We start from the raw sequence: 72,089 nt of genomic DNA, 5'->3' as shown, positions 1-72,089 counted from the left end.
TAACGCTGGAGGTCAATCGTGGATCAGGAAAGCGAAGGCAGGAGCGTGAGGTGAACTGAATTTCAGGTAAGAAGTTATGACCTGCACTCTATTTGGGTCAGATATAAACCGAGTTTAGGTGTAGTTTATTTAGCAACAGTTCTCTTACGTGTTGCTGATAGCGGCTGCTGGTTTTAGCTAGCGCCGCTAGCTTAGCTAGCTAGCGCTGCTAGCGACACCTTCGTGAAAACCACCCAGGCTTGGCTGATAGTGAGGTGGCTAAAATTTGTTTAATCGCCCGATCGCCGGCAAGGGTCTGTGTCTTAGCTGGACTTATTTTTCGCTTATATGGGCCGATGATGCTGGTCGATGTGGAAAAAATAACTGAGTTGTTTGGTGGTGGAGCTACAACAGAGGGCAGCTATCCACCGTGTGTGACAGAAAGGACATGCCGCGAACGAGACATACAAGGCGGTGAGGCTACCGCCGATCGACGGTGTTTGCTAACGGAGGTCAATCGTGGATCAGGGAAAGCGAAGGCAGGAGCGTGAGGTGAACTGAATTTCAGGTAAGAAGTTATGACCTGCACTCTATTTGGGTCAGATATAAACCGAGTTTAGGTGTAGTTTATTTAGCAGCAGTTCTCTTATGTGTTGCTGATAGCCGGCTAGCTAGCTAGTGCCGCTAGCATAGTTAGCTCGCGCCGCTAGCGACCCTTCGTGAAAAAGCACCCAGGCTTGGCTTATATTGAGGCGGGTGACACTCGTGTCAGCACCGGTCGTCGCCGACAGTATGTGTTTTAGCTGGACTTATTTTTCGCTTATATGGACCGATGATTTATTTATTTATTCATTTTAGTAATGGTATAAACAGTGAAAGGTGGTGGATTGGCCAGATGTAAACTTCAAATATCTGCTCGTGTTACCAAGACATCCCATATTAGCTCTGATGTTTTCGGTGCCTGCAAAGAGCTAGACAGGTAGCTAGCTAACCCGAGCTGGCTGTCTTTTTGACTCAGGGTCATAGCTGGACTTATTTTTCGTTTTTTTATGAGCCGATGAGGTTTTTTTTTAGTAACGGTACAAACAGTGAAAGGCGGTGGATTGTCCAGATGCTGGTCGATGTGGGAAAAAATAACTGAGTTGTTTGGTAGTCGCTGACGCGGAGCTACAACCGAGGGCAGCTATCCACCGTGTGTGTCAGAAAGAACATGCGGGAACGAGGCGGCGAGGCGACCGCCGATCGACCGGTGGTAGATCGTGGATCAGGGAAACCAAGGCAGGAGAAGCAGGCGGCTGCCGGTCGGAGCGTGAGGTGAACTGAATTTCAGGTAAGAAGTTATGACCTGCACTCTATTTGGGTCAGATATAAACCGAGTTTAGGTGTAGTTTATTTTTGTTGTGCTGACTTTTTACAATCAGTTATAATAACTCGTACTGCGTGGTAGCTAGCACGATGGAGTTTATGACAGCCTCCCTGTCATTCTCTCGCCTGTTCAAACTTCAGTCATGAAACTGATCAGTGATCGCTTTTTTCTCTTGTTTGTTTATCGCGCTAAACAACAGCAGCACGTTTAAGCTTGATCAGCTGTTGTTAGAATTCATTTGATTTTAATTTCTAGTATCAGCTGATGTTTGCTGGAGCCACAGCTGTAGAAGCGGCTGGTCGAAACCAGGAGATGACCTTACTGAATCATCAGAGCTGAACTGGTGATGGAGAAACAGGTTTACCTTTTTTTTAGGTGACATGAATGAGTTGAAGGAAGTTATGAACTGTTTCTGAGAGAAATAAACACCAAGCTCCTTTTTTATTTAGCTGACAGCTGGTAACTGTGCAGGGGCGGATCTAGCAAAGCTTTTGCCAGGGGCCAGGTAGGGCATTAACAGAGAAAGGTGGACACAAAGATATACTTTTCTTTCTTACTCTCATACAGGGAGTGCAGAATTATTAGGCAAGTTGTATTTTGAGGAATAATTTTATTATTGAACAACAACCATGTTCTCAATGAACCCAAAAACACATTAATATCAAAGCTGAATGTTTTCGGAAGTAGTTTTAGTTTGTGTTTAGTTTTAGCTATTTTAGGGGATATCTGTGTGTGCAGGTGACTATTACTGTGCATAATTATTAGGCAACTTAACAAAAACAAATATATACCCATTTCAATTATTTATTTTACCAGTGAAACCAATATAACATCTCCACATTCACAAATATACATTTCTGACATTCAAAAACAAAACAAAACAAATCAGCGACCAATATAGCCACCTTTCTTTGCAAGGACACTCAAAAGCCTGCCATCCATGGATTCTGTCAGTGTTTTGATCTGTTCACCATCAACATTGCGTGCAGCAGCAACCACAGCCTCCCAGACACTGTTCAGAGAGGTGTACTGTTTTCCCTCCTTGTAAATCTCACATTTGATGATGGACCACAGATTCTCAATGGGGTTCAGATCAGGTGAACAAGGAGGCCATGTCATTAGTTTTTCTTCTTTTAAACCCTTTCTTGCCAGCCACGCTGTGGAGTACTTGGACTGCGTGTGATGGAGCATTGTCCTGCATGAAAATCATGTTTTTCTTGAAGGATGCAGACTTTTTCCTGTACCACTGCTTGAAGAAGGTGTCTTCCAGAAACTTGCAGTAGGACTGGGAGTTGAGCTTGACGCCATCCTCAACCCGAAAAGGCCCCACAAGCTCACCTTTGATGATACCAGCCCAAACCAGTACTCCACCTCCACCTTGCTGGCGTCTGAGTGGGACTGGAGCTCTCTGCCCTTTACCAATCCAGCCACGGGCCCATCCATCTGGCCCATCAAGACTCACTCTCATTTCATCAGTCCATAAAACCTTAGAAAATCAGTCTTGAGATATTTCTTGGCCCAGTCTTGACGTTTCAGCTTGTGTGTCTTGTTCAGTGGTGGTCGTCTTTCAGCCTTTCTTACCTTGGCCATGTCTCTGAGTATTGCACACCTTGTGCTTTTGGGCACTCCAGTGATGTTGCAGCTCTGAAATATGGCCAAACTGGTGGCAAGTGGCATCTTGGCAGCTGCACGCTTGACTTTTCTCAGTTCATGGGCAGTTATTTTGCGCCTTGGTTTTTCCACACGCTTCTTGCGACCCTGTTGACTATTTTGAATGAAACGCTTGATTGTTCGATGATCACGCTTCAGAAGCTTTGCGATTTTAAGACTGCTGCATGCCTCTGCAAGATATCTCACTATTTTTGACTTTTCTGAGCCTGTCAAGTCCTTCTTTTGACCCATTTTGCCAAAGGAAAGGAAGTTGCCTAATAATTATGCACACCTGATATAGGGTGTTGATGTCATTAGACCATACCCTTCTCATTAAAGAGATGCACATCACCTAATATGCTTAATTGGTAGTAGGCTTTCGAGCCTATACAGCTTGGAGTAAGACAACATGCATGAAGAGGATGATGTGGACAAAATACTCATTTGCCTAATATTTCTGCACTCCTGTATAAAATATTTAGCTTTTATTAAATAGTTATCTGAATCTTACAACCAAAGTTTGTATAATAATACACAAGATTGGCTGTAGACCATTGTTCATCATTCAGAACACTATGTAAAAATAACAAAAACAAAAAGTGAATCCGAAAGTGCATACATATTTATTTTATGTGTTTGATGTGTGTCGGGCGTGGTCTGCAGTGCCGCTGCAGGGGAGGTGGACCCACGGGTGTAAAGTCTGTGCTCTCTTGGCTGTTTTTGGGTGTGTGTTGGGCTATGAGTTGAAAAGCTACGGCTGCCTGTGTGGGTACACCAACCATGTGTGAAAAGTGGTCCATAACGTAATGCTTCAAAGCATGTTCATGCAAACATTGTCGGGTCTGCCGTGATACAATGGGACTTCTGCTCATGAACCTCTGTGCACAGCGTCTGCAAATCGGGGCTGTAATGAAGTCACCTCATCTTTACCCAAAACTGTAAGCTGTCATCTGTGAGGCGCGAGCGGTGTTTGTTTTATCATAATTCATGGTGGAGAATGGCTGCTCTGCTGAGTTTTGCTCTCTGTAGCCGTATGAATGGCAAACTACACTGATTAGCAGCGGCATAGGCACACATAAAATTTCTTCTGAAATTTTCGCTTTCTAGTTATTATTATTATTCTTCAGTTTCCGCCTGAAATTTTGCAGCTGAAACTCGCCCCGCAGTTTTGAGACAAGCTTCATATATGTTACCTCATTTTGTGCGGCTGGATCAGGAATGGTGTGCTATGACTTTTGGTGTTTATAACTATTATAGTTTTTAAATATTAATATTTTAGTGAAAATTTTCCCGCGCTTCTCTGCCAAACAGTTTTGAAAATAGGGTTACATATGTTAGATCATTTTGTGCGGCTGGAGCTGGACTAGTATGGTATACACTTTTGGTGTTTATGACTTTTATAGTTTTTGAAATATTTAGATTTTAGTGCAAATTTAGGCCAATTTCCATAGAAACAGACTTTATTTGTGGTGGGTTGGCTCTCTCTAGTGGTATACCGAGGGAGTAGTACGGCTGAAAATCTGTATGCTTGTTACAAAACTCCATATCCCATAATTCATAGCACCCTCTGCCGAGTTAAACAATGGCGGACACCACTGCGTTTTATATGTCTTTTATTCGTGTTTCTAGGTCACAAAATACACTTTTAAGATATTTTCAGGCGAGAATGTAGGTGTGTAAACTTCAAATATCTGCTCGTTTTATCAAGACATCCCATATTAGCGACAATTCTCTTAAGTGTTGCTGATAGTCGGTTAGCTAGCTAGCGCCGCTAGCTTAGCTAGCTAGCGCCCTTCGTGAAAAAACCACCCAGGCTTGGCTGATAGTGAGGTGGCTAAAATTTGTTTAATCGCCTGATCGCCGGCAAGGGTCTGTGTCTTAGCTGGACTTATTTTTCGTTTATATGGGCCGATGATGCTGGTCGATGTGGAAAAAATAACTGAGTTGTTTGGTGGTGGAGCTACAACAGAGGGCAGCTATCCACCGTGTGTGACAGAAAGGACATGCCGCGAACGAGACATACAAGGCGGTGAGGCTACCGCCCGATCGACCGGTGTTTGCTAACGCGGAGGTCAATCGTGGATCAGGAAAGCGAAGGCAGGAGCGTGAGGTGAACTGAATTTCAGGTAAGAAGTTATGACCTGCACTCTATTTGGGTCAGATATAAACCGAGTTTAGGTGTAGTTTATTTTCGTTGTGCTGACTTTTTCAATCACTTACAATAACTTGTACTGCGTGCTAGCTAGCACGAGGGAGTTTGTATACAGCTGTGTGCGCGCTAAGTTACCGATGTTACCGATGTTGAACTTTATGACAGCCTCCCTGTCATTCTCTCGCCTGTTGAAACTTCAGTCATGAAACTGATCAATGATCGGCTTTTCTCTCTTGTTTGTTTATCGCGCTAAACAACAGCAGCATGTTTAAGCTTGATCAGCTGTTGTTAGAATTCATTTGCTTTTAATTTCTAGTATCAGCTGATGTTTGCTGCAGCCACAGCTGTAAAAACGGCTGTTCCAAACCAGATGTCCTTACTGAATCATCAGAGGTGAACAGGTGATGGAGAAACAGGTTTACCCTTAGGTGACATGAATGAGTTGAAGGAAGTTATGAACTGTTTCTGACAGACAAATATACACCAAGCTCCTTTTTTTGTGTAGCTGACAGCTGGTAACTGTGCAGGGGCGGATCTAGCAAAGCTTTTGCCAGGGGGGCCAGGTAGGGCATTAACAGAGAAAGGTGGACACAAAGATATACTTTTCTTTCTTACTCTCATATAAAATATTTAGCTTTTATTAAATAGTTATCTGAATCTTACAACCAAAGTTTGTATAATAATACACAAGATTGGCTGTAGACCATTGTTCATCATTCAGAACACTGTGTAAAAATAACAAAAACAAAAAGTGAATGCAAAAGTGCATAAATATTTATTTTACGTGTTTCATGTGTGTGGCGGGCGTGGTCTGCAGTGCCGCTGCAGGGGAGGTGGACCCACCTGAGCGGCACCTGCAGTCACGCCCTCGGGCGTAGTCTGTGCTCTCTCGGCTGTTTTTGGGTGTGTGTCGGGCTGTGAGTTGAAAAGCTACAGCCGGCTGTTTGGGCACACCAACCATGTGTGAAAAGTGGTCCATAACGTAATGCTTCAAAGCGTGTTCATGCAAACATTGTCGGATCTGCCGTGGTACAATGGGACTTCTGCTCATGAACCTGTGTGCACAGCGTCTGCAAATCGGCGCTGTACGAAGTAACTTCATCTTTACCCAAAACTGTAAGCTGTCATCTGTGAGGCGCGAGCGGTGTTTGTTTTTACCATAGTTCATGGTGGAGAATAGCTGCTCTTCTGAGTTTTGCTCTCTGTAGCTGTATGAATGGCAAACTACACTGATTACCAGCGGCATAGGCACACATAAAATTTCTTCTGAAATTTTCCCTTTCTAGTTATTATTATTATTATTCTTCAGTTTCCGCCTGAAATTTTGCAGCGAAACTCGCCCCACAGTTTTGAGACAAGCTTCATATATGTTACCTCATTTTGTGCGGCTGGATCAGGAATGGTGTGCTATGACTTTTGGTGTTTATAACTATTATAGTTTTTTAAATATTAATATTTTAGTGAAAATTTTCCCGCGCTTCTCTGCCAAACAGTTTTGAAAATAGGGTTACATATGTTAGATCATTTTGTGCGGCTGGAGCTGGACTAGTATGGTATACACTTTTGGTGTTTATGACTTTTATAGTTTTGAAATATTTAGATTTTAGTGCAAATTTAGGCCAATTTCCATAGAAACAGACTTTATTTGTGGTGGGTTGGCTCTCTCTAGTGGTATACCGGGAGTAGTACGGCTGAAAATCTGTATGCTTGTTACAAAACTCCATATCCCATAATTCATAGCACCCTCTGCCGAGTTAAACAATGGCGGACACCACTTGCGTTTTATATGTCTTTTATTCGTGTTTCTAGGTCACAAAATACACTTTTAAGATATTTTCAGGCGAGAATGTAGGTGTGTAAACTTCAAATATCTGCTCGTTTTATCAAGACATCCCATATTAGCGACAATTCTCTTAAGTGTTGCTGATAGCGGCTAGCTAGCTAGCTAAGCGCCCTTCGTGAAAAACCACCCAGGCTTGGCTGATAGTGAGGTGGCTAAAATTTGTTTAATCGCCTGATCGCTTCGGCAAGGGTCTGTGTCTTAGCTGGACTTATTTTTCGTTTATATGGGCCGATGATGCTGGTCGATGTGGGAAAAATAACTGAGTTGTTTGGTGGTGGAGCTACAACAGAGGGCAGCTATCCACCGGTGTGTGACAGAAAGGACATGCCATGAACGAGACATACAAGGCGGTGAGGCTACTGCCGATCGTCCGGTGTTTGCTAACGCGGAGGTCAATCGTGGATCAGGGAAAGCGAAGGCAGGAGCGTGAGGTGAACTGAATTTCAGGTAAGAAGTTATGACCTGCACTCTATTTGGGTCAGATATAAACCGAGTTTAGGTGTAGTTTATTTAGCAACAGTTCTCTTTACGTGTTGCTGATAGTCGGCTGGCTAGCTAGCTAGCGCCGCTAGCTTAGCTAGCTGAAGCGTGCTAGCGACCTTCGTGAAAAACCACCCAGGCTTGGCTGATAGTGAGGTGGCTAAAATTTGTTTAATCGCCCGATCGCTCGGCAAGGGTCTGTGTCTTAGCTGGACTTATTTTTCGTTTATATGGGCCGATGATGCTGGTCGATGTGGAAAAATAACTGAGTTGTTTGGTGGTGGAGCTACAACAGAGGGCAGCTATCCACCGGTGTGTGACAGAAAGGACATGCCGCGAACGAGACATACAAGGCGGTGAGGCTACCGCCGATCGACCGGTGTTTGCTAACGCGGAGGTCAATCGTGGATCAGGAAAGCGAAGGCAGGAGCGTGAGGTGAACTGAATTTCAGGTAAGAAGTTATGACCTGCACTCTATTTGGGTCAGATATAAACCGAGTTTAGGTGTAGTTTATTTAGCAGCAGTTCTCTTATGTGTTGCTGATAGCGGGTTAGCTAGCTAGTGCCGCTAGCATAGTTAGCTAGCACCGCTAGCGACCCTTCGTGAAAAAGCACCCAGGCTTGGCTTATATTGAGGCGGGTGACACTCGTGTCAGCACCCGGTCGCTCGCCGACAGTATGTGTTTTAGCTGGACTTATTTTTCGTTTATATGGACCGATGATTTATTTATTTATTCATTTTAGTAATGGTATAAACAGTGAAAGGTGGTGGATTGGCCAGATGTAAACTTCAAATATCTGCTCGTGTTACCAAGACATCCCATATTAGCTCTGATGTTTTCGGTGCCTGCAAAGAGCTAGACAGGTAGCTAGCTAACCCGAGCTGGCTGTCTTTTTGACTCAGGGTCATAGCTGGACTTATTTTTCGTTTTTATGAGCCGATGAGGGTTTTTTTTTAGTAACGGTACAAACAGTGAAAGGCGGTGGATTGTCCAGATGCTGGTCGATGTGGGAAAAAATAACTGAGTTGTTTGGTAGTCGCTGACGCGGAGCTACAACCGAGGGCAGCTATCCACCGTGTGTGTCAGAAAGAACATGCGGGAACGAGGCGGCGGCGACCGCCCGATCGACCGGTGGTAGATCGTGGATCAGGAAACCGAAGGCAGGAGAAGCAGGCGGCTGCCGGTCGGAGCGTGAGGTGAACTGAATTTCAGGTAAGAAGTTATGACCTGCACTCTATTTGGGTCAGATATAAACCGAGTTTAGGTGTAGTTTATTTTTGTTGTGCTGACTTTTTTTACAATCAGTTATAATAACTCGTACTGCGTGGTAGCTAGCACGATGGAGTTTATGACAGCCTCCCTGTCATTCTCTCGCCTGTTCAAACTTCAGTCATGAAACTGATCAGTGATCGGCTTTTCTCTCTTGTTTGTTTATCGCGCTAAACAACAGCAGCACGTTTAAGCTTGATCAGCTGTTGTTAGAATTCATTTGATTTTAATTTCTAGTATCAGCTGATGTTTGCTGGAGCCACAGCTGTAGAAGCGGCTGGTGAAACCAGGAGATGACCTTACTGAATCATCAGAGCTGAACTGGTGATGGAGAAACAGGTTTACCTTTTTTTAGGTGACATGAATGAGTTGAAGGAAGTTATGAACTGTTTCTGAGAGAAATAAACACCAAGCTCCTTTTTTTTATTTAGCTGACAGCTGGTAACTGTGCAGGGGCGGATCTAGCAAAGCTTTTGCCAGGGGGCCAGGTAGGGCATTAACAGAGAAAGGTGGACACAAAGATATACTTTTCTTTCTTACTCTCATACAGGAGTGCAGAATTATTAGGCAAGTTGTATTTTTGAGGAATAATTTTATTATTGAACAACAACCATGTTCTCAATGAACCCAAAAACACATTAATATCAAAGCTGAATGTTTTCGGAAGTAGTTTTAGTTTGTGTTTAGTTTTAGCTATTTTAGGGGATATCTGTGTGTGCAGGTGACTATTACTGTGCATAATTATTAGGCAACTTAACAAAAAACAAATATATACCCATTTCAATTATTTATTTTACCAGTGAAACCAATATAACATCTCCACATTCACAAATATACATTTCTGACATTCAAAAACAAAACAAAAACAAATCAGCGACCAATATAGCCACCTTTCTTTGCAAGGACACTCAAAAGCCTGCCATCCATGGATTCTGTCAGTGTTTTGATCTGTTCACCATCAACATTGCGTGCAGCAGCAACCACAGCCTCCCAGACACTGTTCAGTGAGGTGTACTGTTTTCCTCCTTGTAAATCTCACATTTGATGATGGACCACAGATTCTCAATGGGGTTCAGATCAGGTGAACAAGGAGGCCATGTCATTAGTTTTTCTTCTTTTAAACCCTTTCTTGCCAGCCACGCTGTGGAGTACTTGGACGCGTGTGATGGAGCATTGTCCTGCATGAAAATCATGTTTTTCTTGAAGGATGCAGACTTTCCTGTACCACTGCTTGAAGAAGGTGTCTTCCAGAAACTTGCAGTAGGACTGGGAGTTGAGCTTGACGCCATCCTCAACCCGAAAAGGCCCCACAAGCTCACCTTTGATGATACCAGCCCAAACCAGTACTCCACCTCCACCTTGCTGGCGTCTGAGTGGGACTGGAGCTCTCTGCCCTTTACCAATCCAGCCACGGGCCCATCCATCTGGCCCATCAAGACTCACTCTCATTTCATCAGTCCATAAAACCTTAGAAAATCAGTCTTGAGATATTTCTTGGCCCAGTCTTGACGTTTCAGCTTGTGTGTCTTGTTCAGTGGTGGTCGTCTTTCAGCCTTTCTTACCTTGGCCATGTCTCTGAGTATTGCACACCTTGTGCTTTTGGGCACTCCAGTGATGTTGCAGCTCTGAAATATGGCCAAACTGGTGGCAAGTGGCATCTTGGCAGCTGCACGCTTGACTTTTCTCAGTTCATGGGCAGTTATTTTGCGCCTTTGGTTTTCCACACGCTTCTTGCGACCCTGTTGACTATTTTGAATGAAACGCTTGATTGTTCGATGATCACGCTTCAGAAGCTTTGCGATTTTAAGACTGCTGCATGCCTCTGCAAGATATCTCACTATTTTTGACTTTTCTGAGCCTGTCAAGTCCTTCTTTTGACCCATTTTGCCAAAGGAAAGGAAGTTGCCTAATAATTATGCACACCTGATATAGGGTGTTGATGTCATTAGACCATACCCCTTCTCATTAAAGAGATGCACATCACCTAATATGCTTAATTGGTAGTAGGCTTTCGAGCCTATACAGCTTGGAGTAAGACAACATGCATGAAGAGGATGATGTGGACAAAATACTCATTTGCCTAATATTTCTGCACTCCTGTATAAAATATTTAGCTTTTATTAAATAGTTATCTGAATCTTACAACCAAAGTTTGTATAATAATACACAAGATTGGCTGTAGACCATTGTTCATCATTCAGAACACTATGTAAAAATAACAAAAAACAAAAAGTGAATCCGAAAGTGCATACATATTTATTTTATGTGTTTGATGTGTGTCGGGGCGTGGTCTGCAGTGCCGCTGCAGGGGAGGTGGACCCACGGGTGTAAAGTCTGTGCTCTCTTGGCTGTTTTTGGGTGTGTGTTGGGCTATGAGTTGAAAAGCTACGGCTGCCTGTGTGGGTACACCAACCATGTGTGAAAAGTGGTCCATAACGTAATGCTTCAAAGCATGTTCATGCAAACATTGTCGGGTCTGCCGTGATACAATGGGACTTCTGCTCATGAACCTCTGTGCACAGCGTCTGCAAATCGGGGCTGTACGAAGTCACCTCATCTTTACCCAAAACTGTAAGCTGTCATCTGTGAGGCGCGAGCGGTGTTTGTTTTATCATAATTCATGGTGGAGAATGGCTGCTCTGCTGAGTTTTGCTCTCTGTAGCCGTATGAATGGCAAACTACACTGATTAGCAGCGGCATAGGCACACATAAAATTTCTTCTGAAATTTTCGCTTTCTAGTTATTATTATTATTCTTCAGTTTCCGCCTGAAATTTTTGCAGCGAAACTCGCCCGCAGTTTTGAGACAAGCTTCATATATGTTACCTCATTTTGTGCGGCTGGATCAGGAATGGTGTGCTATGACTTTTGGTGTTTATAACTATTATAGTTTTTAAATATTAATATTTTAGTGAAAATTTTCCGCGCTTCTCTGCCAAACAGTTTTGAAAATAGGGTTACATATGTTAGATCATTTTGTGCGGCTGGAGCTGGACTAGTATGGTATACACTTTTGGTGTTTATGACTTTTATAGTTTTTGAAATATTTAGATTTTAGTGCAAATTTAGGCCAATTTCCATAGAAACAGACTTTATTTGTGGTGGGTTGGCTCTCTCTAGTGGTATACCGGGGAGTAGTACGGCTGAAAATCTGTATGCTTGTTACAAAACTCCATATCCCATAATTCATAGCACCCCTCTGCCGAGTTAAACAATGGCGGACACCACTTCGCGTTTTATATGTCTTTTATTCGTGTTTCTAGGTCACAAAATACACTTTTAAGATATTTTCAGGCGAGAATGTGGTGTGTAAACTTCAAATATCTGCTCGTTTTATCAAGACATCCCATATTAGCGACAATTCTCTTAAGTGTTGCTGATAGCCGGCTAGTTAGTTAGCTAGCGCCGCTTAGCTAGCTAGCTAGCGCCCTTCGTGAAAAACCACCCAGGCTTGGCTGATAGTGAGGTGGCTAAAATTTGTTTAATCGCCTGATCGCTCGGCAAGGGTCTGTGTCTTAGCTGGACTTATTTTTCGTTTATATGGGCCGATGATGCTGGTCGATGTGGAAAAAATAACTGAGTTGTTTGGTGGTGGAGCTACAACAGAGGGCAGCTATCCACCGGTGTGTGACAGAAAGGACATGCATGAACGAGACATACAAGGCGGTGAGGCTACCGCCGATCGTCCGGTGTTTGCTAACGCGGAGGTCAATCGTGGATCAGGGAAAGCGAAGGCAGGAGCGTGAGGTGAACTGAATTTCAGGTAAGAAGTTATGACCTGCACTCTATTTGGGTCAGATATAAACCGAGTTTAGGTGTAGTTTATTTAGCAACAGTTCTCTTACGTGTTGCTGATAGCCGACTGGCTAGCTAGCTAGCTAAGCTAAGCTAGCTACCTTCGTGCAAAAACCACCCAGGCTTGGCTTATAGTGAGGTGGCTAAAATTTGTTTAATCGCCCGATCGCTCGGCAAGGGTCTGTGTCTTAGCTGGACTTATTTTTCGTTTATATGGGCCGATGATGCTGGTCGATGTGGAAAAAATAACTGAGTTGTTTGGTGGTGGAGCTACAACAGAGGGCAGCTATCCACCGGTGTGTGACAGAAAGGACATGCCGCCAACGAGACATATGAGGCCGGGCAGGCGATTGCTAACGCGGTGGTCAATCATGGATCAGGAAAGCGAAGGCAGGAGCGTGAGGTGAACTGAATTTCAGGTAAGAAGTTATGAACTGCACTCTATTTGGGTCAGATATAAACAGAGTTTAGGTGTAGTTTATTTTCGTTGTGCTGACTTTTTACAATCGTACTGCGTGCTAGCTAGCACGACGGGAGTTTATATACAGCTGTGTGCGCGCTAAGTTACTGACGTTGGACTTTATTTTATTCATAATGGTTAGTTCGTAGAGTTGCCGTACAAACGGAATCGTGCCACATTCAGAGAAAATATTACGATTTATTCTGTCGTTACGAAGCCTCCCCTGTCATTCTCTCGCCTGTTGAAACTTCAGTCATGAAACTGATCAATGATCGGCTTTTCTCTCTTGTTTGTTTATCGCGCTAAACAACAGCAGCACGTTTAAGCTTGATCAGCTGTTGTTAGAATTCATTTGATTTTAATTTTGCGGCTGGTCCAAACCAGGAGATGTCCTTACTGAATCATCAGAGCTGAACTGGTGATGGAGAAACAGGTTTACCCTTTACAGGGCATGAAAAATCGCTAGCCCGACGTCCCGGGGCTAGCGATTTTCCAGTCGGGCTACCAAAATCCATCTCAGCCCTGCCCGTCGGGCTATCATGGGAGGGAAAGATATGTCAATGCTTTTGCATTCTTTTCGCAAATGTAGCTGAGTAATTATGTCATCGGCATCGATGAGCCACTGTCAATATGTGACACATTGAAATCGCGTTTGAATTTGCGCTTGTTTTTGCTTTCACTTTCACTTTGCGCTAACTGTGTGTAGAGAGCGACAGCACTAATTGGTAAGTCACAGATTAATTGCACACCACTTCCTCTGACATCGTCTTATCAATCGTTAGCTTACTATCAAACATGACAAGTGAAATCTCCTGCAGCAAGCTTAAAGCGTGATAGAGGCTGATTACGCAGAGAATTGCTGATCGTTATGTAAATATGTTCAAGAGCAGATGGATTTAAGCAGGTATTTTAGTTCTGCAGAGCCAAACAAGAGAGGTCAGGGTGAAGAAGGGCAGCCAAAGAAAAGCCAACCACAAAACGGAAAAGTTATGACAAATCAGACTATGAGGGAAAAAGAAAGCGCAGCTTTATGGTTTCATGGACTAAAGAATTTATGTGGCTGGAATACGACGAGCTAAATAACCTCATGTTCTGCCGGGTGTGTTGTGAGTTTCCCTCGATTTCTGAGTCGACAAGCGCCTTTGTTACTGGGACCAGTCATTTTAAGAAAGACCCCATCAGAACCCATGACAAATGCAAGAAATGCATTATTGCCCAGTCTGCAATATCTTTCCCAGAACAAACACCAATTGCAAAAGCATACTAAAAATAAACCAAGCATAACAAGAAGTCCTGAAAATCTGTTTAGAACAGCCTACTATGTTGCAAAGAGTGAACTACCACTGACAAAATTTAGCAGTCTTTGCAAACTTCAAAAGCAAATGGCCTAGATCTTGGTTGCACTTGCCTCTTACCTGTGATTTCAGTGGAAATGTCAAAAATAAGGATCTGACACAGACTGATTCCTGTTGTACAGTTCTTACAAGTTCATAGAAATTTGTTCAATTAGAACCAAATATTTGAGTTGATGATTGAAATTGTTGTTGTAATTTGTGTTTTAAATATTTTTAGATTGATGTTTTGTTTCCTTTACAGTAAAGGAAACAAAACATCAATCAAAAAATTGTCCTCTTTTTTTTTATTAGGGGCTACTTAAATTTATTACCAAAAACTGAAGAGTGCCTCCCGAAGGGCTACCAGGGATTTTGAAATTTTGCGAGCCCTGCTTTAGGTGACATGAATGAGTTGAAGGAAGTTATGAACTGTTTCTCAGAGACAAATAAACACCCAGCTCCTGTTTTTGTGTAGCTGACAGCTGGTAACTGTGCAGGGGCGGATCTAGCAAAGCTTTTGCCAGGGGCCAGGTAGGGCATTAACAGGGAAAGGGGGACACAAAGATATACTTTTTCTTTCTTACTCTCGTATAAAATATTTAGCTTTTTATTAAATAGTTATCTGCATCTTACAACCAAAGTTTGTATAATAATACACAAGATTGGCTGTAGACCATTGTTCATCATTCAGAACACTATGTAAAAATAACAAAAACAAAAAGTGAATGCGAAAGTGCATACATATTTATTTTATGTGTTTGATGTGTGTCGGGCGTGGTCTGCAGTGCCGCTGCAGGGAGGTGGACCCACGGGTGTAAAGTCTGTGCTCTCTTGGCTGTTTTTGGGTGTGTGTTGGGCTATGAGTTGAAAAGCTACGGCTGCCTGTGTGGGTACACCAACCATGTGTGAAAAGTGGTCCATAATGTAATGCTTCAAAGCATGTTCATGCAAACATTGTCGGGGTCTGCCGTGATACAATGGGACTTCTGCTCATGAACCTCTGTGCACAGCGTCTGCAAATCGGGGCTGTCTGAAGTCACCTCATCTTTACCCAAAACTGTAAGCTGTCATCTGTGAGGCGCGAGCGGTGTTTGTTTTATCATAATTCATGGTGGAGAATGGCTGCTCTGCTGAGTTTTGCTCTCTGTAGCCGTATGAATGGCAAACTACACTGATTAGCAGCGGCATAGGCACACATAAAATTTCTTCTGAAATTTCGCTTTCTAGTTATTATTATTATTCTTCAGTTTCCGCCTGAAATTTTGGCACGTATCACGCCCCGCAGTTTTGAGACAAGCTTCATATATGTTACCTCATTTTGTGCGGCCGGATCTGGAATGGTGTGCTATGACTTTTGGTGTTTATGAATTTTATAGTTTTTAAATATTAATATTTTAGTGAAAATTTTCCCCGCGCTCCTCTGCCAAACAGTTTTGACATTAGGATTACATATGTTAGATCATTTTGTGCGGCTGGAGCTGGACTATTATGTTGTGACTTTTGGTGTTTATGACTTTTATAGTTTTTTAAATATTAATATTTTAGTACAAATTTAGGCCAATTCATCTTTTGGCGCCAAATAAACAGACTTCATTTGTGGTGTCTTGGCTCTCTCTAGTGGTATACCGGGAGTAGTACAGCCGAAAAGATTTATCCTTGTGTTGAAAACTCCATATCCCACAATTCATAGCACGCCTCTACAGAGTGAACAATGGCGGCCACCACTTCGCTTTTATATGTCTTTTATTCGTGTTTCTAGGTCACAAAATCAACTTTTAAGATATTTTCAGGCGAGAATGTAGGTGTGTAAACTTCAAATATCTGCTTGTTTTATCAAGACATCCCATATTTAGCGACAGTGCTCTGACGACGTCGGTCCTGCCTGACAGCTAGCCGGCTACCTAGCTAGCTGCCACACTTGGCTGCAAATGGATAGCGAGGGACTCTCTCTGTCGTTTCACCTCCCGGTCTCTCGCAAATGCTCGCACAGAATCGGAGTTACAGCTGGATGTGGAAAAATAACTGAGTTGTTTGGTGGTGCTATAACGCGGAGCTACAACAGTGGGCAGCTATCCACGGTGTATGACAGAAAGGACATACGCGACCGCCGATCGACCGGTGTTTGCTAAGGCGGAGGTCAATCGTGGATCAGGAAGAAAGCGAAGGCAGGAGCGTGAGGTGAACTGAATTTCAGGTAAGAAGTTATGACCTGCACTCTATTTGGGTCAGATATAAACCGAGTTTAGGTGTAGTTTATTTAGCAGCAGTTCTCTTATGTGTTGCTGATAGTCGGCTAGCTAGCTAGTGCCGCTAGCATAGTTAGCTAGCACCGCTAGCGACCCTTCGTGAAAAAGCACCCAGGCTTGGCTTATATTGAGGCGGGTGAAACTCGTGTCAGCACCGGTCGCTCGCCGACAGTATGCGTTTTAGCTGGACTTATTTTTCGTTTATATGGACCGATGATTTATTTATTTATTCATTTTAGTAACGGTATAAACAGTGAAAGGTGGTGGATTGGCCAGATGTAAACTTCAAATATCTGCTCGTGTTACCAAGACATCCCATATTAGCTCTGATGTTTTCGGTGCCTGCAAAGAGCTAGACAGGTAGCTAGCTAACCCGAGCTGGCTGTCTTTTGACTCAGGGTCATAGCTGGACTTATTTTTCGTTTTTATGAGCCGATGAGGGTTTTTTTTTAGTAACGGTACAAACAGTGAAAGGCGGTGGATTGTCCAGTTGCTGGTCGATGTGGAAAAAATAACTGAGTTGTTTGGTAGTCGCTGACGCGGAGCTACAACCGAGGGCAGCTATCCACCGGTGTGTGTCAGAAAGAACATGCGGGGAACGAGGCGGCGACGATGACCGCCGATCGACCGGTGGTAGATCGTGGATCAGGGAAACGAAGGCAGGAGAAGCAGGCGGCTGCGGTCGGAGCGTGAGGTGAATACAGCTGTGTGCGCGCTAAGTTACCGATGTTACCGATGTTGAACTTTATGACAGCCTCCCTGTCATTCTCTCGCCTGTTGAAACTTCAGTCATGAAACTGATCAATGATCGGCTTTTCTCTCTTGTTTGTTTATCGCGCTAAACAACAGCAGCACGTTTAAGCTTGATCAGCTGTTGTTAGAATTCATTTGATTTTAATTTCTAGTATCAGCTGATGTTTGCTGGAGCCACAGCTGTAGAAGCGGCTGGTCGAAACCAGGAGATGACCTTACTGAATCATCAGAGCTGAACTGGTGATGGAGAAACAGGTTTACCTTTTTTTAGGTGACATGAATGAGTTGAAGGAAGTTATGAACTGTTTCTGAGAGAAATAAACACCAAGCTCCTTTTTTATTTAGCTGACAGCTGGTAACTGTGCAGGGGCGGATCTAGCAAAGCTTTTGCCAGGGGGCCAGGTAGGGCATTAACAGAGAAAGGTGGACACAAAGATATACTTTTCTTTCTTACTCTCATACAGGAGTGCAGAATTATTAGGCAAGTTGTATTTTTGAGGAATAATTTTATTATTGAACAACAACCATGTTCTCAATGAACCCAAAAACACATTAATATCAAAGCTGAATGTTTTCGGAAGTAGTTTTAGTTTGTGTTTAGTTTTAGCTATTTTAGGGGGATATCTGTGTGTGCAGGTGACTATTACTGTGCATAATTATTAGGCAACTTAACAAAAACAAATATATACCCATTTCAATTATTTATTTTTACCAGTGAAACCAATATAACAGCTCCACATTCACAAATATACATTTCTGACATTCAAAACAAAACAAAAACAAATCAGCCACCAATATAGCCACCTTTCTTTGCAAGGACACTCAAAAGCCTGCCATCCATGGATTCTGTCAGTGTTTTGATCTGTTCACCATCAACATTGCGTGCAGCAGCAACCACAGCCTCCCAGACACTGTTCAGAGAGGTGTACTGTTTTCCCTCCTTGTAAATCTCACATTTGATGATGGACCACAGGTTCTCAATGGGGTTCAGATCAGGTGAACAAGGAGGCCATGTCATTAGTTTTTCTTCTTTTATACCCTTTCTTGCCAGCCACGCTGTAGAGTACTTGGACTGGCGTGTGATGGAGCATTGTCCTGCATGAAAATCATGTTTTTCTTGAAGGATGCAGACTTCTTCCTGTACCACTGCTTGAAGAAGGTGTCTTCCAGAAACTGGCAGCAGGACTGGGAGTTGAGCTTGACTCCATCCTCAACCCGAAAAGGCCCCACAAGCTCATCTTTGATGATACCAGCCCAAACCAGTACTCCACCTCCACCTTGCTGGCGTCTGAGTGGGACTGGAGCTCTCTGCCCTTTACCAATCCAGCCACGGGCCCATCCATCTGGCCCATCAAGACTCACTCTCATTTCATCAGTCCATAAAACCTTAGAAAAATCAGTCTTGAGATATTTCTTGGCCCAGTCTTGACGTTTCAGCTTGTGTGTCTTGTTCAGTGGTGGTCGTCTTTCAGCCTTTCTTACCTTGGCCATGTCTCTGAGTATTGCACACCTTGTGCTTTTGGGCACTCCAGTGATGTTGCAGCTCTGAAATATGGCCAAACTGGTGGCAAGTGGCATCTTGGCAGCTGCACGCTTGACTTTTCTCAGTTCATGGGCAGTTATTTTGCGCCTTGTTTTTCCACACGCTTCTTGCGACCCTGTTGACTATTTTGAATGAAACGCTTGATTGTTTGATGATCACGCTTCAGAAGCTTTGCAATTTTAAGACTGCCGCATCCCTCTGCAAGATATCTCACTATTTTGACTTTTCAGAGCCTGTCAAGTCCTTCTTTTGACCCATTTTGCCAAAGGAAAGGAAGCTGCCTAATAATTATGCACACCTGATATAGGGTGTTGATATCATTAGACCACACCCCTTCTCATTACAGAGATGCACATCACCTAATATGCTTAATTGGTAGTGGGCTTTCGAGCCTATACAGCTTGCAGTAAGACAACATGCATGAAGAGGATGATGTGGACAAAATACTCATTTGCCTAATAATTCTGCACACCCTGTATAAAATATTTAGCTTTTATTAAATAGTTATCTGAATCTTACAACCAAAGTTTGTATAATAATACACAAGATTGGCTGTAGACCATTGTTCATCATTCAGAACACTGTGTAAAAATAACAAAAACAAAAAGTGAATGCAAAAGTGCATAAATATTTATTTTACGTGTTTGATGTGTGTGGCGGGCGTGGTCTGCAGTGCCGCTGCAGGGAGGTGGACCCACCTGAGCGGCACCTGCAATCACGCCTCTCGGGCGTAGTCTGTGCTCTCGGCTGTTTTTGAGTGTGTGTCGGGCTGTGAGTTGAAAATCTACAGCTGGCTGGGAGGGTACACCAACCATGTGTGAAAAGTGGTCCATAACGTACTGGTTCAAAGTGTGTTCGTGCAAACATTGTCGGGGTCTGCCGTGGTACAGAGGACTTCTGCTTATGAACCTGTGTGCACAGCGTCTGCAAATCGGGGCTGTACAAAGTGACCTCATCTTTACCCAAAACTGTAAGCTGTCATCTGTGAGGCGCGAGCGGTGTTTGTTTTACCATAATTCATGGTGGAGAATGGCTGCTCTTCTGAGTTTTGCTGTCTGTAGCCGTATGAATGGAAAACTACACAGATTAGCAGCGGCATAGGCACACATAAAATTTCTTCTGAAATTTTCGCTTTCTAGTTAATATTATTATTCTCCATCTTCCGCCTAAATTTCGCACGTATCACGCCCGCAGTTTTGAGAAAAGCTTCATATATGTTACCTCATTTTGTGCGGCTGGATCTGGAATGGTGTGCTATGACTTTTGGTGTTTATGACTATTATAGTTTTTAAATATTAATATTTTAGTGAAAATTTTTCCCGCTCCTCTGCCAAACAGTTTTGACAATAGGGGTACATATGTTACATCATTTTGTGCGGCTGGAGCTGGGCTAGTATGGTGTGACTTTTGGTGTTTATAACTTTTATAGTTTTTGAAATATTTAGATTTTAGTGCAAATTTAGGCCAATTTCTAGGCTCCTGAGAAAGATTCTGCTTTTGGCACCATAGAAACAGACTTCATTTGTGGTGTGTTGGCTCTCTCTAGTGGTATACCAGGAGTAGTACGGCCTAAAGGGTGCCATGCTTGGTGAAAACTACATATCCCACAATTCATAGCATGCCTCTACCGAGTCAAACAATGGCGGACACCACTTCGTTTTATATGTCTTTTATTCGTGTTTCTAGGTCACAAAATACACTTTTAAGATATTTTCAGGCGAGAATGTAGGTGTGTAAACTTCAAATATCTGCTCGTTTTATCAAGACATCCCATATTAGCGACAATTCTCTTAAGTGTTGCTGATAGTCGGCTATTAGCTAGCGCGCTTAGCTTAGCTAGCTAGCAGCGGCTAGCGACCCTTCGTGAAAAACCACCCAGGCTTGGCTGATAGTGAGGTGGCTAAAATTTGTTTAATCGCCCGATCGCTCGGCAAGGGTCTGTGTCTTAGCTGGACTTATTTTTCGTTTATATGGGCCGATGATGCTGGTCGATGTGGAAAAAATAACTGAGTTGTTTGGTGGTGGAGCTACAACAGAGGGCAGCTATCCACCGGTGTGTGACAGAAAGGACATGCCGCGAACGAGACATACAAGGCGGTGAGGCTACCGCCGATCAACCGGTGTTTGCTAACGCGGAGGTCAATCGTGGATCAGGGAAAGCGAAGGCAGGGGCGTGAGGTGAACTGAATTTCAGGTAAGAAGTTATGACCTGCACTTTATTTGGGTCAGATATAAACCGAGTTTAGGTGTAGTTTATTTAGCAACAGTTCTCTTACGTGTTGCTGATAGCCGGCTGGTTAGCTAGCTAGCGCCCGCTTAGCTTAGCTAGCTAGCGGCTAGCGACCTTCGTGAAAAACCACCCAGGCTTGGCTGATAGTGAGGTGGCTAAAATTTGTTTAATCGCCCGATCGCTCGGCAAGGGTCTGTGTCTTAGCTGGACTTATTTTTCGTTTATATGGGCCGATGATGCTGGTCGATGTGGAAAAAATAACTGAGTTGTTTGGTGGTGGAGCTACAACAGAGGGCAGCTATCCACGGTGTGTGACAGAAAGGACATGCCGCGAACGAGACATACAAGGCGGTGAGGCTACCGCCGATCAACGGTGTTTGCTAACGCGGAGGTCAATCGTGGATCAGGAAAGCGAAGGCAGGGCGTGAGGTGAACTGAATTTCAGGTAAGAAGTTATGACCTGCACTCTATTTGGGTCAGATATAAACCGAGTTTAGGTGTAGTTTATTTTCATTGTGCTGACTTTTTCAATCACTTACAATAACTCGTACTGCGTGCTAGCTAGCACTACGGAGTTTGTATACAGCTGTGTCGCGCTAAGTTACCGATGTTACCGATGTTGAACTTTATGACAGCCTCCCTGTCATTCTCTCGCCTGTTGAAACTTCAGTCATGAAACTGATCAATGATCGGCTTTTCTCTCTTGTTTGTTTATGGCGCTAAACAACAGCAGCACGTTTAAGCTTGATCAGCTGTTGTTAGAATTCTTTTGATTTTAATTTCTAGTATCAGCTGATGTTTGCTGGAGCATGAAGATGAAATCAGGAGATGTCCTTACTGAATCATCAGAGCTGAACTGGTGATGGAGAAACAGGTTTACCCTTAGGTGACATGAATGAGTTGAAGGAAGTTATGAACTGTTTCTGACAGACAAATATACACCAAGCTCCTTTTTGTGTAGCTGACAGCTGGTAACTGTGCAGGGGCGGATCTAGCAAAGCTTTTGCCAGGGGCCAGGTAGGGCATTAACAGAGAAAGGTGGACACAAAGATATACTTTTCTTTCTTACTCTCATATAAAATATTTAGCTTTTATTAAATAGTTATCTGAATCTTACAACCAAAGTTTGTATAATAATACACAAGATTGGCTGTAGACCATTGTTCATCATTCAGAACACTGTGTAAAAATAACAAAAAACAAAAAGTGAATGCGAAAGTGCATAAATATTTATTTTATGTGTTTGATGTGTGTGTCGGGGCGTGGTCTGCAGTGCCGCTGCAGGGGAGGTGGACCCACGGGTGTAAAGTCTGTGCTCTCTTGGCTGTTTTTGGGTGTGTGTTGGGCTATGAGTTGAAAAGCTACAGCTGCCTGTGTGGGTACACCAACCATGTGTGAAAAGTGGTCCATAACGTAATGCTTCAAAGCATGTTCATGCAAACATTGTTGGGGTCTGCCGTGATACAATGGGACTTCTGCTCATGAACCTGTGTGCACAGCGTCTGCAAATCGGGGCTGTACGAAGTCACTTCATCTTTACCCAAAACTGTAAGCTGTCATCTGTGAAGTGTGAGCGGTGTTTGTTTTTACCATAGTTCATGGTGGAGAATAGCTGCTCTTCTGAGTTTTGCCCTAAGCAACCGTAAGAATGGCAAACTACACAGATTAGCAGCGGCATAGGCACACATAAAATTTCTTCAGAAATTTTCGCTTTCTAGTTATTCTTCATCTGCAAGTTGCTTCCGTACGTTTTTCGGCACTTAACTACTGCCTCAGTTTTCAGCCGATTTTCACCGTTCAAACTCTATACTGTTCTGCTCTTTCTGCTAATTCCTGCTATGACTTTTGGTGTTTATTACTCTTATACTTTTTAAAATATTACACTTTTTTCCTTTAATTTGTCCCATTGAAATGAATGGAAAACTTCCACAATTCTGCTAAAACTTGCTTGTCTTTGAAACTTAACTACTTTGTCATACTTTCACCTAGATACTCCATTCAAACTTTAAAATGTTCTCAGATTATTGGGCTATTCCTGAATGATTCAGCTTTTTCAGATCTTCTACTGTTTTAATCTTATCTCTCTTTAAGTTTTCAGTTGCAAAATTGTGATTTTCAGAAAATACATGCGTTGCTATGGTTGCTATGCAATTAACTCAGAGTGAGTGCTGGTCCGTTCTGAATTTTCTCTTCATGTCTAAACAACTTCTTGCTACTTGCTCAATTTGCACTCAACCCCACAAATTATACATCAAAACGTAGGTATTTTTGCTGGCTTTCAGAAAATGTCACTATCTTTATTGTGAGATTTACCGTTTTTTTGCAATTTGCCTCGGAGTGACACAAGGTCTCAATACTCCCCATTCAAAGTCTATGGGAGGTTTTGAAATTCAGAGCTGAAATTCTGTAACGGGAGGCATTTTAAAATCGCCATATCTCTTTAACAAAGCAAAGTTAGGACATGAGGCTTGTGCCAATATATCTTCAGACACTGCTGACACTCACAGTGGAAGCAGTTTTACAATTATCTTACCGTTGAGCAATGAATTACGTTTTGTTTGAGGGTGGAGATCTGTCCTTCTCTCAGTCTTCAAACTCTGGAAATGAAACAGTTTCTTCTCTCGTCATATCTCCGCGATGGAGGTAGAACGAGCTATGAAATTCGCAGTCAAAATACACCAAAGTCCGCTGATTCACCCAGTACAAGAATTATGCTGCTAGCCCTCCTAGTTTTGAGTTACACGACGTTTTGTAACTCCAAAAAACGGCGTTTTTCGCCTCTCACCGCGATCTATTTTCTGACTGCCCAAGTATCTGTCTTTCAGACCGCCGCCCCCTTTCCAGGTGGCGCAATCAGTAACTAGAAAGGGAAAATTTCAGAAGAAATTTTATGTGTGCCTATGCCGCTGCTAATCACTGTAGTTTGCCATTCATACGGCTACAGAGAGCAAAACTCAGAAGAGCAGCCATTCTCCACCATGAACTATGGTAAAACAAACACCGCTCACGCTTCACAGATGACAGCTTACAGTTTTGTGTAAAGATGAAGTTACTTTGTACAGCGCCGATTTGCAGACGCCTGTGCACACAGGTTCATGAGCAGAAGTCCCATTGTACCACGGCAGACCCGACAATGTTTGCATGAACACACTTTGAAGCATTACATTATAGACCACTTTTCACACATGCATTCACTTTTTTTGTTTTTTGTTATTTTACACAGTGTTCTGAATTATGAACAATGGTCTACAGCCAATCCTGTGTATTATTATACAAACTTTGGTTGTGAGATTCAGATAACTATTTAATAAAAGCTAAATATTTTATATGAGAGTAAGAAAGAAAAGTATATCTTTGTGTCCACCTTTCTCTGTTAATGCCCTAGCTTCCCCCCTAAAAGCTTTGCTAGATCCGCCCTGCACAGTTACCAGCTGTCAGCTACACAAAAAAGGAGCTTGGTCTTTGTCTCTCAGAAACAACTCATAACTTCCCTTCAACTCATTCATGTCACCTAAAGTGTAAACCTGTTTCTCCATCACCAGTTCAGCTCTGATGATTCAGTAAGGACATCTCCTGATTTCATCTTCATGCTCCAGCAAACATCAGCTGATACTAGAAATTAAAATCAAAAGAATTCTAACAACAGCTGATCAAGCTTAAACGTGCTGCTGTTGTTTAGCGCGATAAATAAGAGCGAACAGCCGATCATTGATCAGTTTCATGATTGACGTTTCAACACGCGAGAGAATGACAGGGGAGGCTTCGTGAACGACAGAATAAATCATAATGTTTTCTCTGAATGTGGGACGATTCCGTTTGTGCGGCACGGCAACTCTATGAACTAACCCTAATGAATAAAATAAAGTCCAACGTCAGTAACTTAGTACGCACACAGCTGTATATAAACTCCCGTGGCATTACGATTGTAAAAGGTCAACGAAAATAAATTACACCTAAACTCGGTTTATATCTGACCCAAATAGAGAGCGACCGGTGCTGACACGAGTTTCACCCGCCTCAATATAAGCCAAGCCTGGGTGCTTTTTCACGAAGGGTTGCTAGCGGGCGCGAGCTAACTATGCTAGCGGCGCTAGCTAGCTAGCCGACTATCAGCAACACATAAGAGAACTGCTGCTAAATAAACTACACCTAAACTCGGTTTATATCTGACCCAAATAGAGAGCGACGGGTGCTGACACGAGTTTCACCCGCCTCAATATAAGCCAAGCCTGGGTGCTTTTTTTCACGAAGGGTTGCTAGCGGCGCGAGCTAACTATGCTAGCGGCGCTAGCTAGCTAGCCGGCTATCAGCAACACATAAGAGAACTGCTGCTAAATAAACTACACCTAAACTCGGTTTATATCTGACCCAAATAGAGTGCAGTTCATAACTTCTTACCTGAAATTCAGTTCACCTCACGCTCCTGCCTTCGCTTTCCCTGATCCATGATTGACCACCGCGTTAGCAATCGCCTGCCCGGCCTCATATGTCTCGTTGGCGGCATGTCCTTTCTGTCACACACCGTGGGTAGCTGCCCTCTGTTGTAGCTCCACCACCAAACAACTCAGTTATTTTTCCACATCCAGCTGTAACTCCGATTCTATGCGAGCATTTGCGAGAGACCAGGAGGTGAAAGCGACAGAGAGAGTCCCTCGCTATCCATTTGCAGCCAAGTGCGGCAGCTAGCTAGGTAGCCAGCTAGGTAGCCGGCTAGCTGTCAGGCAGGACCGACGTGGTCAGAGCACTGTCGCTAAATATGGGATGTCTTGATAAAACAAGCAGATATTTGAAGTTTACACACCTACATTCTCGCCTGAAAATATCTTAAAAGCTTATTTTGTGACCTAGAAACACGAATAAAAGACATATAAAACGAAGTGGTGGCCGCCATTGTTCACTCTGTAGAGGCGTGCTATGAATTGTGGGATATTGAGTTTTCCACCAAGCATTACCGTAACTTTTGAATGATTTGCGCAACCTTAAAAATTCCAATGGCTCCTGAAAGCAGCGACGCTGTGCGCACCGTTGAAATTGTCATCATTACGGTAATCCAAATAAGGGTACACAGGCTGTACCACTCCCGGCATACCACTAGAGAGAGCCAACACACCACAAATGAAGTCTGTTTATTTGGCGCCAAAAGATGAATTGGCCTAAATTTGCACTAAAATATTAATATTTAAAAACTATAAAAGTTATGAACACCAAAAGTCATGACATAATAGTCCAGCTCCAGCCGCACAAAATGATCTAACATATGTAACCCTAATGTCAAAACTGTTCGGCAGAGGAGCGCGGGAAAATTTTCACTAAAATATTAATATTTAAAAACTATAAAATTCATAAAGACCAAAAGTCATAGCACACCATTCCAGATCCGCCGCACAAAATGAGGTAACATATATGAAGCTTGTCTCAAAACTGCGGGCGAGATTCGCTGCAAAATTTCAGGCGGAAACTGGAGAATAATAATAATAATAATAATAATAATAATAAACCGAGGAATAGTAATATGTGTGCCTCTTGTCATAGGCACACATAATGACACAGCTCTGCAGCTCAAAAAGGTGGGTTCAATCCCACCTTGGTCCACGCTTTTTTTTTTTTTTTTTCACTACAAATTTATACACTATCACAGACCTGTAATTTACATTGCTAATTTATTACAATTCTGCAAAGTTTTATGATTTTAGCAGCTTTTCTAATATGGACCTCAGATTCTTGTTAACGCTCCATGGCAGAAACAAGTACACAGCCTGATGAAGCAGACTGAGGCAGTACCTCTGATTGGTGAATTTGAGCAGAACCAGGTTGTTCTTTCATTTCATTTTTCATTTATTTCACACATGGTTCAACAGTGTTTCTTTTTCTACATACAGAACCTTCTGCCTCTTTTCAGCAGAAATTCTGCTCATTCACCTCATCTCTTGTGTTGGAGTGCCCTCTTGTGGCGCCTTTTGGTAGTGCCTTAGTAAACGTGAACACTGCAAAGAAGTGGTATCAGACTGGTTTGTAGTGGAGGAATTTGTTGCCAGTTTCTTTCATCTTTAATCCGTATTCATGTTGTAATGTAGTAGTACCACAATATGGCAGAAACACTATGTTTTGGCACAAATACTTTGATTTGGTATGCTTTAGCTTCTTCACCCCTTTTCAGCAAATTTTTTCATTTTTTCCACCCCTTTTCAGCACAAATTCCAGCTTTTTGGCTGTTTTCAGAAAAAAAAAAAAAAAAAAAAAAAAAAAACTCTTTTCAGCAGAAACTGCTGATTCATCTCTTTTCAGCGCAAGTTTTATGATTTTAGCAGCTTTTCTAATATGGACCTCAGATTCTTGTTAACGCTCCATGGCAGAAATACATACAAGAACCCACCTGATGAAGCACACAGAGGCAGTACCTCTGATTTGTGAATTTGAGCAGAAACAGGTTGTTTTGCCTCTTTTCAGCAGAAATTCTGCTGATTCACCTCTATTCAGCACAACATTCTGCTTCTTTGCCTCTTTTCTGCAGAAATTCTGCTGATTCACCTCTTTTCTGCAAAATTTTCAATCATTTCACCTCTTATCAGCGCATTTCTCAGCAGTTTCTGCTCATTTCACCATAATTGTCAGTCTCTCCATCTCTTACCTTGTGAGAGTGAATTTGGCACAGTGAGATGAGTAGCCGCCTTGCGCCCAGGAGGTCCAGGTTCGAATCCTGCTCAGGGTGACATTTTTTTTCCACCACCATACAACTTTTTGCAACTTTTCATCTTTTTCAGCTTTTCAGCAGACAGCTTCAGCGTTAAGGCATCCACACAGCATTTTCGCAGGAAATGCAAATTTTTCTAGTTACTTTTTCACATGGGCCCAGGTAGTTTTGGATAGCTTGGTTCTCTTAATAGATAGAATCATTTAAAAAAAAAAAAAAAAAAAAAAAAAAAATGCATTTTGTATTTACTCTAGTTATTTTTGTCTAATATTAAATTACACAAATTTGAATTTGGGACATTTATGTATCCAAGATTTATTTATTTTTTTTAAAAAAATGAATAAAGCCAAATTTCACATACATAAAATAAACTGAAAATGAGATTTATTTATTTTATTTTTTTTTTGCTTAACATCTGAATTATATCATTTAAGTTCTTGGGTTTCACCGATTCTTCTGTCTATAGATATACAATCTGCTTGAGCGCTCTCATGTGGTCTTTCACTGCAACAACAAAATGAGAACTAGTTTGATTATAAAAACTCACTTCCTATCTCCTTTTCCCAACATTTTCTTTTTTCCATAAATTTTTCAGATTTTCAAAAATTCTTAAAATTTTTTTGATGATCTAAAACATTTACATGTGACACATATACAAAGTAAAAGAAATCAGGAAGGAGGCTTTTTCACAGCACTGTATCTATTTCTATGTGTAGCTGAGAAAAGACCTGAAGGTGACCAATACCTCAAAAATACTTCCAATGTAATTTATACATCCTTTCTTTCCTGTAAAATACTTGAAGCTATTCACCAATGAACAAATACTAACACTTACAGTTTTTCCTGAATGCTTAAGCCCTAACTGTCAGGGAGTGCAGTGTGGCAGGCAGGAGTAGGACCCAAAATGCAGGCGCTCAGACTCAAGGTGTAAACGCAAAGTCACAGCTTTATTGGCTGGCAGGGAAAAAGGCATACAAACTAAACTAGAAAAATTTGCATTTCCTGCGAAAATGCAGTGTGGATGCTGTAATGCTGAAGCTGTCAGCTGAAACTAGCAGAAAAAGCTGAAAAGTTGCAGAATTTGTAAAAACTTTGCAGAAGAAAAGGAACGTTGCTAAAATGTAGTAACTTAGCAGAACTGCAATATCTTAGAGGAAACATAATACTTGGCAGAAATACAATAGCATAGCAGAACTTAGCAGAAATATTGTAACTTACCAGAAACACGATAACTTCTCAAAAATACAAGAATTTAGGAGAAATAGTATAAGATAACAGAAAGAATATATTTAGCCAAACATTCTTAAACATTACAGAAATACTATGATTTAGAAAAACAGTACAACATAGCAGAAATGCTGCGATTTACCAGAGACACTGTAATTTACTATTAATATTGAAATTTTTTTTAAAAATACTATGTTTTAGCAAAAATACTGTAATTTGACAGAAATACTATCATTCGGCAGAAATACTATGTTTCAGCAGAAATACTCTGGTTTAGCACAAATATTATAACATAGCAGTAATACAATTATATAGCAGAAATGCTATATTTAGAAAGAAAAATATAATATAGTAGAAATACTATGATTTAGCAGAAATACTGTAATCAGCACATATACTGTAACATGACAGAAATTCCTCCACTTAGTAGTAATACTGTAACATAAAACAAATGTTATGATTTGGCACAAAACCATAATTTGGCAAAATACTATGATTTAGCAGAAATACTATGATTGAGCAGAAGTACTAAGATGTAGTAAAAGTACTTTGATTTAACAGAAATACAATTATGGAGGAGTAATACTTTAAAATGGGAGAAATATTGATACACACACATACACAGAGCCTAAAGGGAAGAGTATTTGTGCCATGGAGTGTTAACAAGAATCTGAGGTCAATATTAGAAAAGCTGCTAAAATCATAAAAGTTTGCAGAATTGTAGTAAATGATCAATATGAATTAGTGGTCTGTGACAGTGTAGTAAATTGTAGGTAAAAAAAAACATGTTGACCAAGGTGGAATTGAACCCACGACCTTTGGGTTGCAGACCTGTGTCATTACCAGCTGCGCCACTGGGAAAGACAGTGAGCACTTGGGAAACAGGGTGATGAGCAGTCAGAATTAGATCGCGGTGAGAGGCAAAGAGCGCCGTTTTTTGGAGTTACAAAACGTCGTGTAACTCAAAAACTAGGTGCACTAGAAGCATAATTCTTATACTGGGTGAATCAGCGTACTTTCGTGTACTTTGACTGTGATTTGCATTGCTCTTTGTACATCTGTCGCTGAGATATGACGAGAGAAGAAAGGGCAGACCTCAGATATGATTGGCTGGCTGGGAAGCCGTGCAGGCCCTGATATGTAAATTTTATATGTATCAGTCCTCACAGAGGATTAGCTGCCTGGGGACCTGGCAGAAATATATACAAATAGTATGATTAAGCATAAATACTACATTTAGTAGAAATACTATGTTTTAGCACAAATACTATAAAATGGCAGAAATACTATAATTAAGCAGAAATACTATATTTGGCAGAAACACTATATTTAGTACAAATCTTATGAAATAGCAGAAATAGTATGATTTAGCAGAAATGCTGTATTTGGCACAAATCTCATAAAATAGCAGAAATAGTATGATTTAGCAGAAATGCTGTATTTAGCACAAATACTGAAAAGCAGCAGAAATGCTATGACTTAGCACAACAGTAATAACTTATAGAAAAATTGGAAAAGCAAAATGGACAGCTGGAAAAATCCTGAACATGCTACGGGTCCCTCAAATCTAATTGTTAATTGAAAAAAATCAATCAGCAAAAAAGTATAACAGTCACACAATCACAAATATGGGCACATATGGAAACACACATGCACAGAGAGACACACACAGGACCAAATTCAGTCAACCAGTCTAAATATATTGAATTTAAGTGATATAATAAGATGCTCCCATCAAAGGGCTCTCTCGCTCTCTCACACACACACACACACACACACACACACACACACACAGAGCCTAAAGGGAATAGTATTTGTGCCATGGAGTGTTAACAAGAATCTGAGGTCCATATTACAAAAGCTGCTAAAATCATAAAAGGTTGCAGAATTGTAATAAATGATAAATATGAATTAGTGGTCTGTGATAGTGTATTAATTTGTAGGAAAAAACACATGTTGCCCAAGGTGTAATTGAACCCACGACCTTTGGGTTGCAGACCTGTGCCATTACCAACTGCGCCACTGGGAAAGAGAGCGCGCCTGGAAAACAGGGTGATGAGCAGTCAGAATTAGATTGCGGTGAGAGGCGAAAAACGCCGTTTTTGCAGTTACAAAACGTCGTGTAACTCAAAAACTAGGTGGACTAGAAGCATAATTCTTGTACTGGGTGAATCAGCGTACGTTCGTGTACTTTGACTGTGATTTGCATTGCTCTTTGTACATCTGTCGCTGAGATATGACGAGAGAAGAAAGGGCAGACCCCAGATATGATTGGCTGGCTGGGAAGCCGTGCAGGCCCTGAAATGTATTTGTATGTATCAGTCCTCACAGAGGATTAGCTGCCTGGGGACCTGGCAGAAATATATAGAAATAGTATGATTAAGCATAAATACTACATTTTTAGAAAAACTATATTAAGCACAAATCCTATAAAAAGCAGAAATACTATATTAAGCAATATAAATATCCTCTAAAATCCTATAAAAAGCAGTAAAACTGTACTATGATTTGGTAGAAAACCCTAATTAATCAAAAATACTAAATTTGGCAGAAATAGCAGAAACACTATATTTAGCACAAATCTTATGAAATAGCAGAAAGAGTATGATTTAGCAGAAATGCTGTATTTAGCACAAATCTCATAAAATAGCAGACATAGTATGATTTTGCAGAAATGCTGTATTTAGCACAAATACTGAAAAGCAGCAGAAATGCTATGACTCAACACAATAGTAATAACTTAAATAGAAAAATTGGAAAAGCAAAATGGACAGCTGAAAGAATCCTGAACATGCTAAGGGTCCCTCAAATGTAATTGTTAAATGAAAAAAAATCAGCAAAAAAAAAGTATAACAGTGACACAATCACAAATATGGACACATATGGAAACACACATGCACAGAGAGACACACACAGGATCAAATTCAGTCAACCAGTCTAAATATATTGAATTTAAATCATACAATAAGATGCTCCCATAAAAACTCTCTCTCGCCCTCCCTTTCTCTCTCTCTCTGTCACACACACACAGACACACACACACACAGGGAGAGACAAGCAAGTTTCTAGGTCAGTCAAGCAGCCTGGGAGCTGCTAAATTTGAATCCACCAATCAGAGAGGCTGTGTACTTTTTCCCGCCAAAACAGGTGCAGCCGTTTTTACACACTCAGCACAGAGAGAGACAGGATTTGTGCAGTGTATTTCTCATAGTGAGGATTCCTCTCAAACAAATGGCCATAATTTCCTAACCGTAGGGGCTAGAACGGTCATTCTTACACTGTTTTGTTCAGAAGAGATGGGGGAATCTTAAGGTGTTGACAATTTATCTTGAAAATATGAATTATTGAAGATATTTGACTTCTAATGCACCATAACTGAGTAGAGGCAAAGCGAAAACTGCCTTGACTTGCCCTCAAATAATGCTTTCTAACTCTAAATCTATTTGGAGTATCGATATCATTCTTTCACCGTAAGAGTTTGGTGAACAGTCATGGAAATTTTCAGGTCTGTGTGGAAATCCATCAAAAAGATATGACGAGAGAAAAAAGTGCCTCATTTCCAGAGTTTGAAAGCTGAAGAAATCTGAGCGAGGGACGAATTTCCTACCCTCAAACAAACCCAATTCATGGCCAAATGGTAATAGGTGAGAAAGAAATTCTTGAACTGTGAGCGTCAGGAGTGTCTGAAGATATATTGGCACAAGCCTCATGTCTTAACTTTGCTGCGTTAAGGAGATATGACGATTTGAAAATGCCTCTCATTAGAAATCCAGCGGTGATTGTGAACAAGCTCTCCATTGACTTTCTATGCAGAGTTTCCAGACTTTGTGTTGGTCTGAGGAGATTTGCTAAAATTCTATTATACAGAAATACTGTAATCAGCACATATACTGTAACATGACAGAAATTCCTCCACTTACTAGTAATACTATAACATAACACAAATATTATGATTTGGCACAAAAACCATGATTTGGCAAAATACTATGATTGAGCAGAAGTACTAAGATGTAGTAAAAGTACTTTGATTTAACAGAAATACAATTATAGAGGAGTAATACTTTAAAATGGGAGAAATATTGATACACACACACATACACAGAGCCTAAAGGGAAGAGTATTTGTGCCATGGAGTGTTAACAAGAATCTGAGGTCAATATTAGAAAAGCTGCTAAAATCATAAAAGTTTGCAGAATTGTAATAAATGATCAATATGAATTAGTGGTCTGTGACAGTGTATTACAGTTTTTCTGAATGCTTAAACCCTAACTGTGATTCTTATAGCACAATTTCTAAAACTATCAATACTTATAGCAAAACCACTCACTGAGTTTGCAAAACTAAAAGCACAAACACTGCTTTGCACTCAGTTTGCCATTTTGTAAGACACACTTTGCAGAACTTTAAACACAACTCACTGCTTACACTCAATTACCAAATTTTCAACACACTCCTAGCAAAACTATACACATTTATGGCCATTATTTACACTATTTTGCCAACTGTCTGGCACACTTTCACATGTGAAAACTTTTTAGATAATTAGTTCACTTTGCAATCAGCCTAAGCACTATGAATAAGCTACAGGTAAGCTCTGTGTGTGGAGTACAATGGAGGAGCAGGAAGAGTGAGAAGTAGAGGAGGCCGAGGAAGAGGACGTGGAGGGAAGAAGTAGGATGAAGAGGACGACAAGGACAAGGAGGAGCAAGAGGAGGACGAGGAGGGGGGAGAGGAGGATGAGGAGGGGGGAGAGGAAGGGTAAGAAGAGTAAGAAATAGAATTGCTGATGACATCAGAGCTACAATAGTGGACCATGTAATCAACCATGGAGTGACGCTGAGGGAAGCTGGCCAACGGGTTCAGCCTAACTCAAGCCGCTACACTGTAGCAAGCATCATAAGGACATTTTGAAATGACAGTTGGTTAGTACAGTCACTTTGCACTAAGACTTGTAGCACTGCCATGCTAATGAGAAACACAACAATAGCATAGATGTAAAAATACTGAAATTGTTACTTTACAGAATTGCTAGACGACCAGATGCTGGGGGCAGAGGAAGCATGTTCACTGCAGACCAAGAAACCCATATAGTCAATATGGTGATTGCAAATAATCCTATACTTGGAAATAAACACTTGTGTTTGTTTTGATGTGCGTGAATAAAAACCAGTACTTGAAATTTGGATCCCTCTATGCTTACGGATCTATGACAAAAGTATGAGCTCAAACTGACATGGCCTACCTTGTGCACAGAGAAAGCAAAAGCCAGATGTGTTTTGTATTCATACCATCAGTGTGCAGTTGCCGCATTGTGTGCTTAGTAGATGATGGCTTGTGTGTACTGTTTGATACTGAAAACACCATTTTTACTAAGGTGTGAAGAGTTAATCTAGCTGTGTTTGCTTTTGCAAGAGAACTACAATGTTTTGATAATTGGGTGACAGGTTTTCTTATTTCTGTGTAGAGTTTTGCAAAAATAGCCAATAGTTACAAAAAATGTGCTTAAACAATCAGAAAAAACTGTAATTTGTAGGGAAAAAAACATGTTGACCAAGGTGGAATTGAACCCACGACCTTTGGGTTGCAGACCTGTGTCATTACAAACTGTGCCACTGGGAAAGAGAGCGAGCACCTGGAAAACAGGGTGATGAACTGTCAGATTTAGATCGCGGTGAGAGGCAAAGAGCGCCGTTTTTTGAAGTTCCAAAATGTCGTGTAACTCAAAAAGTAGGTGGACTAGAAGCATAATTCTTGTACTGGGTGAATCAGCGGACTTTGGTGTACTTTGACTGTGATTTTCATTGCTCTTTGTACATCCGTCGCTGAGATATGATGAGAGAAGAAACGGCAGACCTCAGATATGATTGGCTGGCTGGGAAGCAGTGCAGGCCCTGATATGTAAATTTGAATGTCTCAGTCCTCAGAGGATTGGCTGCCTGGGGACCTGGCAGAAATATATAGTAATAGTATGATTAAGCATAAATACTACATTTAGCAGAAATACTGTATTAAGCACAAATCCTATAAAAAGCAAAAATACTATATTAAGCAATATAAATATCCTATAAAAATCCTATAAAAAGCAAAAATACTGTACTATGATTTGGTAGAAAACTATAATTAATCAGAAATACTGTATTTGGCAGAAATACTATATTTAGCACAAATCTTATAAAATAGCAGAAATAGTATGATTCAGCACAATAGTAATAACTTAAACAGAAAAATTGGAAAAGCAAAATGAACAGCTGAAAAATGCTGAACATGCTAAGGGTCCCTCAAATGTAATTGTGAAATGAAAAAAATCAGCAAAAAAAGTATAACAGTCACACAGTCACAAATATGGACACATATGGAAACACACAAGCACAGAGAGACACACACAGGATCAAATTCAGTCAACCAGTCTAAATATATTGAATTTAAATCATACAATAAGATGCTCCCATAAAAACTCTCTCGCCCTCCCTTTCTCTCTCTCCTCACACACACACACACACACACACACACACACACACACATATACATAGGGAGAGACAAGCAAGTTTCTAGGTCAGTCAAGCAGCCTGGGAGCTGCTAAATTTGAATCCACCAATCAGAGAGGCTGTGTACTTTTTCCCGCCAAAACAGGTGCAGCCGTTTTACACACTCAGCACAGAGAGAGACAGGATTTGTGCAGTGAATTTCTCATAGTGAGGATTCCTCTCAAACAAATGGCCATAATTTCCTAACCGTAGGGGCTAGAACGGTCATTCTTACAACCGTTTTGTTCAGAAGAGATGGGGAATCTTCAAGTGTTTACAATTTATCATTAAAATATGAATTATTAAAGATATTTGACTTCTAATGCACCATAACTGAGTAGAGGCAAGCGAAAACTGCCTTGACTTGCCCTCAAACAACGCTTTCTAACTCTAAATCTATTTGGAGTATTGATATCATTCTTTCACCGTAAGAGACAGCAGGCTTTGGTGAACAGTCATGGAAATTTTGAGGTCTGTGTGGAAATCCATCAAAAAGATATGACGAGAGAAAAAAGTGCCTCATTTCCAGAGTTTGAAATCTGAAGAAATCTGAGCGAGGGACGACAATTTCCTACCCTCAAACAAGTGTAACTCATCTCAGAACGGTAATAGGTGAGAAAAAATTCTTGAATTGTGAGCGTCAGGAGTGTCTGAAGATATACTGGGACAAGCCTCATGTTTTAACTTCGCTTCGTTAAGGAGATATGACGATTCGAATATGCCTCTCATTACAGAAATCAAGCGGTGATTTTGAACAAGCTCTCCATTGACTTTCTATGGAGAGTTTTCAGACTTTGTGTTGGTCTGAGGAGATTTGCCAAAATTCTATAAATCTCACAACAATGATGGTGACATTTTCGGAAAGCCAGCAAAATGCCTACGTTTTGATGTACAATTTGTGGAAGTTGAGTGAAAATTGAGCAAGTAGGAAGAAGTTGTTCGGACATGAAGAGAAGACTGCGAAACCTACAGTGGCACACTGGAAGCCAAGTGCATAGCAACCATAACAACGCATGTATTTTGTGAAAAATCACAATTTTGCAACTCAAAACTTTAAGAGGGACAAAAGTAAAACTGTAACAGATATGAAAAAGCTGAATCATTCATGAATAGCCCAATAATTTGTGAACATTTTAAAGTTTGAATGGTTGTTCTGCGTGAAAGTAGGAAAAAGTAGTTAAGTTTCAAAAACAAGCAAGTTTTAGCAGAATTGCGGAAGTTTCCCATTCATTTCAATGGGACAAATTAAAGGAAAAAGCTTAATATTTTAAAAAGTATAACAGTTAAAAAATACCAAAAGTCATAGCGCACATTAGCAGAAATAGCAGAATAGTTTAAAATTTGAACGGTGAAAATCGGCTGAAAATTGTGGAAGTAGAAAAGTGCCAAAAAGTGCAAAATTGGCAACTAGAATAACTAGAAAAATTTGCATTCCTCTTGAAAATGCTGTGTGGATGCCTTAACGCTGAAGCTGTCTGCTGAAAAGCTGAAAAGATGAAAAGTTGCAAAAGTTGTATGGTGGTGAAAAAAACATGTCGCCCTGAGCAGGATTCGAACCTGGCCCTCCTGGTCTCAAGGCAGTTACTCATCTCACTGAGCTAAACTCATTCTCTCAAAAAAGAGGAGGAGAGACCGACAATTCTGCTAAAATGAGCAGAAGCTGCTGAGAATTGTGCTGAGAAGAGGTGAAAAGGCTGAAAATTTTGCAGAAAAGAGGTAAATCAGCAGAATTTCTGCAGAAAAGAGGCAGAACAAAAGAGAAAACTGAAAACAGGTTTTGCCATGACCGGGATTTGAACCTGGCCGTTCTCGTCTCAAGGCAGCTGCTCATCTCACTGAGCCAAACTCTTCCTCTCAAAAACAAGAGATGGAGAAACTGACAATTTTGCTAAAGGAGCAGAAGCTGCTGAGAATTGTGCTGAGAAGAAGTGAAAAGGCTGAAAATTTTGCAGAAAAGAGGTGAATCAGCAGAATTTCTGCAGAAAAGAGGTAAAGAAGCAATAAGTTGCGCTGAAAAGAGATGAATCAGCAGAATTTCTGCTCAAAGGCAGCTATTCATTTCCCTGAGCCAAAGTCATTCTTACAAAGAAGAGGTGGAGAGACGGACAATTCTGCTGAAATGAGCAGAAGCTGCTGACAATTGTGCTGATAAGTGGTGAAAAGGCTGAAAATTTTGCAGAAAAGAGGTGAATCAGCAGAATTTCTGCAGAAAAGAGGCAAAGCAGAAACTTGCGCTGAAAAGAGATGAATCAGCAGAGTTTCTGCTCAAAAGAGTTGTCTTTTTCTGAATACAGCCAAAAGCTGGAATTTGTGCTGAAAAGGGTGAAAAAAAATGAAAATTTTGCTGAAAAGGGGTGAAGAAGCTGAAGAAGCTAAAGTATACTAAATCAAAGTATTTGTGCCAAAACATAGGGTTTCTGCCATATTGTGGTACTACTACATTACAACATGAATACGGATTAAAGATGAAAGAAACTGGCAACAGATTCCTCCACTACAAACCAGTCTGATACCACTTCTTTGCAGTGTTCACGTTTACTAAGGCACTACCCAAAAGGCGCCACAAGAGGGCACTCCAACACAAGAGATGAGGTGAATGAGCAGAATTTCTGCTGAAAAGAGGCAGAAGGTTCTGTATGTAGAAAAGAAACACTGTTGAACCATGTGTGAAATAAATAAAGAAATGAAAGAACAACCTGGTTCTGCTCAAATTCACCAATCAGAGGTACTGCCTCAGTCTGCTTCATCAGGCTGTGTACTTGTTTCTGCCATGGAGCGTTAACAAGAATCTGAGGTCCATATTAGAAAAGCTGCTAAAATCATCAAACTTTGCAGAATTGTAATAAAATAGCAATATAAATTACAAGTCCGTGATAGTGTATAAATTTGTAGTGAAAAAAAAAAACGTGGACCAAGGTGGGATTGAACCCATGACCTTTGAGCTGCAGAGCCGTGTCATTACTGATTGCGCCACCTGGAAAGGGGGCGGCGGTCTGAAAGACAGATACTTGGGCAGTCAGAAAATAGATCGCGGTGAGAGGCGAAAAACGCCGTTTTTGGAGTTACAAAACGTCGTGTAACTCAAAAACTAGGAGGGCTAGCAGCATAATTCTTGTACTGGGTGAATCAGCGGACTTTGGTGTACTTTCACTGCGATTTTGATAGCTCTTTGTGCCTCCATCGCGGAGATTTGACGAGAGAAGAAACGGCTTCATTTCCAGAGTTTGAAGACTGAGAGAAGGACAGATTTCCACCCTCAAACAAACGTAATTCATTGATCAACGGTAAGATAATTGTAAAACTGCTTCCACTGTGAGTGTCAGCAGTGTCTGAAGATATATTGGCACAAGCCTCATGTCCTAACTTTGCTTTATTAAAGAGATATGGCGATTTGAAAATGCCTCCGTTTCAGAATTTCAGCTCTGAATTTCAAAACCTCCCATAGACTTTGAATGGGAGTATTGAGACCTTGTGTCACTCCGAGGCAAATTGCGAAAAAACGGTAAATCTCACAATAAAGATAGTGACATTGTCTGAAAGCCAGCAAAAATACCTACGTTTTGATGTATAATTTGTGGGGTTGAGTGGAAATTGAGTGAGTAGCAAGAAGTTGTTTAGACATGAAGAGAAAATTCAGAACGGACCAGCACTCACTCTGACTTAATTGCATAGCAACCATAGCAACACATGTATTTTCTGAAAAATCACAATTTGCAACTGAAAACTTAAAGAGAGATAAGATTAAAACGGTAGAAGATCTGAAAAAGCTGAATCAGACAGGAATAGCCCAATAATCTGAGAATATTTTAAAGTTTGAATGGAGTTTCTAGGTGAAAGTATGACAAAGTAGTTAAGTTTCAAAGACAAGCAAGTTTTAGCAGAATTGTGGAAGTTTCCCATTCATTTCAATGGGACAAATTAAAGGAAAAAGTGTAATATTTTAAAAAGTATAACAGTAATAAACACCAAAAGTCATAGCCATCATTAGCAGAAAGAGCAGAACAGTATAGAGTTTGAACTGAGAAAATCGGCTGAAAACTGAGAAAGTAGTTAAGTGCCAAAAAGTGTAATGGAAGCAACTAGGGGAATAATAAAGAATAAAGAGAAACAGGAACTCAATAGTGTGGAAGCCCTTTTAGGGCATCCACACAATAAAGTAGGATAAAGAATAAAGAGAAACAGGAAAACAATAGTGTGGATGCATAAGGCATCCACACAACTAAACTAAACTAAACTGGGAAATATAAACTTACACTTGACGGAGAGGCACACGAGGAAACACACAGCTTGAGGGACGACGCAACACTGACTCAGAGAAACACAGGGTTTAAATACACTGGGAAGTAACGAGGGGAATGAGAGACAGAAGGAGAGCACAGCTGGGAGAAATCAGAACTGACGAGACGAGGGAGCAAAGTAGAATACACTCACAAGAGACATGGACCTTCAAAGTAAAACAGGAAGTAGCACAGACGCAAACTAGACTAGGGGAGACAGAGCAACTAAGAAACACAGAACAACAACAAAGAGACATAAAGGGCAGCTATTAAATACTCAGAGAACTAAAGAGAATACAAGAAAGCCAAACTAAGACACTAGACTAAAGAATAAACTGGGGGAACAAAGGGAACTAAGATCAAAATACAAAACTCAGAGACACAAGAAACTCAAAACACTGGGTCACCGACCCAGGACCGTGACACTAACTGTGATTCTTATAGCACAATTTCTAAAACTATTAATACTTATAGTACAACCACTCACTGAGTTTGCGAAACTAAAAGCACAAACACTGCTTTGCACTCAGTTTGCCATTTTGTAACACACACCTTGCAAAACTGTGGGTACAATCCACTGCACAGCACTCTTTTTGCAGAACTGTAAACACAACTCAGTGCTTTACACTCAATTTCCAAATGATCAACACACTCCTAGCAAAACTATACACATTTATGGCCATTATTTACACTATTTTGCCAACTGTCTGGCACACTGTCACATGTGAAAACTGTTTTAGATAATTAGTTCACTTTGCAATCAGCCTAAGCACTATAAATAAGCTACAGGTAAGCTGCCCGTGTGGAATACAATGGAGGGAGCAGGAAGAGTGAGAAGAGTGAGAAGTAGAGGAGGCCGAGGAAGAGGACATGGAGGTGAAGAAGTAGGACGAAGAGGACGACAAGGACAAGGAGGTCAAGTTAGAGGAAGAGGACAAGGAGGAGCAAGAGGAGGATGAGGAGGGGGAAGAGAAAGGGTAAGAAGAGTAAGAAATAGAAATACTGATGACATCAGAGCTACAATAGTGGACCATGTAATCAACCATGGAATGATCCTGGGGGAAGCTGGCCAACGGGTTCAGCCTAACTTGAGCCGCTACACTGTAGCAAGCATCATAAGGACATTTCGAAATGAGAATCGGTTAGTACAGTCACTTTGCACTAAGATTTGTAGCACTGCCATGCTAATGAGAAACACAACAATACCATAGATTTAAAAATACTGAAATTGTTACTTTACAGAATTGCTAGATGACCAGATGCTGGGGCCAGAGGAAGAATTTTCACTGCAGACCAAGAAACCCATATAGTCAATATGGTGATTGCAAATAATTCCATAAGGCTACGCGAAATTCAGCAGCGCATAATTGAGGATGACACCACCTTCCAAAACATACAAAATGTGAGCATTTCTGTATTAGGTCGTGTACTTGCCCGCAACAGAATCCGAATGAAACAAATCTACAGAGTACCTTTTGAAAGACAAAGTGAATGTGTAAAACAGCTGCGATATGACTATGTGCAGGTAAGCTATAGTATCATTGGTACTGAATCTGGAAGTGCATACTGTAGTGCTGTGAATGGGCCTGCTGTGCTGCATTTGTTTTGTCTTGTCTAGAGAGTGATGGAGCTAGAGGCAGATGCCATGGGTCATGAGCAGTTTTTTGTGGATGAGGCTGGTTTTCACCTCACTAAGACAAGGAGACGTGGCAGGAACATTATTGGACACCCTGCCATAATCAATGTCCCAGGACAACGTGGTGGTAACATAACTATGTGTGCAGCTATAAGTCAAAATGGTGTTGTTCACCATCATGCAACCCTGGGCCCGATAACACTGCACACATTATTACATTCCTGGACACCTTACATGACATGCTCACTAATGTTCAGAGACCAGAGCAGACCAGATACATCATCATATGGGACAATGTTAGTTTCCATAGGGCTGCTTTGGTCCGCAACTGGTTTACAGATCACCTACTCTTCACTGTACTCAACCTCCCCCCATACTCTCCATTCTTGAATCCAATTGAAGAGTTCTTCTCTGCCTGGCGCTGGAAGGTCTATGGCCGTCATCCCCATCAACGCATAGCCCTTTTACAGGCAATGGAGGAGGCATGTGGGGATATTGACCAAGCATCATGTCAGGCCTGGATACGCCATTCCAGAAGATATTTTCCCCGGTGCCTTGGACTAGAGGACATTGCATGTGATGTAGACGAAATTTTGTGGCCGGACCCAGAGAGACGAAACGATGTAGACCTCCATGGTATGCAGGGCTCGCAAAATCGCTAGCCCGAAGTCCCGGGGCTAGCGATTTTTCCAGTCGGGCTACCAAAATCTGATATGCCCTGCCCGTCGGGCTATCATAGGAAGGAAAAATATGTGTCAATGCTTTTGCATTTTCTTTCGCAAATGTAGCTGAGTAATTATGTCATTGGCATCGATGAGCCACTGTCAATATGTGACATATTGAAATCGCGTTTGAATTTGCGCTTGGTTTTTGCTTTCACTTTCAATTTGCGATCGCGCGAACGGTGTATAGAGAGCGGCAGTACTGATTGGTGAGTGACGATTAATTGCGCACCAATTCCTCTGAATTGGTGCGAATTGGTATAATTTACAATATTATACTTTAATGTATAATATTGTAAAGGAAACAAAACATTAAAAAATTGCTCTCTTTTTTATTCGGGCTACTTAAAATTATTTTGGGCTACCAAAAACTGAAGAGTGCCTGCCCGAAGGGCTACCAGGGATTTTGAAATTTTGCGAGCCCTGGTATGTACCTCAGCAGATGGAGGAAGTGGCTGAAATCCAGAAATCCTACCAGTGGCTGGACAAAGCTGGAATAAAAGACAGCACAGAGGCACTAATCTTGGCAGCAGAGGAACAAGCTCTGAGCACAAGATCCATAGAGGCTGGGGTCTATCACACCGGGCAAGACCACAAGTGCAGGCTGTGTAAAGATGCCCCTGAGACAATCCAGCACATAACAGCAGCAAGATGCTAGCAGGAAGGGCATACATGGAACGCCATAACCAAGTGGCCAGCATTGTATAGAAACATCTTTGCTGAGTATAGCTGGAAGTCCCAAGGTCAAAATAGAGGGTGGTCCAGAATTACTTAGCTAAGATCCTGTGGGACTTCCAGATGCAGACGGAAAAAATTGTGATAGCTAACCTGCCAAACATAGTAGTGGTGGACAAGCGGAGGAAGATGGCCGTAGTGATAGATTTAGCGATACCGAATGACAGCAATGTCAGGAAGAAGTAACACAAGAAGCTGGGCTTAGAGAAGAGCTGGAGAAGATGCAGACAGTTGTGGTAACAGTGGTTCCAGTGGTAATCGGAGCACTAGGTGCACTGAGCTTGAAGGATGACCAATGAGACAGGAAGGAAATCAAATAAACAGAAGACCGGATGCATCATTCATAGATAAAAGTTTGCTTTCTAATTATACCGTCTTCATTTTCACTTCTTCATTGGTTCATATTTCTGTACTGAATCCGTCTGCAACAGCTGCAGCAACACAACAGCAAACCAACCAAATGAGAGCTACTGTACATTCTGTACGAGCTTATTGAATTTTTCTGACTTTTGTATTCTAATGATTTAAGTTTATAGTTTATTTATAGTTTATTCTCTGTGAGGTTCCTCTTGTGTGTTTGTCTCAATCCTGTTTTGCCTATGTGAGTCTGTCATGTCATCTGTTTTACATCTCACTTCCCGTGTGTAGGCGTATTGACTCTCGCGCTTCCTGTGTGTCTCTCACTCCCTTTCCCCGTTTGTGTCTTAGTCAGAGAATTCTGAAAGAGAAAAGAAATCTGCCTTCTTCCCAGCTGCAGTTAAAACTAATCAATCAAAAAATATACAAAGGTATTTTCTGGTTGCATTTTTATTTGCTTTAGGAAAACTTAACACTGAAGCAATACAGTATTTGAATAGGACCCTGAATTACTTTGACTGAGATCAAAATGTCAAGGACAATTTTGTTTCATATGATGGTACACAAAAGTTATTTATTCTTCAGTTGTACAAAATAAAATCAGAAAGCAGCATTTAAAAAAAAATAGAAAAACATCATTCCACAGCCTCAGAAAAGAAACTTGAGGATGGCTGAAGATACCAACAGCAGGAAAGCACTGGGACCAGTTGGAATAGCGCTGTTACACAGGTCCCCTTCACAGCAAGCCATAGACCCAATGCATAATGCACTGGTTTGGCAGCCCTTTGTAACCAAGTTATAACCTGCAAGACATGAGGAGAAAACTCTCAGAAACCACTTCACAAAGCATGCTGTGCAGCATCACTGTGCATGCTTGGACTTCTCAGTTATCAAGTCTGATATGAGAAAACGACTCACCGTCTACTCTGAGAGAGAAACAACGGTTGAAGATGACGGTGCAAGATTTGCGGTCTATGCAGGATTTAGGATCAGCGGCTGTGCATGTGTAGCATCGTAATCCACATACTATAGAAAGAAACAACACACTTTCACATGTCCTTGTAATTATTTGGGGTTTATATTTCCATTTTATACTGCTTGATGAGAGCTGGCAGAAAATGAGAAGTGAAACAAAATCAAACAGGAAATCTTTAAAGTCTTGGATAAAGTAAATACTAATTAAACTGTAAACAATTGTTTTTAAACTTAATAACTAAATTCTATAATAACTAAAGTCTTTAGATATTTTTAAGAAGATATATAACGTGTCTGTTTCTGTTTCCTCACAATCTGGTCATTGAGTTTTTAACTTTCACTTTCCTTACAGACTTTAAGACCACCTTTACCAATCGATACATTTGTTTATCTGTCAAAGCACACAGGACCAACATGAAATATTTTCTTACCTGCAGACAGAGTCACACACAGGATCAGAGCTCGATAAAGCTGCATCATGAACTCAGTTTGATAATCAGTCTTACAGGGGAAAACGATGTGGCTAAGCTTTTCTTTCTTAGCGAAACTTCCACTGTTTTGTTCTGACAATCTGAGAATTTGCATTTCTTCACAAAGCTTTCTAAAAAGTGACCTGAATAACAGTGGCCCCTTAAGTGACCTCACTGCCAGACTCGCCATTTTTGGAAATAAAGGCGAGAACTAGGGCACTACAGCCAATAGGACTGCTCCTGACTAATCATCACTTTTTTAAAAATCTATGTAAAACATGAGTTCAAATGTTCTTATTTTCATAGTTAAAAAAGAAAAAGAATTTTCATAAGAAAAGTCTGTTTACTGAAATACAGTTTTGTTTTGTTTTTGTTGTTTTTCAATAAGCAGCTGAAAGATGCTGATGAGACAAATCTAAAGGAAGGAGAAACCAGTTTCAACATAGTACATCAGTATTGTATCATTATCTCATGACTGCTCAGAAGGAAGAAAGAGTTTGATCCCTACTGGTATTTTTAGATGTTCATTGTCTTCCCGGTTGCTGTTTGGTCAGTTTTAGGAAATGATCATGGTTTATATTAAATTCAGAAGGCAAACTCAACTCTTCCATTCATCTTATTTTTCCCATGAGATGTAAAATAAGATTTTTATAAAGCCTACATTTCAAAAACAACACAAAAAAAAAAAAAAAAAAACTGAACACAGTGGTCATTTTATAAGCTTCTTAATTAGTTGACTACCTATCAAACAAATGTTTGAGGTTGTTTTACTAATCATCACAAAAACAAAGTTCGGAGATAAGACTTTCACATTTAGATCCTGAATTTTCGTCTTAAAGAAAATGACAAAACACAAAATGACATAGGTGCTTAAAATGACCTCTTACCTCTCATTCAAGAGGCTTTTTCTGTTCTAATAGCTGATGGAGAGTCCGGGTGATTTAACCTCTGGTTGGGCTATTTACACCTACTGCCAAACACTACATTTGCACACAAAAAAAAAAGTAATACATGTGGAATATGTGCACTGTGCTTCACCAAAGTCTTTATAGAGGAAGGTCTCTTCACTAGGCACACACTTTGCCTCGAGGTACTTATGTGGGCAGTCAGTGCATCTAAATTTGTCACATTTCACCCCTAAAATAAGGATTTTAAACTCTTTCAGATTTCTATGAAAGACTGTCTGCAGTTTCTCTCTTATTTTGTCTTGGGCTTCATTTACAGTTTTTCTGATGGCTTGAGCACATTTTTTGTAACTATTGGCTATTTTGCAAAACTCTACACACAAATAAGAAAACTCTTCACCCAATCAGCAAAACGTAGTTTTCTTGTAAAAGCGAATAACCTTTGCTTAACTCACAACACCTTTGTAAAAATGGTATTTTTGTATCAGACAGTAAACACAAGCCATCAAATTAATAAGCACACAATGCACCAACTACACACTGATGGTATGAATGAAAAACACATCTGGCTTTTGCTTTCTCTGTGCACAAGGTAGGCTATGTCAGTTTGAGCTCATACTTTTGTCATAGGTCCATAAGCATAGAGGATCCAAACTTCAAGTACTGGTGTTTATTCACACACCTCAAAACAAACACAAGTGTTTATTTCAAGTCAAAACGAAATAGTAATTTCACTGAGGAAAAAAAAGAAATCAGTCTACATTGTGTCATCTCTGTGGATCTGGCCACAAAATTTCGTCTACATCACATGAAATGTCCTCTAGTCCAGCGGTCCCCAACCTTTTTTGTGCCACGGACCGGTTTATGCCAGACAATATTTTCACGGACCGGCCTTTTAAGGTGTCGCGGATAAACACAACAAAATAAAACTAGTACTGGTACCAAAAAAAAAAAGAAGATTTATTCATAACACACGTGAAAAGACCCAGGAAAAGCGAGTTAACGATAAAAGCGATAACAAAATAACGCTGAAAACCAATAAAACCCTGAAAACCATACATTTCACACCTGAGCCTTGACTCGTGGCCCGGTACCAAAACGACTCACGGGCGGTACCGGTCCGAGGCACGGAGTTGGGGAGCGCTGCTCTAGTCAAGGCACAGGGAAAATATCTTCTGGAATTTTACATCTATGGTATTGTTGTGTTTCTCATTAGCACGGCAGTGCTACAAATCTTAGTGCAAAGTGACTGTACTAACCGACTCTCATTTCAAAATGTCCTTATGATGCTTGCTACAGTGTAGCGGCTCGAGTTAGGCTGAACCCGTTGGCCAGCTTCCTCAGGGTCACTCCATGGTTGGTTACATGGTCCACTATTGTAGCTCTGATGTCATCAGCACAGTTCTATTTCTTACTCTTCTTACCCTTCCTCTCCCCCCTCCTCGTCCTTGTCCTTGTTGTCCTCTTCGTCCTGCTTCTTCACCTCCACGTCCTCTTCCTCGGTCTCCTCTACTTCTCACTCTTCCTGCTCCCTCCACTGTACTCCACACACAGAGCTTACCTGTATTATAGTGCTTAGGCTGATTGCAAAGTGAACTAATTATCTAAAACAGTTTTCACATGTGACAGTGTGACAGACAGTTGGCAAAATAGTGTAAATGGCCATAAATGTGTATAGTTTTGCTAGGAGTGTGTTGATCCTTTGCAAATTGAGTGTAAAGCCGTGAGTTGTGTTTACAGTTCTGCAAAAAGAGTGCTGTGCAGTGGATTGTAGCTACAGGTTTGCAAAGTGTGTGTTACAAAATGGCAAACTGAGTGCAAAGCAGTGTTTGTGCTTTTAGTTTTGCAAACTCAGTGAGTGGTTTTGCTATAAGTATTAATAGTTTTAGACATTGTGCTATAAGAATCACAGTTAGGGCTTAAGCATTCAGAAAAAACTGTAATCATGTTCTTCTCAGGTTGTCCTTTAGCGCCCTCAGGCGGTCTCTCTCTAAAACAACACAATACATCGGCTATCAAGGAAACGATTCAAAGGAGTCTTAAACTGGCATGGCTTCATGTCAGTGTTAGTGAACCAGCTTTGCTGTTGAGGGCAGGCCTTGCGAGTCCAAGCCCATCCAAAAATGCCTCTCTGCCTCCTCAGCTGAATGCTATACTGATGTGCTTTTATGTTATAAATACAATTAAATCATTGCATCATTTTTTTTTTATCATCAATTTCATTGCCAAATTAAGTTTGACAATGAACCCACAGTGACAATAAGTCAGCGCAGTTACAACCAGGCTCAAGCTAATAATTCTGTTAATAGTATATATTATTATATCCACAGTGATAAAGGTAAAGCATGATTGTGGATATTAGCCCACCACTGAAGCTCAGCAGATAAGTAACACTCATATTTACCTTGCTGATTCTGGTTCAGGTCACACTTTGGAGTGAAAAAGCAGCCATTCAATCAAAACATTAAAAGCAAATTGAACTGTGCTGATTCTGAACCTGTTTGCACTTTGGTATTTCTGGCTACAGCTAAGCGCAGCATGCAGATTTATGGCGCTATAATAAATACCAGTTCTGGACATGATTTAGAGGAGACTGATTATTCTTAAATGTCTTAAATGTCTTGTGTGTTCTGTAAAATAGTTTTTAATGAAATTTTAATGAACCACATCATTAGGCACACCTCTTCAGCTGCTCCTTAAAATCACATGGCAGCACCTAAATACATTTAGGCGTGTAAACATGGTCAAGACCACCTGCTGAAGCTCAAATCCAGCATCAGAATGGAGAAAAAACATTTAAATGCCTGACCCAGTACTGCTCAGATATACTTACTGAAGTAGCTGGTGAATGAATCACCTCTTCCAGTATCATTGTAAATCCATATTTTACGTACTAGTAAAAGTTTATAGCAGTTTTATGATCTTATTTGGCCATAAAACCCTTCACCATCTTCCAGGTGTGAGGTGTATGAGGAAATGAAACCTTTTCCTAATAAAAAACTTTTCTGAGAAACTGAGAAATAAAGCCAAGCTTCTGTGTGCAGTCATCGTCTTACAGCGCTTTACTTAGTCCCTATGGACCCCAAAGCGCTTTACACTACAATCAGTCATTCACCCATTCACACACACTGGTGATGGCAAGCTACATCGTAGCCACAGCTGCCCTGGGGCGCACTGACAGAGGCGAGGCTGCCGGACACTGGCGCCATCGGGCCCTCTGACCACCACCAGTAGGCAACGGGTGAAGTGTCTTGCCCACAGACACAACGACTGGGACTGTCCGAGCCGGGGCTCGAATCGGCAACCTTCCAATTACAAGACGAACTGCCAACTCTTGAGCCACGATCGCCCCAGGTAATCGAAGGATAGCAGAGCTAAGACCACCTTGAAAAGCACAACTGAACCATGAGTGTTAAGTGATGTGAAAAATAAGAGCATCACAAAAAAGAGAACGTTTTCTGGGAATTAAAAATAAAGTTGGTTCATTCTAGAAATTAAAATGTGAAGTTAACATTATAGATATAGCACTCAAGTTGTTATAAATTATCATACAAAAAATGCTTTCTTCCAGATAGCGCTACTAAAAAATAAAACAAAAGAAAACCTTTATGGTTTCTTCCGGCGAGAGTGCGGAAGCGTTTGAGTGAAGACACGACACGGGAGTCTAGGGAGCTAACGGGATTTATTTTATTGTGTTTTTGTTATTTACTTCACTGTAAAAAAAAAAAAAAAAGGACTGCCTTCATTAAAGAGTCCAGCATTTGGGTCCTCTTTCCTCATATCCCCACGGTTGACCAGCGCTAACCGTGACAATATATTCAGTAAAATCAGAATAATGCTTTGATTGCTGAATTGTTTAACTACTTGTGTTCTGCATTTTGTATCATTAAATAAAAAGAGTTTTGTAATGAGCTGTAAATAAAATACAGGACAGAGCAAATATGAGCATTTCATATAAATTATGTGGTTGGTTGATAAGGATGGACAAAGTTCACTTTAAGGTTTTTAACTCGATAATGCTTTGGACAAAGATGCAATGTTTGTAGCTTTACCAGAGTTTTCATCGCAGTTGATTTTAAATCAGTGAATATGTGACTGAAGTGCAGGCATCAGCTTTTTTTTCTGAAAGAGGTAGGACTATCATTGTCAAAGTCGAGGTGGAGGAAATGTTACAGCTTTTATGGCTAACAGTGGATCAGAGTCACTATTTTTCATTCATGGTGTGGCTGCTGATAGAAGTAGCAGGATGAATTCTGTGTGCAGTGCTGCACTCAGATTCAGGCAGGTGGGGCCCAACCCAGTACTAGTGAGCTATTGTTAATGAAGTTTATGATTCCTGCGGCTTCTTTTGTGACCATATTGCGCAAGTGCTAAGAACATTTTGCGCATGTGCAGAAGTGCACATGAATGAGAGTAACATTGAGTCCTCTCAAAGTGACCTGAACTTCTCAAGAGGGCAGGGGCTTCAGTACCATCCTACTCGCTTTCTGAGAAACTGAAACTGAAGAGCTGAACAAAGCCTATTTAACCTGTCCTCCTCACACATCGTGTACTTCTTTCTTACTTCTCACCATGAAACTTCTTGGAGCTCTGATCCTGGTTTTGAGTTTGTCCACAGGTAAGAGCAGCTTATCATTGGTTTTTCTTGTTCTTTACCACATAATCAGATAATCACTGGTCCTTTCAGGTCTTCTACTTTTGAACAAAACTGTAAGAGACATGAAACTGAAGAGAGGTTCAGATCACCTTGAAAAGGACATCTGAACCAAAATTCTTCTGTGATGGAAAAAAAGAAAGAATACATTTTTTAAAATGGGCATCTTTGTAACTTTTTCACTATTAACAGTTTGATTTAAAATACACTATAGTCATGTACAGATGCAAAACTATTTTAAAAATGCCTTTATAAATCAAATTAAGGACCTCACTGTATTTTGTTATAGAAACGGCAGATCCTGAAGGCCCTTTTACATATGACGCCCAGCGCTGCGCTCTTTTTTTATTAATAAAACTCCTGGTCCTTTTCCTTTTCTATTTTCTATTTTCTTTCTCTCTTTTATTGTTTTAATTTCCCGGTGCATTCTCTGAGCTGTGGTACCACAGACTTTATAAGAAGCCTTTGCTCTGAATGAAAAAAAAAGCTTTTCTTGATCTCATTAAGACATCTGCAGTCTAATGGATGATGCTTTGCATTTGGCAAATCTTCATTCATGAATATCAGCTTTCTTTCTTTCTCTGCAGCATGTGGATTACAATGCTACATATGTGGACTCTCTGACCCTCACTCCTGCACTGATGTCTTAAGTTGTCCTACCGGTATGGACAAATGTTTCAGCCTCACTGTAAGCGGTAAGTTGTTCTGCAGTGTATTAAGAAGTGTTTAAAGCTGTAAATCATACATTTTATGAGCATAGCATTAATTAAACTGAGGTTTTCCCATCATGTCTAACAGGTACCGTCTCTAAGGGCTGCATAAACAGTGCCTTATGTGTCAGTCCTATGAGCTGCTGTGAAGGGAACTTGTGCAACAGTGCTATACCAAGTGGTCCCAGTGCTATGCTCCTGCTGGTGTCTTCAGCCATAATCACCGTCTTCCTCTGAAGCTCTGGAACAACTACATCTTAATCATGTTTTACTTTGTTCTTAACCAAAAATTACAATCCAGGAATATTTTTTTTTAAAATTAACAATGTAAATGATGTTAGTTACTGTACTGTTGGATATATTTTCAATATAATCAGAATAATGCTTTGAATTGTTTAATTAAATAAAAATAAAACAGATTTGTTGTTGCTGTAAATTTAAAAAAAGGACAGATAAATTATGAGCATTTCATATAAATTATGTGCCTGGCTGATAAAGATGGACAAAGTTCACTTTAAGGTTTTCAAACTCCATAATGCTTTGGACAAAGATGCAATTTTTGTAGTTTTACCACAGTTTTACCCACAGTTGATTTTAAATCAGTCAATATGTGACTGAAGTGCAGGCATCCAGCTTTCTTTGAAGGAGGTAGGACTATCATTGTCAAAGTCGAGGTACCTGATAGTCAAGAGACAGCTTCATGAATACAGTATATATACTGAGAATTTACAACAAAGTGCAAACAGCTAGTTACACTTAAGAAAAGGAGGGTTGAATTAGACTTTGCCAAAAAACATCTAAAGGAGTCTGCACAGTCTGAAAAAATCTTATGCAGATGAAACCAAAGTGAACTCATACCAGAATGATGAGAAGAGAGATTATGAACCTGTTTGCACTTCGGTAAGTGCACCACACATTTATGGGGCTAACAATAAATTCCAGTTCTGGACATGATTTAGAGGAGACTGCTTAAATGTCTTGTGTATTCTGTAAAATACTTTAATTGTGTTTAGTTTATTAACATTTTTAATAAACCAAATCATTAGGCACACCTCTTCAGCTGCTCCTTAAAATCACATGGCAGCACCTAAATACATTTAGGCATGTAAACATGGTCAAGACCACCTGCTGAAGCTCAAATCCAGCATCAAAATGGAGAAAAAAAAGATTATTTAAGGTATTTTAAACGCCTTGTTGAGGTCAAAGGAGAATAGCCAGACTGACTGATTTAGACTGATAGGAACAACAGCAACTCAAAAACCACCTGTTACAACCAATGTATGCAGAAGGGCATCTCTCAATGCACAAAGCAGATGGGCTACAACAGCACAAGAGCACACAGGGTCTGTCAGCTTTGCAGCATAATGTGAATCTGACAAATCTTCCACAGCTGTGTAATGCTAACATAGACGGAAATCTCAAAAGAATGTTTGAGGAACCTTGTTGAATTTATGCCATAAAGAATCAAGGCAATTCTGAAAGGGTGCCTAACCCAGTACTGCTCAGATATACTTACTGAAGTAGCTGGTGAATGCATCACCTCTTCCAGTATCATTGTGAATGCACACTTTGCGTACTTGTAAAAGTTTATAGCAGTTTATCATGTTATTTGTCTAGAAAACCCTTAACTGTCTTCCAGGTGTGAGGTTTATGAGCCTGATAAAACCTTTGATTTTCTGAGAAACTGAGAAATAAAGCCAAGCTCAAAGCTTCGCTGTTTCTTTCTTCTTCTAAAAAGAAACTGTTCGGAGCTCTGATCCTGTTTTTGGCTCTCTAAGAACAGATTTCATTTGTCTTGTCTGGCAAGGTTCTTTTTTAAATTATTATCTGAATTAATTTATTTTCTTTTACCAAAACTGTAAATGACACGAAGGTAATCGAAGGATAGCAGGGTGAAGACCACCTTGAAAAGCACAACTGAAGCATGATTGTAAGTGATGGGGAAAAAAGAACAATTTATCAAACTTTCTCTTTCTCCTTTTTTTTCTTGCTGAATGTTTTCTGGGAATTAAAAATAAAGTTGTTTCATTCTAAAAATGAAAATGTGAAGTGAACATTAAAGATATAGTACTCAAGTTGTGATACATTATCACACAAAAGAAATGCTTTCTTCCAGATAGCTCTACTGAAAAACAAAACAAAAATCCTTTATGGCTTTCTTCCTGCGATAACAAGGATAATGCAGATTAATGTCTTAATATTTTACCTGTCTAAAGTGTTGGTCTGTTGGTCTAAAGTGACCTATCACTTTAGAACAAAGGTCTAAAGGTTTAAAAAGGTTTAAAAACAAAGGTCACTCCAGTCTTCCTTCTACAGATCTGATTCAAGGCCAGTTTACTTTGAGACCAGTGTTGGTCAAGTTACTTGAAAAAAGTAATCAGTTACTAATTACTGATTACTTCCCCCAAAAAGTAATCCCGTTACTTTACTGATTACTTATTTTCAAAAGTAATTAGTTACTTAGTTACTTTTTAAAAACACGATTTACAACCTGAATAGGTGATAAAGCGATAGATCTTTCAGCCCAATTCTACTTTTTCTGCATAATCCATCATACAAAATGTAATCAAATGGAAAAGTCTCTTTTTAAAACTTGTTTTATTAGTTTTAATCTTTTAACTTTATGCATCAAGCAAAAATTTAATTATATGCAACATTCTCTGACTGGAAGAAATTTGTTTAACATTTAAACCTATTTTCTGCACATTCCAGCACATAAAATAAAATATTTTTTTGTGTTTACACTCACTCTTTCAAATAGATGCAAGTAAAACACAGCAGAAAATAAATAAAGTCAAAGGCTAGTTGCTCTATTTTCACCTGTAAAGTAGGACGGGAGTAGGTGGAGGTTTACCCTGGTGCAGGTGTGCCGCAGCGGTCAGTGGAAGAATCCGCAGTTTCTCTGTGAATTTCCCATTACAGTCGTAGCGCACTCGGTGCTTGCTTGGAAGTTAAGGGTTTTTCGCTGTAAAAGAAGTTTTCTTCCACGCACAACGGACACTAATGTTTTTGTCACTTTTATGGAATCAAACTCAAAATAAGGTCAGTACTTCCACGCTTTAAACGCTGCATGCTCATACTCTGTCGCGCACTCGATATATTATGATCTGCACACAGCTGTTGTCACGAACGTCGCACTCGCTTACGTCACTGTCATGAGACGTTCTCGCAAAAATCACGGTTTTAGTAACGCAGTAACGCAGCGTTCCTACGTGAAAGTAACGGTAATCTAATTACCGTTTTTGCAATTGTAATCCCTTACATTACTCGTTACTTTAAAAAGTAATCAGATTACAGTAACGCGTTACTGCCCATCTCTGTTTGAGACTGCTAAGTTGCTATATTTACGTACCCGGTGAGCTTGTGTGAATTATAGCTGCAACTTTTTATCTGTTCTCCCACTCCCACTTCTCACCCATCTTTACAGTCCTATTAATCAAATTTTGATTTGATCTAAACTTGACAGAAATATTGCCAAACCATGTAATGATACCATAACTGTCATGGTCCTGAGTCTGTTGACTCAGGGTTTTGTGTTTATTAATATTTTCTTATGTTCTTGTTTATTCTGGTTATGTATTCTCTTAAGATTTGCTAGTTGTTAGGTTTTGCTTCTGTGCTTCCTCTGTAAAGTGTCTAGTCATCCCTGCCTGTGTGTTCCTCTATTCTCTGTGCAAAGCCCGTGTCTCTAAGTATGTCTCTGCATGTGTGTTGAGTTTCCTGTTTTACTTTGAAGGTCTGTGTCTTATGTCAGTCTATTCAGCTTGCATTCTCCCTGTCTCGTCATGGTTAATAGGTTCAGCTGTGTCTCACTCCTGTATGCAGTTTCCACATTCCCCCTTTGTGCTTATATGTGTGTTTTCCCTTGCTTGTCACTGGTCCGTCTGTGTTACCTCCACGTGTCATCCTGTGTTTCACCCTGTGTGTTATCCTGCGAGTCATGGTTTCAGTTTTGTTTAGTTAGTTTTTCCCAGTTTAGGTTTATCTCAGTTTCTGTCATTCCCATCTCTGCTCAGTCTATTTTGTCACCATTTTGAAAATAAAGCTCACTCTCATCAAAGCCAGTGCCTGCATTTGGCTCCTTCGTTCGCCACTCTACACATTTGCCACCACAGCCGTGACAATAACGGATGATAAATTCAACAATTATCGTGTTATCTATAAAAAAGTAACATGAGGTACTCTTTTTACACAATACAAGTGCTGGCTAATTCGCCCACACACATACTCCACGGGATGAATCGACTGTAACTTATATGGTTATTGCTAACTTACAAAGAAGGTTGACTTCAGAAATGCACGGTCTAAATGTCAAACATTTAACCTGCATAGTTAGTGTGTGGTTTTTTTGTGGAGTTTTTTGGGATAGACATTTATTTTGTTGGCATCTGATCATCGTAATCGGAACATTAATTAAAAGGGTCGTTGTTTTGTTTTTTATTAATATAAGAAGATAAGAAGAGCTTTATTTATCCCAAGGGAAATTCTTTTGTCATACACATGCTCAATGCAGCAAGAGAGACAGAGGAAGAGGAATAAGATACAATATATGCAATAAGAATACTAGCATACAGTAATATACAGTAGGATAGTGCAAATATAACATCAAATAACTCTAACGAAGTAACAATATAACTATAAGTAATATCCTGAAAAATAAATAGCTTAGCTATCAGTGCAGGTGATTCTAAAAGTGGCATAGTATTGTGCATACGAATAAAAGAGAGTAGCAGCATATGATGGGGAGATGAACCAAACATTCGATGAAAAACTGTTGGGTGATATTGCACAGTCTGAATGGGAACAATAATAAGTTTGTTATTAATCCTCAGGAAAATCACATGCAGTGCAAGGAAGAGTTGTACAGTCGTATTGCCACCGTTTCGAAGGATTTCCTGTGGCGGTCAGTTCTGCATTTCGGAGCGATGAGTCTTTTGCTGCGTGTGCTCCGATGGTCCATCATGGAGGCGTGCATGGGGTGGGAGGGGTTGTCCATGATACAAAGAAGTTTTTTTAGCATTCTCCTCTCAGACACCTCCTCCAGGTTCTCCAGTCTGACACCCAGGACAAGTCCTGGTCCTTTGCCTTTTCTTTTCTTTTTTTCTTTTGCTACATTTTCTGATGGCTTCTTTAGACCACATCCTTGTTATCGCAGGAAGACAGCCAAAAAGCACTGAGATCCGAACTTGCCCTACCGCTATGGACCGATGTTTCAGCCTTACTACAAGTTGTTCTGCAGTGTATTAAGAAGTGTTTAAAGCTGTGTCTTCAGCCATAATCACTGTCTTCCACTGAAGCTGTGGAACAACTACATCTTAATGATGTTTTACTTTGTTCTTTACCAATAATTACAATACAGGATTAATTTTAAAACAAATTTACAATGTAAAAGATATCAGTTAGTGTACTGTTGAATATATTTTCAATAAAATCAGAATAATGCTTTGATTGCTAAATTGTTTGGTTACTTGTGTTCTGCATTTTGTATCATTAAATCAAAAACAGCTTTGTTATGAGCTGTAAATTAAACAAACAAAACGGGACAGAAGAAATTATATGCATTTCATACAGATTATGTGCCTGGTTGATAAGAATGGACAAAGTTCAAAGATTTTTAAACTCCATAATGCTTTGGACAAAGATGCAATTTTTGTAGTTTACCACAGTTTTCCTCACAGTTGATTTTATATCAGTGAATATGTGATTGAAGTGCAGGCATCCAGCTTTCTCTGAAGGAGGTAGGACTATCATTGTCAAAGTTGAGGTACCTGATAGTCAAGAGACATTTTCATGAATACAGTATATATACTGAGAATTTACAACAAAGTGCAAACAACTAGTTACACTTAAGAAAAGGAATATTAGACTTTGCCAAAAAACATCTAAAGGAGTCTGCACAGTCTTGGACAGATGAAACCAAAGTGAACTCATACCAGAATGATGAGAAGAGAGAAGTTTGGAGAAGAGAAATGTTTCATAATGTAAAACACATCATCTGTCAAACATGGTAGAGGAAATATTACAGCTTTTATGGCTACCAGTGGATCCAGGTCACTAATTCTTATCTATGGTGTGATTGCTAAAAGAAGTAGCAGTGGTTTTTCAGATTCCCCTTGTGTCTTCTACCCCTGTGTTTAAGTTTCCCTCACCCTTCATGTGTTTCATGTTTGCGTGTCTTATGTTATCAAGTTTGTTTCCTGTTTTATTGTGAAAGTCCCTGTCCTGTGTGCAGTGTGTCTAGTTTTGCTTCCCCTTGTCTTGTTAGGTCTAATTTGTCCCAGCTTTTTTTCCCACCTGTTCCCCATCCCCTCATTATCTCTCTGTGTATTTAAGTCCTCTATCCTCCTTTGCTCAGTATTAGGTTGTCTGTTGTCTTTTATGTTTCCATAGTCCAGGTATTGTTGTATCCATGCAGAGTCTCATGTTTTGGGTTTTTTGGGTTTGTCTTTAGTTTCCCCATTTTAGGTTATTGTTTATTCTCGTCTTTGTTTGCCTTATGCATTACTTTGTATTTCTTCATCAGCCACATTAAATGGCTCGCTTTTTGTTAATACTCAGGTTTTTGTTCCACGTTTCTTTGTGTCTGCATTTTGGGTCCACTCTTCACAAATGCATACAGTCTGCTTCGGCACACTGTGACACTTCTCTGAATGCTTCATGCCAGGTAGTCCAGTTAATTTTGAAAAGTATTACATGTGGAATAGGTGCACTGTGCTTTGCCAAAGTCTTTATACAGGAAGGTCTCTGCACCAGGCAGAAACACTCCTAAAATAAGGATTTTAAACTCTGGCAGATTTCTCTAAGAGACTGTCTGCCGTCCTTCTCCTATATTGTCTTCATTCAATCATGTTCTTCTCAGTTCTGTCCTTTAGCGCTCTCAAGTGGTTTTTCTCTGCAACAGCTCAGCACATCAGCTGTCTAGGAAACCATTTACAGTTTTTTCTGATGGCTTGAGCACATTTTTTGTAACTATTGGCTATTTTTGCAAAACTCTACACACAAATAAGAAAACTCTTCACCCAATCAGCAAAACATTGTAGTTTACTTGTAAAAGCGAATAACCTTTGCTTAACTCACCAGACCTTTGTAAAAATGGTATTTTTGTATCAGACAGTAAACTAGAGATGGACCAATCCGATATTACGTATCGGTATCGGTCCGATACTGACCTAAATTACTGGATCGGATATCGGTGAGAAATTAAAAATGTAATCCGATCCATTAAATATTTAAAAAAAAAAACGCCTCACAAAACTTGCGACACGGCGTAACTCCGTAGCACGTCGGAGCAGTGTGCCTCACGTGATAGAGCGGCTGTGTGTATTTGTAGCCTCGCTACCAAACCAGCATTTCATCTCCGAAGAAGTTATCCCAGAGAGAAGTAAAGCAAGTGTGTAAGTTCATCTCTGAATGTTTGTAAAGCATTCCCATGTTAAGCTTAACAACCGATATATGGAGCGACTGCCTCTCTCTCTCCCTCACCTTCCTGCAACTGCTTAATGATCAGCTGATCGGCTTTTCTGTCGCCAGTCCGTCTCTCTTCTTTGTTTTTGGTCCACTTTGCACCAGAAAGAGGAAACCAGCGGCTGAACAACAGCAGCACGTTTAACCTTGATAAGCTGTTGTTAGAATTTATTTAATATTACTTTCTACACCAGGATCCTTTTCTACGTAGCTGACGGCTGGTAACTGTGCAGGGGTGGATCTAGCAAAGTGGGCCAGGGGGGCCGATAGGGCATGAACAGGGAAAAGGGGGCACAAAGACATACTTTTCTTTCTTATTCTCATTTAAAATATCTAGCTTTTAATAAATAATTATCTGAATCTTACACCCAAAGTTTTAATCTGATGTAAAATGTATAGAAGTCCATTACTGTATATAGTAACTGTTAAGTCTAATGTACCCTAGTAAGCTATAGTACTTTTCCTTTGGGAAGGTACCATCTGTGCAGTCTGCAATTCTGTTGAAGAAAGATGTTGAATCTATTTAATTATTCTTGAAAAATAATTTAATTCTGTGCATTTTTTTCACCCTGCATCAAATTAAAGTTGATTACATCGATTAAGCATCATGAGGTGGAGGGTGGGGGTGGTTCCCTATTATTTTTGCTGGGAGTTTGCAACCCTATCAGTTAGGTTGCTTAATATTTCTGCTAAGTACTCTTTAAAATACCAGAATAGGGAGGATGGAGTAGGTTTAAGTTTATTAGATTGATCAGTGTTGCTGAACTATAAAATATTTTGGGTGCAGTGTATTTTTTACATACAGGTATAACAGAATAGCTTTAGTGTTATTGTTTATTTAAACTTGAGTATGAACTTATACAAAATGCAGCAAGATATTAAAAAAACAGTTTTATTGATTAAAAAAACACACTATATCGGATTCATATCGGTATTGGCAGATATCCAAATTTATGATATCGGTATCGGACATAAAAAAGTGGTATCGTGCCATCTCTACAGTAAACACAAGCCATCAAATTAATAAGCACACAATGCACCAACTACACACTGATGGTATGAATGAAAAACACATCTGGCTTTTGCTTTCTCTGTGCACAAGGTAGGCTATGTCAGTTTGAGCTCATACTTTTGTCATAGGTCCGTAAGCATAGAGGGATCCAAACTTCAAGTACTGGTGTTTATTCACACACATCAAAACAAACACAAGTGTTTATTTCCAAGACAAAACGAAATAGTAATTTCACTAAAGGAAAAAAAGGAAATCAGTCTACATTGTGTCATCTCTGTGGATCTGGCCACAAAATTTCGTCTACATCATGTGAAATGTCCTCTAGTCCAGCGGTCCCCAACCTTTTTTGTGCCACGGACGGTTTATGCCAGACAATATTTTCACGGACCGGCCTTTAAGGTGTCGCGGATAAACACAACAAAATAAAACTAGTACCGGTACCAAAAAAAGAAGATTTATTCATAACACACGTGAAAAGACCCAGGAAAAGCGAGTTAACGATAAAAACAATAACAGAATAACGCTGAAAACCGATAAAACCCTGAAAACCATACATTTCACACCTGAGCCTCAACTCTCGCGGCCCGGTACCAAACGACTCACGGGCGGTACCGGTCCGAGGCCGGGAGTTGGGGGGCGCTGCTCTAGTCAAGGCACAGGGAAAATATCTTCTGGAATTTTACATCTATGGTATTGTTGTGTTTCTCATTAGCATGGCAGTGCTACAAATCTTAGTGCAAAGTGACTGTACTAACGACTCTCATTTCAAAATGTCCTTATGATGCTTGCTACAGTGTAGCGGCTCGAGTTAGGCTGAACCCGTTGGCCAGCTTCCCTCAGGGTCACTCCATGGTTGATTACCCTTCCTCTTGTGTTAGCTTTCTGTTATCATCTCTTATGTTAACGGGTCGGTTTTGACCCGTGAATTAAATCAACTGTAAAATACACTAAAAACAATAAGTTATCATCCAATTTGTTTCTCATCTCTTGGTTACCTTGTTAGGCTTCCTCATCCATGAAAATGTTGGTTTTAATACCTTTGGTGTGGGCCTCTGGGTCTTTTTTGTCACAATACCCTCGATTTCAATTAAAAAAAAAATAGTAAAATTAACCTCAAGTGAATCATATTAATAAAAAAAGGTTTTGTGTTACCTGACTATTACTGAGGGGTATAGGACACATCTCTTAAATAAATCTGTTTTATAGATTTTTCATTTAAGATTAATAACTAAAATGACATCTATGGTGTTCTGGGTCAATTTCGACCCATAGATATTTACATCAAGAAAAGACAAAAAAATGTTTTTTTTTCAGCAGTAGACCTTTAATATAAACTGAAAAAAAGAAAAGTCCACTCCTCCTTTGTTTTGGTTATAGTCATGGGTAATTGTGGGGTTTTTATCACTTCCCAATGATACAGCTACACCTTTGTGAAGTTTCCTTTGTGAAGTTCTTGTCCGAGGTCATATCTGGTAAAAAATAAAAATAAAATAAAATATCACAGCTGATATTGTGACCCTGCAGTCCAGTGGTCATATCAAGGACCACACATTTTCATCGGTTCTTCTCAGGGATGCCACTGCAGCTTTGACTGTGAAAATCTGTACATTCAGGCATAGTTGGTTTTGCATCACAGGCTGCCCAGATTTTTCTGCCGTATTTCCCTGGCTTACTGGGTATGTATTGCGGAAGGGGCATTTTCCTCGAAAAGTGGACAAGGCGTTCATCCACTGTCACCTCTGGCCCTGGGATGAACATCAGCGGAAGAAGCTGCACCCATCTCACCCAGACATCCCTGATGGGAGCAAGCTTGACAGACCTCGGTCTGGTCTCTCTGTTGTCAAATCTGAGGTCTCTTGAATCAAAATGATATCAAATGTGTGAAGTGACATCGTTGCCCAGAAAATATTTCTGCCTGTCGATGCGTCCCATAGGCTATCAGTGGCCTCATTGCAGCATCTGTACACTCCAGCAAGAAGAAGAACACATCCAGGTATTCCTCATCAATATCTTTCCACATGTCGCCATGGACTTTTTTCCTTCAAAGGTTTATCATAGTAATGATGATTCTTTTTAGTGACAATGGCATAAATGGCTCAAAACATCTCTTGATGTCACTGACTTTGGTCAGAGCAAACCTTGTGATTCCAGGGGTCATTTTGATGACATTTGCAGCAGCTGCCCTGCTATGTACTTCATGAGGTACTGAGCTCCAAAAGATTTTACCATTTTTGGACTTGAATCTTTCAGCAGGAGTAGCTTCAGCACCAGCGACCTCCACCTCTGATCAGATGTGTCTGTGTCTTCTGGATGATACTCCACATTGCCTTCCTCCTTAGAAACCTGCCGATCTGAATCGCTGTGCTGCTCTGTGTCCTCTTCTTCATTTTCACCAAAAATATGATCCAGAACTTGGCTCACTGTGAATCTTCTTCTCATTTTTGTATGCTGGAAATTGTAAATGTGCAGTCTGGAAGTCAAATGGCCACTCAAATGAGTGAATTCACCTCACATGTCTTGACATGCCGTCTTTATTTTGTTTTGTTTTTGTGCAGGTGTACTGGAAAAACATGCAAAATAAGAATCCCCTGAAGCTCATATGATTAGGAGAGGAGCTTGGTGTCAGTGTTTTAGCTGACAGTTCACTTATGATTTCAGTTTTGGCTTTAATTATTGCATTATACTCATAATATTATACCTGGGTCGAAACCGACCCTAACAACACAAAGGTCATAATTTCAACTAGGGCATTTTATAATTTAGTGAAAATATTTTTTTTTTTTGTTTTATTTTGTAGAAATAGAGGTTCCTGACAAAGTCAAAAAGCCTTGATACAATAAACAAATGTATGTGATTTTTTTATGCATTTGAAATTTAAAATGGGTCGGTGCCGACCCTAACACAAGAGGAGGGTTACATGGTCCACTATTGTAGCTCTGATGTCATCAGCAATTCTATTTCTTACTCTTCTTACCCTTCCTCTCCCCCCTCCTCGTCCTCCTCTTGCTCCTCCTTGTCCTTGTTGTCCTCTTCGTCCTACTTCTTCACCTCCACGTCCTCTTCCTCGGCCTCCTCTACTTCTCACTCTTCCTGCTCACTCCACTGTACTCCACACACACGGCTTCATTTTCTTTTTCATTTCATTTATTTGTTCATTTCAGGCACAACAAAATACATATATTGAACATAAAGTGCACAAAACAAAAACAAACAAACAAAATTACCTGAAAAGGAGTGGGACGAAGAAAACTTATTAAATCCCACCCTATACTCACTCATCAACAAAAACAATAAGCTTCCATAGCTACGCCCATCGTTGCAAAGCATCATACATATACATACATACATACATACATATATATCTACACACACATGGACATATATATACATACATACACACACTTTTTTTTTTTTTTTTTTTTTTGAATCCATACCAGCAATGGTAAGAGAACAGACATTACAGAGCACACTAAAACCATCATTGAGTATACTGTGACCAGACCAACTGTTTGTAGAGGAATTCAAATCTATGAATATTTTTGCATTGTTTCAGTTGTAAACTCAGACTGTTCCAGATTTTATAATACCTGTATTATAGTGCTTAGGCTGATTGCAAAGTGAACTAATTATCTAAAACAGTTTTCACATGTGACAGTGTGCCAGACAGTTGGCAAAATAGTGTAAATAATGGCCATAAATGTGTATAGTTTTGCTAGGAGTGTGTTGATCCTTTGCAAATTGAGTGTAAAGCCGTGAGCTGTGTTTACAGTTCTGCAAAAAGAGTGCTGTGCAGTGGATTGTAGCTACAGGTTTGCAAAGTGTGTGTTACAAAATGGCAAACTGAGTGCAAAGCAGTGTTTGTGCTTTTAGTTTTGCAAACTCAGTGAGTGGTTTTGCTATAAGTATTAATAGTTTTAGAAATTGTGCTATAAGAATCACAGTTAGGGTTTAAGCATTCAGAAAAAACTGTAAAGGAGTCTTAAACTAGGATGGCCCCATGTCAATGTTAGTGAGCCAGTTTCGCTATTAAGGGCAGGTCTTGCAGTTCCAGCCTGGTCCAAAAATGCCTCTCTACCTCCTCCGCTGAATGCTATACTGATGTGCTTTTTTGCTAAAAATACAAGGAAATCTTAAAGTCTGAAAATGAACGTCTTAAACACCCACACTGGCAATAAGTCAGCGCAGTTACAACTCAATAATTCTGCTATTTCAAGTATTAAAAATTATCCTAGTTTGTCCAATTAAATTAAGCCTCTGAAAATGTGATGGTGGTAGTGTGAGACTATCATGTCAATATGGATCAAAATTGCTGAGGAATGGTCCAAGCATTTGTTGAATTTATGCCATCATAGAATTAAGGTGTTTCTGATGGTAAAATGGGGTCCAATATAATACCAGTAAGCTATTCTTATGAAGTTTATGATTGCTGCCAGACAGTCAATCAGATCCTTATTTAGTTCTGCTGAACTACAGGACCACTCCTCCTGACTGTGGTTTGTCGCCCACAGAACTGCTGATGAGTCAAAAGCTACACACAACTTTACCCTGCTATAAAGAGAGCAAACAGAGTGAGGAGATGCTGAAAAAGCAAGACAATCTGAAATGGAAACAAAAACAGCAATAAGACAAAGCAACTAGAGCATGATGTAGTGAGAATCCAAGATCAGAATGCATGGAACAGAAAAGCCATTGTTCTTCAGGAAGTAGGACCAAGATCATATGAAGTAAGACCTGAAGAACGTCATGTGCTCCGAAGGAACTGTCACAGTTTACTGAAAATGAAAGAGACTTTTCAGGAGGAACAATGTGGTCAGGTAGATGAAACTGTTGATGTGTCATGTGCAGAGACAGTATATAACTTGAAACTAGATGGACATGAGAAAGTAGAGAAATGTGATGTTTTTTCAGGACCTGCATTGAGGAGGTCAGAAGATAAGATCAAAAGATCATTTAAAACTAGTGAATTGGATTTTTTATTTTATATTCTGATGGTGATTTTTTTTTTTTTTAAATTTAATGCATATAATGGTTTTCAAACTTTCCTGTCACAATTTCCCATAGTAAGTAAGTAAGTAAGTAAAATTTTATTTATATAGCACATTTCTAGATAGAAATCACAAAGTGCTTTACAAGATATAACAGATTAAAAGACAAAATACAAACAAAAGTTAGCAAAAGCAATTTTAAAAGATGTGTTTTCAGCTGTTTTTAAAAGTAATCAATGAATCAGCGGATCGTAAGTCCTGAGGAAGGGAATTCCAGAGTCTGGCGGCCACAGTAGCAAAAGCTCTATCACCCCTAGTTTTCAGTCTCGTATACGGAGTGACAAGTAGGCCCTGACTACTTACTACTACTGACCATAGTGCAGTCCTGATCAAAAGTTGAAGACCACTTGAAAAATGGCAAAAAAAAAAAAATCATATTTTACATGGTTTCATCTTAACAGCGTTCCAAGTAGAGCTTCAACAAGCAACAAGAAGAAATGGGAGTGAGACAAAACATTTTTTTTGAGCTTGCAATTTATTGAAAACAATGCTTAAACCAAAACAGGATGTTTTGCAGCTGGTCAAAAGTTTAGGACCGCACACCTTTAAAAGGCCAAATCTGTGCAAAAATGTGGATTCATTGTAATTTTCTGTCAAATCCTGCCAAATCCTCCAACATCTCATCACTGAACGACCAGCAACCGGTAGCCCTGACCCCCATTGTGAGCAAATGCTTCGAAAGGCTGGTCAGTGTGGGTGTATGAAAAGGAATCAAGGAAACTAGCGGATTATAGGAACCATCTTCGTTTTAACCTGAGATGCAGACAAAGCAGAGTTGTTCCTAAGAGTTTGCACCTTGGATCCTTAACAATGTAGTGTATGCTGTACAGTGTAGCAAGGAATGCCCAGACCTCTACATTGGAGAGACCAAACAGCCACTTTACAAGCGCATGGCACAACATACAAGAGCCACCTCCACGGGACAAAACTCAGCAGTCCATCTGCATGTAAAGGACAAAGGTCACTCTTTCCAGGATGCCAATGTTCACATCTTGGACAGAGAAGACAGATGGTTTGAAAGAGGAGTAAAAGAGGCCATTTATGTCCACTGTGAGTGACCATCTTAAAAAGAGGCGGTGGCTTACAACACCGTCTGCCATCTATAATCCAGTTTTGAGATCCCTTCCCAGACGCCTTAACGCCTACTCACACTCTGGCCATCTGACCTCAGGAAATCACATGATAGGGTGGGGCTAGATTTCACAATGAGCTCACCTGAAACCTTGGCTGATTGTGACCCACACCTGTTTTCACGCCTTGGCTCATGTGATTAGGTAGAGGATCATCAGGGGGTCCTTTTGTCCCTCTTTGGGGGGATACTCCCACAGGGTTTAAATCTGGGACTCTCCACCATTTGACCATAGAACTGAAGAAGCTTCTCGGATGAGAGGTGAAATGTCTTCAAGCAACTTAAAGAAGTCCAGTCGCTTTTCTTTCCAAGTTCCTTAGACTATCATGACCTGGATGACTGAGAACCTTCACAGACACATGTTCAGTGTGCCTAGTTTTACTTTTCCCCTGTGGTTGTCATTATGTTCATTTGTGTCAGCTGTTTCCCCATGTGTTTCCACTTCCCCTGATCACCTCCTGTGTGTATTTAGTCTGTGTATTGTCAATCAGTCTTTGTCAGGTCGTCTGTGTTCCTGCAGTCATAGTTATCATAGTTTAATCATAGTAACCACAGTTTAGTTTTCCCAGTTTAGGTTTAAGATTAGGTTTTGCCCCTGTTTTCCTTTTGCTTTATTTCTGTACTCATCTTTAATCAGCCTGAATGAATGGCTCGCTTTTTGTTAGAAATGCAGTCCTGTCTTGTTCCGTGTCTGCACTTGGGTCCTCATTTTCATGCTACACACAGTCAGCTCCCGCTGGATGTGACAATAAACAGTACATTTGCACAATGACTGAAACCAGCCCACCGAATGAACAGTGGGCTGTGAGGTCAGTTCCTTGATGCAAATTGTCATGACCATTGATCAACAACAACTGATCAAAGACCAGTGTTGGGCAAGAAAAAGTAATTAATTATAGTTACTAGTTACTTCTTCAAAAAAGTAACTGAGTTAGTAACTGAGTTACAAGATTCTAAAAGTAATTAATTACTTGAAAAGTAACTATTGCATTACTTTAAAAAAATGTTTAACCCTCTGGGGTCCAGGGTATAATTGGCCATTTTTAACTACTTTTGAAGTTTCCTCTACATTTCACTTTTAAAAACGATTTACTTTGCCTTGTTTGGTATCATTGTTTTTAGCACAACCTCACGTGTCTGAATTTACACTTTCGTTTTCATTTTGACATACTGTATTAACACAACTGATCTAAAATCAGACAAAAAACATAAAATTAGAGTAGAAAAAAGTTAGATTTTTTACTGTAACAACCACAAACATGCGTAATGAATCATATTTCATAACTTTAAATACAAATATAAATTTTAAAATCATATGCACAAGTTTTGCAAACAACAAAGTTATTTGCAGCCATTTACCTTTTACCCTTTTTTTAAATAACCATTTCAAACTATTTACATAACAATCAGGTGTTCTGCATTCAATAAGATGCCACACAAATTATTTGTGCCACTCCAAAAAAAGATTTCTGTCCACTATAAAGGAGAACATCTCAGCCTGATACCTGCAGTTCTGACAGCAGATGTATTGTTCCGACACACAGCACAAAACTATCCACAACACCACACTCTAACTACACAAGACAACACATTAACTACACACTCCAAACATGCTAAATGCCACAAATCTCTCACATCTCAAAACTCGTTCTCTCTCTTTTTCTGCTGTCTTTCTCTCTCTCCCTCTCTCTCTCTCCCTCTCTCTCTCTCTCTCTCTCACTCTCTCTCGCTGTCACTCCTAAAACTTCCCCCTCTTCCTAAACTACCAAATGTGATGTTGCCATATCATTTTTTGATTGGTCGACATGGTGCATTTTACCACCAACACGAAAGGGCTAATTTTGGTTTTGGTTTTTCTTGGGTCATAAGCAGAGAGTGCTTCCTAGCGCTGTTCTTAGAAAGTGAGCGTGAAGTGGTCATGCGATTGGCTTACCACGACTACTGTATTCTTCCTCAGTCAAACAGCAATTCAATTCAATTCAATTTTATTTATATAGCGCCAAATCATAACAAAAGTCGCCTCAAGGCTCTTTATATTGTACAGTAGATAGCACAATAATAAATACAGAGAAAAACCCAACACTCATATGACCCCCTATGAGCAAGCACTTTGGCGACAGTGGGAAGGAAAAACTCCCTTTAACAGGAAGAAACCTCCGGCAGAACCAGGCTCAGGGAGGCGGCCATCTGCTGCGACCCGGTTGGGGTGAGAGAAGGAAAACAGGATAAAGACATGCTGTGGAAGAGAGACAGAGATTAATAACAGATATGATTCGATGCAGAGGTCTATTAACACATAGTGAGTGAGAAAGGTGACTGGAAAGGAAAAACTCAATGCATCATGGGAATCCCGGCAGCCTCGTCTATTGCAGCATAACTAAGGGAGGATTCAGGGTCACCTGGTCCAGCCCTAACTATATGCTTTAGCAAAAGGAAAGTTTTAAGCCTAATCTTGAGAGTAGAGATAGTGTCTGTCTCCCAAATCCAAACTGGAAGCTGGTTCCACAGAAGAGGGGCCTGAAAACTGAAGGCTCTCCCTCCCATTCTACTTTTAAACACTCTAGGGACAGCAAGTAAGCCTGCAGTGCGAGAGCGAAGTGCTCTAATAGGATGATATGGTACTACAAGGTCATTAAGATAAGATGGGGCCTGATTATTTAAGACCTTGTATGTGAGGAGGAGGATTTTGAATTCAATTCTGGATTTAACAGGAAGCCAATGAAGGGAAGCCAAAACAGGAGAAATATGCTCTCTCTTTCTAGTCCCTGTCAGTACTCTTGCTGCAGCATTTTGGATTAGCTGAAGACTTTTCAGCGAGTTTTTAGGACATCTGGATAATAATGAATTACAGTAGTCCAGCCTGGAAGTAATGAATGCATGAACTAGTTTTTCAGCGTCAGTCTGAGACAGGATATTTCTAATTTTAGAGATGTTGCGCAAATGGAAGAAAGCAGTCTTACATATTTGTTTAATATGTGCGTTGAAGGACATGTCCTGGTCAAAAATGACTCCAAGGTTCCACACAGCGTTACTGGAGGCCTAGGTAATGCCATCCAGAATAAGAGTCTGGTTAGATACCATATTTCTAAGATTTTCAGGGCCAAGTACAATAACCTCAGTTTTATCTGAATTAAGAAGCAGAAAGTTAGCGGCCATCCAGGTCTTTATGTCTTTAAGACATTCCTGCAGTTTAACTAATTGGTGTGTGTTACCTGGCTTCATGGATAGATAGAGCTGCGTGTCATCTGCATAGCAGTGAAAATTTATGGTATGTCTTCTAATGATGCTGCCTAAGGGAAGCATGTATAATGTAAATAGAATTGGTCCTAGCACTGAACCCTGTGGAACTCGATAACTGACCTTAGTGGGTGAAGAGGACTCTCCATTTACATGTACAAATTGGACTCTATTAGATAGATATGATACAAACCACTGCAGTACAGTACTTTTAATACTTACAGCATGTTCTAATCGCTCTAATAGGATATTATGGTCAACAGTATCAAACGCAGCACTGAGGTCTAGCAGGACAAGCACAGAGATGAGTCCACTGTCAGAGGCCATAAGAAGATCATTTGTAACCTTCACTAAAGCTGTTTCTGTGCTGTGATGAGCTCTGAAACCTGACTGAAACTCTTCAAATAAGCCATTCCTCTGCAGATGATCTGTTAGCTGTTTGACAACTACTCTTTCAAGGATTTTTGATATGAAAGGAAGGTTGGAGATTGGCCTATAATTAGCTAAGACAGCTGGGTCTAGAGATGGCTTTTTAAGTAAAGGTTTAACTACAGCCACCTTGAAGGCCTGTGGTACATAGCCGATTATTAGAGATAGGTTGATCATATTTAAGATTGAAGAATCAATTAATGGCAGGACTTCTTTGAGCAGTTTTGTAGGAATGAGGTCTAAAAGACACGTTGATGGTTTGGAGGAATTAATTATTGAAGTTAACTCAGAAAGATCAATTGGAGAAAAGAGTCTAACTTAACATCAATGGTACTAAAAGTAGCTGTAGATAATATTACATCTGTGGGATGATTATTGGTAATTTTTTCTCTAATGATAAAAATTTTATTTGTGAAGAAGTTCATGAAGTCATTACTAGTTAACGTTAAAGGGATTGTTGGCTCAAAAGAGCTCTGACTTTTTGTCAGCCTGGCTACAGTGCTGAAGAGAAACCTGGGGTTGTTCTTATTTTCTTTAATCAGTGACAAATAGTAAGATGTTCTGGCTTTGCGGAGGGCTTTCTTATAAATCAGCAAACTATTTCTCCAGGCTGAATGATGATCCTCTAAATTTGTGACACGCCATTTCCTCTCCAGCTTACGAGTTATCTACTTTAGGCTACGTGTTTGAGAATTATACCACGGAGTCAGGTACTTCAGAGTCGTACGTAGTGAGGAGGTAAAATTATTAACAAGATAATCGACCTCTGTTGGAGTAGCGTTCAGATAGCTGCTCTGCTCTGTGTTGGTACAGGGCATTGAAGATGATAACAGTGGGTGGATTATATTCTTAAACTTAGTTACAGCACTTTCAGAAAGACATCTACTGTGATAAAGTCTACTCTCCACTGCTGTGCAATCAATTATTGTAAATTTAAATGTTATCAGAAAATGATCAGACAGCAGAGGGTTTTCAGGAAACACTGTTAAATGTTCAGTTTCTATGCCATATGTTAAAACAAGATCTAGAGTGTGATTAAAGTGGTGGGTGGGTTCTTTTACATTTTTGAGAGAAGCCAGTTGAGTCTAATAACAGATTAAATGCAATGTTGAGGCTGTCATTTTAGCATCTACATGGATGTTAAAATCACCCACAATAATTATTTTATCTGAGCTGAGCACTAAATCAGATAAAAGTCTGAGAAATCAGACAGAAACTCTGTGTAAGGCCCAGGTGGACGATAGATGATAACAAGTAAGACTGGTTTCTGAGTTTTACAGCTGGGGTGGACAAGGCTAAGCATCAGGCTTTCAAATGAATTAAAAGTCTGTCTTGGTCTTTCGTTAATTAATAGGCTGGTGTGAAAAATTGCTGCCACACCGCCCCCTCGGCCTGTGCTTCGAGGTTTCTGGTAGTTAGAATGACTCAGGGGTGTTGATTCATTTAAACTAACATAATCATCCTGCTGCAACCAGGTTTGTAACGAGTAGTTATGTCTATAACTTCTGTTCCCTGAAGAAGAGGAATGAGAACCAAGACATAAGTATGGGATATCACACCCTCGCGTGTCCTGGCTGAAGAAACCTTTATTCACGCCTTTAAGGCAGATGACGTGTGATGACACGCGCATGGCCCCACCTGCACATATAGCCGCTGTCATCACAGTCATCCCTCAGTTCGATAGCCGCTCTTCACCGAGCCAAACTGCTCAGTGGGGCCACCTTGTGTTGTACCTCGTTCCTCTCCTTCAGGGAACAGAAGTTATAGACATAACTATTCGTTTCCCTTTCAGTCGATTCACTCGGTACAACACATAAGTATGGGACCATATATACACGCCCGCAGAGCAGCCACCGAACGGAATCGGGCCACCACTTCCTTAGTGAGTGGTAGACCCAGCAGAAAGGACAGTATGAGCCACCAAAGGGGCTGTAACGTCCAACCGATAAAACTGCACAAAAGTGTGCGGTGATGCCCAACTAGCTGCCGCTGAAATATCAGCTACAGGCACCCCTCTAAAAAGAGCCCATGAGGTTGCCATCCCCTGGTGGAATGAGCTCTCACCCGTGGGGCAAAGCAAGACCTCTGGTGCCGTATGCCAGTGAGATAGCTTCTATAATCCAGTGGGACAGCCTCTGTTTGGACAGAGATCTACCTCTATTTGGATTGGCGAAGCAGACAAACAGCTGATCACATAAACGCACATTCTGAGTGCGCTCAATGTAGGTGCATAGCACACGCACTGGACAAAGAGAATGCATCCTCCTCTGCTCCTCAAATGCAAAGGAGGGGAGCAAAAGCTCAGCAACTCAAACTCCATTGAGCTATAAGATGCAGGCATGATCTTGGGAAAATAGGCAGCATTTGGGCAATACGACCTTGTGGCCATCAGGAGAAAACTGTGTGCAGGCGGGATGCACGGACAGCAGCGTGAAGGTCACCCACTCGCTTTGCGAAGCCAAAGCGAAGTAATGTCTGATCTTATATGAAAGAAATTTCATATCCACAGACTCGATGGGTTCAAGCGGGGGCTACAAAGGGCCTCCAGCACCAAAGACAAGTCCCAAGCAGGGACACTGGACTTAACACGGGTCTCAGCCGGCGAACCCCTTTCAGAAAAGCGTATGGCGGGGATGTGCACCTGGTGTCACCCCATCAAAGCCAATATGACAAGCAGATATAGCTGCTAAATAAACCTTAATTGTCGAAAATGAAAGGCCCTTATCCAGCAAGCTCCTGCAGGAATGTCAAAACATCCACAATAGAGCACTGAAATGGGAGAATGTGGC

The 72,089-nt window shown here is 40.4% G+C and overlaps 1 protein-coding gene and 1 long non-coding RNA gene across 2 annotated transcripts; one reads left to right on the top strand and one right to left on the bottom strand.

The window, feature by feature from the left end:
- Window positions 1–43,713: 43,713 nt before the first annotated feature.
- Window positions 43,714–44,879, bottom strand: LOC116328631 (prostate stem cell antigen-like). Its single transcript, XM_031750465.2, has 3 exons — window positions 44,677–44,879; window positions 44,189–44,296; window positions 43,714–44,073 (listed from the first exon to the last, which is right to left on the bottom strand). Exons 1-3 carry the CDS (start codon window positions 44,828–44,830, stop codon window positions 43,919–43,921), a joined length of 417 nt encoding a protein of 138 aa, XP_031606325.2. The 5' UTR covers window positions 44,831–44,879; the 3' UTR covers window positions 43,714–43,918.
- A 4,908-nt stretch (window positions 44,880–49,787) lies between these two features.
- Window positions 49,788–51,952, top strand: LOC120443157. The gene is made up of 3 exons (XR_005615197.1): window positions 49,788–50,238; window positions 50,862–50,969; window positions 51,073–51,952. It is a non-coding gene; the product is annotated as an uncharacterized LOC120443157 (long non-coding RNA).
- The last annotated feature ends 20,137 nt before the right edge of the window (window positions 51,953–72,089 follow it).

Source organism: Oreochromis aureus, linkage group 12 (genome assembly GCF_013358895.1).
Source record: "Oreochromis aureus strain Israel breed Guangdong linkage group 12, ZZ_aureus, whole genome shotgun sequence".
Lineage (NCBI taxonomy): Eukaryota > Metazoa > Chordata > Actinopteri > Cichliformes > Cichlidae > Oreochromis > Oreochromis aureus.
Note: the sequence above shows the minus strand (reverse complement) of the source record. Positions and strands in the feature narration are given on the sequence as shown.

What these genes read in the sequence shown, in the direction of transcription:
- LOC116328631 (XM_031750465.2), bottom strand. Translation starts at nt 44,830, where the DNA reads ATGCAAATTCTCAGATTGTCAGAACAAAACAGTGGAAGTTTCGCTAAG. An exon ending in GTGTGTGACTCTGTCTGCAG is followed by an intron (nt 44,297 to 44,676) that starts GTAAGAAAATAT and finishes TTCTTTCTATAG; the next exon opens with TATGTGGATTACGATGCTAC. An exon ending in TTTCTCTCTCAGAGTAGACG is followed by an intron (nt 44,074 to 44,188) that starts GTGAGTCGTTTT and finishes CATGTCTTGCAG; the next exon opens with GTTATAACTTGGTTACAAAG.